A 72,089-nucleotide genomic window follows, 5' to 3' on the forward strand; every position below is an offset into this window, starting at 1 on the left:
TAGCTACTTTTCATTCCACATCTCTAGTGTGGGCCAGTAGAAGGTAAGTGTACACATGGCACCATGGCCTAATATTGGAAACAGGTCTGCCACTATTTGCTATGTTTCTGCTGCATAGCTTTCACTATAAAAAAGCTGTTTAGTACCTTGTGGAGTTAGGTGTAAGTGGCTAGTGATGCAGACTATTTCACCTGTTGCTTATACCCATGTTTGGTGAATGTAATAGATTATATAGAATGGGTTCCCAACTTATTTGACACTGTCTGTTTAGGAGATAGTAAGTAATGGCATGGTCTGTTTAGGAGATAGTAAGTAATGGCATGGTCTGCTCAACTATGCAAAGGTACAGCAAGTGTGGGTTTGCGATGCAATGGGTTCGCCGTCTGTTGTGGTGCATACACGCTGTTACTGTCAAAATGAACAATAAAGCTAATACCAAATATCACTCTGATCAACCAATGACAGGACATGATTGCTTGAATTGTGCCATTGCTAAGATGGCGGCCTATGGCAGAGCAGCACCTTTTTCAGCTGCGGAGCTGAGGACACTGGTCTCCGTTATGGAGACCAGGCTGGGGCGGGCAGGCCCATTTATCACAAATAGGCAGAAGCGGAATGCCTATGCGGTGGCCCGCCAGCGCATATACGCCCGCACACAGGTGCGGCGGACCATCGCTCAGCTGGAGCGGCGGTGGTCAGACCTGAGGCGTCGGCAGCCGGATTTGCTCCAGCAAATCAGTGCCAGGATTGCGAGATGTGAGTGTTTATACATTAAATGGCCATTTGTACATGATTGCTTACATGACATTATTTAAGCCAATAAGGTAACCAGCCTGATCATGAGTTAAACATGGCATACACTATATGTGTGCTACTTCCTGTTTGACACCCTGTAATGGTCATAAAATATGTGATTGTGTAGGATTATAGATTGTGATGTTTACAATGGCCCAAATGTCACATCATAACTGCCATGTTACAGGCTGTGTTGTGTAAAAGACACTAAGGAGCTGATTGGCTGTACAGTTATCTCAACTTATAACCTTTGGATTTTTTTTTTAAGGCTTAATACATATGTCCAAATGACCCCTAATTGGCATTTTTTTTCTCAAACACAGCACGGGATCGAGCAAGACAGGCCCGGGAGGAGGCAGAGGTGGCCCAGGAGGAGGTTGCCGAAGCAAGGGCCGAGGAGGTGGTTTCTGAGGAAGGGATGGCGGAGGAGGTGGCAGAGGAAGTGGAGGAGGAGGTGTGGGCTGTGGAGGCGGAGGTGCTGGCAGCACAGGAGGAGGTGCCACCAGAGGAGACCCCTGAAGAAGAGGAGGAGGTGGAGGCCTGTGAGGTCGTGCAGGCGGCCGAAATTGGTATGTATACATAAGGATTAATTATTCCTTTTCTCATCTACTATTTGCTATGTAGCACTGGTGATTCAATTGTGTTTTTTCAAACTATAAATTCATATAACAAACAGGGTACCATCAGACACACTTATATAGGGTGGCCAAACCATCCCTTTCATCCTGGACACATATTAATGACACAGGTTGTGCGGATGGCTTTCAGGTCGATTGTAAGAGCCACTGAACCTGTGTAGTTAATCTGTATCCTGGAAGAAAGGGATGACTTGCTCATGTAAGGGTTACATGTCCCTGCTGCAAGCATACAATCTGTAGCCTCATATAGGTGAGTAGAGTTTACTGGTGATTGATCTTTTTAAACTAGATTAAGTATGACATAAATGGAGTATGGACAGGCGTGGCTTAGAATGGAGTAACAAGTGGTCAGTGCCCCATGGCCCTTCTCTAGCTAAACCCTCCCTGCGGTCTGCATGTATGTTTGGCACCATAATTGTGTGTTGATTTGGTCTTAGTAATGATTTTGTGCATGGGAGTGGGTTAGTGCTGCAGCTTTACCTAACTGGCATTATGACAATGATTTATGGAGCAGACCATCAGCAGGCAAGTCATGCTTGATTGCACAAATGTACTGAGCATTCCTGAGCGTTGACTAAGTCCCATGCCACGCTCCATCATATAACAGACACTGAGCGCTTTTTGATGAGTTGGGATTGGTGCAGCGCATGACATGCTTCTCAGAGCTTAGTCATGGGTGGGTTTGGATTCAGAAGGAGCACTATGACTGTGAGGTGTTCTACAGAGTAAAGGGTAGAGGGGAAAAAACAGGCTTTCCATGTAGTATGTATTCATGTATGTATAGCTGTATGTGTCATATATATAGTTATATATGTGTCTATATACACACATATATAAATATATATATATATATATATATATACACACACACACACACACACACACACACACACCTGTCACTGTGCATGTTTAAAATTTAGGTATGACTATGTTAAATGTATGCATGAATATCATTAGTAATTTGACCATTTTTAATATGTCCACAGATGAGCAGGCCCAAGCACAAGAGGGTCTCCGTGGGGCCCTCTTAAGAATCCGAGGGCACATGCGCCAGGTCATGGCTGAATTGGACCAGCTGCTGGATGGTGCCATTTAAATTTTTTTTTTTTTAAATAAAACATTTGTAGCGTTAATAAATAGTTTATTACAGTTCGAAGTTATCTGTGTGTTTTTTTTAAATGGAACAGTATATGTGTAACTTGTTTATAATCTTTTAAATAAGCAAAATGTACATACTTTATATAGATGTATGTTATGTTTACATGCTGTAAGGGTTAATGTGTGTAATGAATGTAGTAGTAATGTGTTTCAGTATGTATTAGGATTTAATTGATTCAAATAGAAAACAATCCCTTTTTAATGAGGTTGCCTAATTGCATAAGTGGGTCATGTGATCGCTGTGTATGCTCAGAAAAATAGTGTTGTATTTAGCGTAAATACTCCGCATCGGTGCGTACGGCCAGCTTCCCGTACGTTCTAACGCGGTAAGACCGTGCTTACGCTGCAAGAACGTGCAGAATCTGTGCATGTCCACCGCACACGCAAGGTTTGTATATCGTCCGTACACACGCCCAATTCTTAAAGAGTGAGTCCGTCCGAATGCGGAGGCTCAATGGGCGTTTCTACGGACGATGTCCGCATAGCGTTGCGTGCGGCCCGCTCCGTAAGAATTCGGGAAAGTATGCACCGATCAGAATAAGGGCCCTTGTTTTTTTTTCTCATTTCATGATCTCTCGGAGAAAATAACCTGAAAAAGAGGGAATCACCCAAACTACATTTACCAGGAGAGTAATATTTAACCCTTTAGCGCTTTTTTCACCTGGGTGTAGGGGTCTCTTTTCCTTACCTGTGTTTCTTTTAGAAGGTTGGGGTTACCTTCTTTTCCCTACCATCCAAAACTAGAAAGCTGCTCCCAGCGCAATCTTTTCTCACTTACATTTTTCTACACACATTCATTCCCAAGGTTGACCTTTGCTCTTGAAGCACGGCCAAAGTCTTGAGGTCTGGATGAGGGCTGTCACCAATCTCTGGTCTGCGCAGAACACAGTGAGGTCATCCATGTACAGTGAACACTTGGCCTCTGGGTGGTCTGGACCCGGTGCGGTGATCCCTCTGATCTCTTGATTTTGCCTGATGGATACAGCGAAGAGCTCTATAACACAAACAAAAAGAAGAGGTGAAAGAGCAGAGGCGTAACTAGATATTCGTAGGCCCCATAGCAAAAGTTTGTAAGGGCCCCTATTTAGCAACTGATGGTGATAAATGTATGCAAAACATATTAGTTTGACAGTAAAGATGGGCCCCCTTCAGCTCTGGGCCCCATAGCAGCTGCACCCCCTGCACCTATGGTAGTTACGCCCCTGTGAAAGAGGGCAGCCTTGCCTGACCCCAGACATAACTGAGAAGGGTATTTTTGAAGGGAAAAGGGGGATGGGAATTGGGAGGGGATGTAACCCGAGCACAAGTGACACAGAGATGCTTTACAGATATACATGCATGGATTCTTGGAATATGTGATTACCACAATTAAGTCAAATTGTCCACCTATAGTATGGTAGGTAATGGCGTGGCGGTGCTCCCCTGAGAGTAGATATACAGTACCAAATTAGAAGAGAAAAAGTACTCTCTTTTGTTTGGGGGCACTCATTTAAATTGTCAAAAAGATGTTTAACAAAAATTAATCATAAAATTTAGCTTTTAATAATCATTTAAAATAGAAATTCACAGACGTACAGACATACAACACCAAACATATATATCATAGGTAGAGTACAGGTAATTTATGGAATAGTTTTTGTACTTTTCCTATGGATTAGGTAGACTCCTGAATTTACCAGATTGGGGGAACAATAGTTTGAGCAATACAAACAGCTGTACTTAGTGTCAGCTTATCATTAGATTAGGTTCCTGTTCCTATCTGGATGGTATTAGAAGCTAGCGAAATATCTATTGACAGTATTAGGACCAAAGAGGAGTCGTCCTGCTCTGGTACAGTCCAGACATTGGCAATATACTGGTGGCAATTGTAGTTGTATATGATTGTTGCCGTAAATTTAAAGCAAGGAGTGCTTTAAATTTACGGCAACAATCATATACAACTACAATTGCCACCAGTATATTGCCAATGTCTGGACTGTACCAGAGCAGGACGACTCCTCTTTGGTACAAAAATATGTTTGGTGTTGTATGTCTGTACGTCTGTAAATCTCTATTTTAAATGATTATTAAAAGCTAAATTTTAAGATTAATTTTTGTTAAACATCTTTTTGACAATTTAAATGAGTGCCCCCAAACAAAAGAGAGTACTTTTTCTCTTCTAATTTATAACTGAGAAGGGGTCAGTCTTCCAGCACCAAGCTGTGGATATCAAGGTACATCAAGTTAACATATGAACAGAATAGCTCACCAAGACCAAATTTACGCAGTACCTTGCCCATCAGCTCATGGGAGACACGATGAAAGGCCTTTTCCTGATCAAGACTGATCAGGGCCGGGCGCACATTATGGTCTTTTACATAATGGACCGAGGTTGGGAACCACTGGTCTACTTGATCACTGGACGCTGCTAATTTACTGCGCAGCTATCAGTTCTGAATCAGGCACCATGTGCACTGCAGGTGGGACTGATGTAACGTGCAGAGAGAGTTACATTTGGGTGAGTTATTTTGTTTCTGTGCAGGGTAAATACTGGCTGCTACAGTATATGTTTACACCCCACCCAAATCTCTCTCACTGCACATTACATCTGCCGCATCTGCAGTGCAGTATGGTTTTGCCCATTTAAGAAAGATGGTGCGGTTGTTAGCAGTGAAAAGTAGATGACGATATAAGTGAGGGAATGAAAGGCACACCTACAGGACTTTCTTCGGGCAGCATCCACCCTATTGAATGCCCTTCCACGCACAATAAGACTCTCCTCTAGCCTCCAAACTTTCAAGTGTTCCATGAAAATTCACCTCTTCAGGCAAGCCTACAATATTCCAGAATCCCCACATAACATCCAGTAGCATTCATATCTAATTGCATCCCATCCCAGGAATGGATGCTTTCCTCTGCAATACATTTTAAATGCTGCTGCGAGGCTGATCTTCCTAGCAAGATGCTCATCATCTTCTGATCTGCTCTGCCAGTCCCTCCATTGGTTGCCTGTATTTTACCGTATTCAATATAAAATACTTCTGCTCACATATAAAGCTATTAACCATACTACACCAGCTTATATCTCTTTACTTATCTCTAAATATCTCCCATCTCGACCACTCTGCTCTGCACAAGATCTGCATCACTCTTCTACACTGATCACTAGCTCCCATTCACTATTACCAGACTTTCATCCAGCTGATCCCATCCTATGGAATGCCCTTCCACGCACAATAAGACTCTCCACTAGCATCCTAACTTTCAAGCGTTCCCTGAAAACTCACCTCTTCAGGCAAGCCTATCATATTTAAGTTCCACACGCATAACCCTCTGAGGCACTTATGTATCATATAGCTTCCCTTCTGGACTTGCAACTTGGTGGGACTGCTATGCTATTACTGATGCTTGTCCTTGTGTTTCCCACCTATGTCCCTATAGATTGTAAGCTTGCAGCAGGACCCTGTTACCTCCAAGTCTGTCTGTTGTTACCCAGTTTGTTCTATCACTGTCTACAATTGTAAAGCGCAATGGAATCTGCTGCACTATATAAGAAACTTTAAATAAATAAATCAGGATTGTTTTGTAATCTGGTGGGACTGCCATGCTATGGAATTCTATCCTTATGTATCCCTACTATAATACCTATAGAGTGTAAGCTTGCGAGCAGGGCCCTCCTACCCAGGGGCGGATTTAGGGATGACGGCGCCCCTAGGCACAACAATAACGCCGCCCCCCCACCCCCTGTCTAATTATATTATTTTTATTGATTACTTATAAGCCCTCATTTGATAATAGCCAATATATAGAATTTATTTAAAAAAGCCACTAACTGTGACATGGTCTTTTATTATGAATACATATTTACTAAGTAGGACAGTTTACAGGGGCAGTATCTGCATGTCCTATCATTGACACTTTTTGCAGTTATTGGTACATTTTGGGCTGACAGTACCATCACAGGCATCCAAGTGCCGCCCCCAAACATGTGCTGCCCCTAGGCACAATCCTCAAGTGCCTAATGGGAAATTCGGCTCTGCTCCTACCTCTATGCAGGGCCGTCTTAACAGCAGCGTGGGCCCCTGGGCAAAGCAATGCACTGGGGCCCTTACCCATTCTCCCCTCCTAGGGGTGGGGTGGGGGGGGGGGGTGCTATCAGCAGCAGCTTTGATGCCCCATGGGTGGCAGGGGGTGCTCTATCTTCCATTCAACATGTAGAACCTGGAGCAGTAACTTCTGCTAATTACTCCTTTACTGCACAATGGTGGGAGAGTGAACGTGTGGATGGGGGCACTGAGCTGAATGAAGAGTCCCTTGTAAATGACTTCCAGGGAGGTAGGGGGTGTTTTATACGCAGGGGAGGGTTGGATAATGGAGTGGGCTTAATATTCATAATTTTTCGGGTGGATGGGCTGCTTGTTTGACTGCAGATATCGCCATCATCTGGAAATAGATTTCTTAGCCTACAATAGCATAAAAACCTAGAGTCCCAACTTTCAGGAGGTACTGGGAACTTGGGGATCAGAGATCAGGAGCCAGAGCAATCCATTGACAAAAATATAAAACTGCACACCAGGGGCCAAATGTAATAGGGTGAGAGTTTCAGAAAGTGAGAGATCTTGGAAGAGTTTATCAATTACACTGCAAAACCAGGTTGATTTTGCCATGGAATTGATTGCTGGTTTAAAAAGCATGGGAAAACTCTCCCAAAATCTCTCACTTTCTGAAACTCTCACCCTATTACATTTGGCCCCAGATGTTTGGAGCTGGAGCAGGGACTGGCTGCTGGAAGGCTGATATCTCTGGTTCTGGGAATGATAGAGACAAGCCGCTAGTGTCGACAGAAAGAGGAGAGTCCCAGCTTTTGGAATATAAGTCAGAGAGAACCTGAGAAATATGACTGGGAATTGCGATTAACAGGTGAGATGTGGACTGCTGCTTTGAAGTTGGATATCTCCAGTTCCCCAGGGCCGATTTTTAAAATTCTGGTATCCCTGGAAAAAGGGGATCCTCAGCTCAGCTATCAGCATTGGGCCTTCATACACCTGGGGCCCCTGGGCAAGTGCCCATTAAGCCCATACGAAAAGATGGCCCTGCCTCTATGTCGGTTTGTTTCTACCCAGTTTGTTTTATCACTGTTGTTTCCAATTGTATAGCGCAACAGACAATGCTGTGCTATATATGAAACTAACTAAATAATGGGTAGAGGGTATTGATTTAAACAATAAATATGCAACCTTTTTGTCTGATGAAATACATAGCAAAAGTCATTTATATCTAATTTTATGCAGCAGTAATCTTTTGCACGTATTTCTTTTACCAAATTATTTTCCGATATGGTTAAATTAGCTATAGCTGTTTGGTTCACTATGCTGTACTATAATGCATAGCTGCTGCATTACCTAGACTTAGACAAATCGGCTGTTAGTGTTCTCCGCCGTAACACGGCAGAGAACACTAACAGCCGATTTGTGTTCCCAATATCAGATCTAACGGGTACACTTTCTGGTATAAAATGCAGTGCTATATGTTGGCGAACGAGTAGGCACCACCAACATATAGCACTGCATTTTGATTTGTGTATTTTTACCCACAGGTTTTACTGAACTCAGCCATGTCATGTACCGGCTGCTGATCCCGTACCCTGCAGAAGGGCAGCAGCGGTAACCTGACTACAGCTTAACACCTGACACGCCATGAGAGCGTGTCACCCTTAAGCTACACCACGTATCCCCGCATATCACTGACGTGACAGGGGGTCTAGCGTACAGCCACAGAGCTGGTAGATTTGTCAGAAGACCCTCTGTTATCACAGTATTAGCACAGTATATGCCACAGGGATCCTTTATAATTCTAGCACCTTAGGTTGGATACCAGTGTCAACATCGGGAGACAGCATTATAGTCTACCCATTTGATCAAGCTAAAAAGCCTCAGGCAGCGGCAATACCAGAGCTATCCGCAGCCCACTTCCTATATATGCATCAGAAGCATTTCACTACAGTGTATCTAAGGCCCTTATTCTGGTTGGTGCGGCCGGAGCCGCACACGGTGCTCCGGCCGCACAAACCAATCCCCGCCCACGAGACGGATCGCCACGGCCGTCCGTACACGGACGGCTGGCGATCCGCATAAAAATGGTGGGGCGTACGCCTCCACCATGGTGGGAGCTGCCCCCTGCATTCGATGGTCGTCGACCATCGAAGGCAGGGCCGCACGCCACAGCAGCTCCCGCAAGCTGAGACCACACGGACAATCGTCCGTGTGATAGCTTGTATGGGGGCTGAGAGCTGACATCCGGCGACGTCAGCTTTCCGCCCCCATCAGTGGCGTCATACCCTGATTAGCATGCATACGCCCCGCGTTTGCATGGGAACGCCCATGAAACGCAGGGCGTATACATAGGGAAATGAGGGTATGAAGCCCCTCACGCCCCTATACGCCCCCTTTGCGGCGGACGAAATACGTCTGCGGCGAATGGGGCTGCACATGCGCAGATTGACCACTGCGCATGTGCAGACTAAAAACATCGGCGGTACGGCCGCACGCGGGCCGTACCGTCCGATTCAGAATAAGGGCCTAAGTGATAATATGTACATATAAATGATGATGTATTATACAATGTTGCAATAAAAGTGTCTTTTGAGATAAACCAGTCCTTTTGCACTCGCAACCCCATTAAAGTTGCAGAGTGACTCAGACAGCAAATCCTTGTGCATAGCTTATACTATAAACCTATGCTCATCAATCAGAAGTGGGATACTGCCTCTAGAGAAATACACATACCCTTATGTCGACAGGTGGCAGTCGACACACCACTTACAATCAATTGGGTTAGACACATATTGGTGTCAGTCACTCTGAATCAAGAATGAATATCATGATGCAGGAAGATGTTTGACTACATGTATTGGCTCCCTTAGGTTAAATACACTACCAACCAACAGACCTTTTGGCTAACACACAGTGTGTCGACTGTCGTAGTCAACACATGACCATATATCTCTGTCACCAGACATGGTAATCCATTTGTCCACTTAAATCTCAAGGTGATAATATGGTATGTCAAAGGTGTTTTGAGTGTGCCACATAATTACCGTTGGGGCCACAACAAACTGCATTGTATTTACCCAATACTATATGACCATTTAAGACGACACAGAGTCGACTGAAGAAAATTTGCCCAAACCACAGAGGTATAGATTTCCCAGGAGATTGTTTTTCATCCCACGGGAACTATAACCTGATTGGAGGACTCACATATATACTTATCCACTGCACGGCTCCAGACACAACCTCTTACAAAGAGTAAAAACACAGACACAGTACCAACCCAACAATTTATTTCCTGGTGCATACACACACGTGGAATCTGAGATAAAGTTGTGAGATTATACCAGTGCGATACGAGTAGGCCACCGATTTTCATAGGCGTGCGCAGCCCATTTTATTAGTAGGTGCACAATTGGAGGGGCATTTCTATCACCGCCCACTGGGCGTGTCTATCACCGCCCACTGGGCGTGTCTATCACCGCCTACTGGGCATCAATGCGCATAAATGAACTAGAATAAACCCCAGTGTCTTATATAGAGCAACAGATTCCGTTACAGTGTCTTATATAGTGCAGCAGATTAGTTTAGTGGGGATCCCGTGGGGCTGTCCTCGCCCTGCTTGGGGTATTCCCTGGGTGCCCGGCGTTACAGGGGCTCTGGTGCTTCCATGGCTGTCACCCCTTATTCTCCTGGTGGGGTGCTGAGGGTGACATGGGGTGTGGGCAGGAGTAGGTGCGCTCATGGGGGGCAAAGGGGTGTCCTTCCGGGTATACTGCGTTGGTGGCAGGGAGTGGATAGGGAGTGGATAGGGAGGCAGGCCTGGGGTGACCAGCGCAGGGGGTACCTGGCATCAGCAACAAGTTGCAGGCTCCTGCCCGTCACGATAGGGTCCCCTGGCGTCTGGACGACTGGTGCAATCTTCTGCAGGAGGGCACGCTAGTGTGGGCGCTGCGGATGCAGCGTTGCCGCACTCAGCTGCGCCTCTCCTGACCGCTGGACTCCGCGCTGGCTTCTCCCTGCTGCCGGCTGCTTCACTCGCCCGGCGCCTCCTCTTCTTTCCCCCGACGTCAGCTGGCTCTCCGGCGGTGTTGAGGCTCTGTCCCCGCCTCGCCGACGGAACAGCGCCGTTCCGCTCTCCTCTTCTGCCACGCGTCACCACTCTCTTACTCTCTCTCTCCCGAACACCAGCGCCCGCGCGTCCTCCTGCTCCTCGACCTCTGCACCCCACAGGTACCTCCTCCTCCTCCTTATTGGTCCCCCATTGGCTGTCAATCAGCCTGGGGACCCGTTTTCGCGCCCTCTGCTGAACGGGGTATTAACCCCTTGAAGTCCGCGGTCCTGGCGGCATATAAAACATGGTTGCTCAGCAACCCTATTAACACGGCCCCCGCTGGACAAATTGGTCCAGGTCGAGGTGCCACACTTATGTGAATGGAGCTCACTGAGCTGCATAGCCCACGTCCCGGCCAGCGCAGCGCTTCCAGGCTGGAGAACGGCAGCGGCCGTGGCTGCTGGCAAGTGAAATGCATTTGAAACATTTTGCGTGCAATCGCATGGGGGGTGCCGACGGGCATTAGGAGGTGCCTGTGCACCCCCGGCACCCCCCGTGCGCACGCCTATGCCGATTTTTAATAAACACACCTACCCTTTCCCTTGTATTCACATTTAAATGTTACATGTGTGTTTGTCATATTTCGCTTAGTTTTAAGTAATTATCTAATAAAGGTTAAATTTAATTTAAGGACCTAACAGGTGCACCCGATAAGGACATACTTTTTCTCTCTCTTCTAATTAAGCTATCTCAAATTTGTCCAGTGGTTGCACACCTCCCTAGAAAATACATTGAAGGCTCACGCCAGTCTGTGATAATTCAGGGGGGTCCGAATTTCCTCAAAAATACAATGAGGATCCTGTGCGGATGACCACCTCCCCTTCTGTTACATTTTTATTAGTGTTAAAAATTTCTGACCTTTGCTTGCAGTGTAAATGTGTGTAAAATAGCAACAATGCAGTCGTGTTTGCAGCATATATTTTTGTATTTAGTAATGGGCCATTTAGGCAGCAATGCTTCCAATTGACAGAACAAAACACAATAATGGGGCAGATGTATTAAGCCTGGAGAAGAGATACACTGGAGATAAAGTGGAGATAACATGGAAGAGATAACGCACCAGCCAATCAGCTGTGTTTGAAATATGACAGTTGGGATCTGATTGGCTGATGCGTTATCTCCTTCCACTTTATCTCCAGTTTATCTCTTCACCAGGCTTAATACATCTGCCCCCATGTTCCTAATCAGTCCACCAATGTGTCTCACGAGATATGTGTGATGTAATTAAACACACAGTCTCCCGACCCACAAAGGGAAACAGAGAAGGAGTCACTAGATTGGGCGCACAAATAACAATAAGAACAGGTGTCAATTATTTATAGTATCAATTGCAGCTCCCAATTGAGGACCTCTGTGTCTCTCAACATAGACCAAATTTTATACAGATTTAAACAATATCTTGTTTAAGAGAGCGCACATGACACTAATAAATTTTAAACAGGTTTGTTAATTTATTAATATACACAATCAATAATAAAATACCATAAAATGACTAGACAGAATTAGCCGTGGGGAGGATTAAATGGTGAACTGTTTCAGTCCATTTGTAAGTCCAGCAATAATTTCCAGACAATACTCAATTAGCTGTAATGCCCAAGAGATGCTCCAGTTTGCAATACCACAATAGGTAACTTGGTAGATATTTAAGTGAAACTGTTATTGTTGGTAACAAATTGTAGCGCTTTTACTTAGATGATACAGCCCGTAGAATATATAGTGATGTTGAAGAATTACATACCAGCTTGTACGGTAATTGCCTCGATAAGCTTGAGGGTGCAGCGGCTGCTGTTTAGAAGGCAGACCGCAGCGTGAGACCTGCTCACTTAGCTGCGTCTGCGGGTAATCCACACACACTCGGCTGGGGGCGGACACCCGTTTGCAGTCTCAATGCCGCTGCTGAAGTTGGTCACCCTCTGCTCTGTAAATGTGCGGCTTGGAGTTCCCAGTTGTTACCGGCTCGCTGGACAGCGGAGCAATAAGGGGCGATGTAATCAGCTTTCAATCGGTTGCTGTTTTCTAAAAGTCCATACCCATCGGCAGTCTGTCAGTCAAACAGGGGGTCTCTTGACGCGTTTCTCCGTCATAGAATTTGGCGGTTTCTTCAGAAGATAACCCCAGCTAACAGAAGGGTGTTTAAAAAGGGTGGGCAACCAATCAGAGTTAGCCACCTCCTTCGATCACCTGCTCTTAATCAATCAGTCTTTTGACTAATACTTCAATGAGTGTCATAATACAATTTTAAAGTTTTTAAACCTATAGTGATGGCAAATTTTAATTGAAAAGTAGCACATATTAATACTCTCCTACGATTGTTAAAGACAAAAAATCATTTTACATGAGGATTCCGACAATAAAAATAATTATTTGGTATGACACGCACAGAGATTTGAACACTAGATCTGTGACACACAAGCACAGACGCTCTATGTGGTGTGCCATTGAGCACCTGTGTTGCTAATAGAAAAACCATGGGACATAGTAACATTGGTACATAGACACTTGCCGATGCCGCAAACAAAGGAGCCAACTGCTGGGGGAATGACAGTCATGCTGCAGCTCAGTTAATGAAGTACAGCGTACACACTGAACGATATTGTTCACAATGTCGTTCAGAAACACCTTTCTGAACGATATTAGGACCAATATCATCTAGTGTGCATGGCCCTAAATAATAGAAAGATGGGGTGAGATTTAATAGGATGAGAGATTCAGAAAGTGAGAGATTTGGTAAGATATCTCAATTTTTTTTAAATCAAACTGGTTTTGCAGTGTAAATGATTGCCGCTTTAAAAAAACTGGAGATTTCTTACCAAATCTCTCACTTTCTAAATCTCTTATCCTATTAAATCTCGCCCATGGTTTCCCAAGTTTTGTAACGTATTATATGCTTAGGTAGCCAGTTTAGTTAAAACAAAATAGAAACATCCTTTAAAACCCTGGTTAACATCTATTTCAAGGAACCAATGTTTAGGACTAAACAATGCTTAACCAATAATGGAACAGGAGAATAACAACATAACCGATGTTTTCGATTATCCCATGATCCCATCCCCTTACGTCAGTCTGCACAGCAACTCAACTTCAAGCGCAGCGAGGGGCGGGGCCGGGGGTAAGTAACACGCCCAGTCCAAGACTGTACCATGTGCTATTAGCAACAGGGGAGGGTAATTATACGCTGGTCACTGTATATCCCGTTATATCATGGCGGCAGTGTGGAAGAGACAGGGACAGGGACTAGGAAGAGGGCGGCTGCGGTTAATAGTGGTCGGGACCCGCCATGTGCAGGTGGCGCTATCCCGGAGTCACATCATCGGCCCCGCCGCGTCCATCTGCTGGTTCCGCCCGGCCTGAGCGCTGCTGCTGCTGAGACGACAGAGAGACTGCGCCGTGCAGTCAGTGTCGCAACGATGAGTCGGATTTATCACGACAGCGCTCTGCAGAATAAGGCCGTGCACGATGAAGCGGTGCCTGGGTCCTGGGAGCCGACCGCCTATCAGAGGTGTGTGTGTGTGATATAACCGCCGCGGTGTTTGTCCCCCTGGGTGCTGGGGCAGTGGCACTGCTGGGCTGGCGCAGCCTATGATACAGGTCATGTGTCGGCCGCAGGAAGTCACTTGTCTATACAGATTGGGAGGACATACAGACTGCGGGCGATAGGTCCTAGCTTCAAGTACTTCGGGGATGTATGTTTCAGCTCCAGTGTCTCTCTCCCCCTCCCCCATTTCCATCCCATCCCCCCCCCCCCCATTTCCATCCCATCTCTCCCCCCCCCTCCCCCTTTCTGTTCATGATCTCAATTCATTAACAGATCTAAAACAAGAAGTATTTACCTGAGCCTAGATTATATCAGGGAAAGTCAGTGTTAAGGCCCCCATACACTAGCCGATTTTGGTCAGATCAGTCGGATCTGGCCGAAATCGGACCAAAATCGGCTAGTTTTGATGTCCCCTCAGATCCGATGCGCGGTCCCGTGCGCATCGGATCTGCGTCGGGTGGTCGGACCTGCTGCACGTCCGACCACCCGACTTGGGACCTAGTGGGGCGGCGCGGCGCGGCGGTGGAGGGAGCAGGGGGGGCTGGGGACGCTGCGGGGGACACAGGCGGCATAGAGCCGGGCAGGGGGAGCCGGGAGCTGTCAGTACTGAATAAAAAAAAAAAGCCCATACAATGAATGGGCGGCCTGTGATTGGCTGAGCGCTCTCTCAGCCAGTCAGCAAGAGCGCTCAGCCAATCACAGGCTGCCCATTCATTGTATAGGCTTTTTTTTCTAGCACTGACAGCTCCCGGCTCCCTCTGCCCGGCTCTATGCCGCCTGTGTCCCCCGCAGTGTCCCCTGCTCCCACCAGCAGCCCTGCTCTGTAGCCCCCCCCCTGCTGCTAAGGGCAAGTCGCCCTAGTGTATGGGGGCCTTTAAAGCCACCATGCACTACTGCAACGTATCTGAGTCACAGCTGTGGTTCTTTTGCATACGATATATCGTATGTGTTCCTAGTCCCCGCTGCCGGCAGCACGTCTGATTTTCGACTCTGATCCAACGTGCAGGGGCCTATATATCCGATGTCAAACCTATGCAATTTGGCCGCTTTTCACCCAATTTCTCGGCCCGATCCATTGGAATCAGGTGAAAAATGTGTGGGATAGAACAGCCTTCAGTGGTGCATGAACATGTCTCTTCTTTATTGCTCAAATTTCAAGAGGAATCTAAAGGCCCCCATACATTAGGCCGACTTGTCCTCAGGATAAGTCGGACCCAATTCTCCTGTGAGCCGCCCGGGAACCTCACATACAATTTGGCACTTGATGAGCCAAATTTGACATGTGATAAATCGCTTGCGGGCGGTGAGGTGCAGGGGGGGCGGCGGTGATCCTCATTAGGGGGAGCAGTGGGGTGGGCAGCGGGTCCCTGAGCGCTTGGCTGGCGGCGCCGGCGAGTGCTGACCGGGGCGGTGTGATGATCACAGTCTCTCTCTAATTCAGCAGCGGGACTGGACGCGCAGTGGTGGGTATTAGATTTTTAAAAAAACCTGTCAAATGACTGCCCGTTCTCTGATTGGCTGAGAGCTCTCAGTCAATCAGAGAACAGCCAGTCATTTGAAATGTATTTTAAAAATCTAATACCTGCCACTGCGCGTCCCATTCCCGTCCCGCAGCGCTGCTGAATGAGAGACTGATCATCACACCGGCCAGGTCAGCACTCGCCGGCGCCGCCAGCCAAGCGCTCAGGGACCCGCTGCCCGCCCCACTGCTCCCCCGGTCAGTCTGCATGCATATGCCTGTCAGGTGGGCAGGCATATGCATACAGGGAGGTCAGACGTGATCGTACATGCTGACCGTCTGACCTCCCTGATGCGCACGGGACCGCACATCGGATCGGATCAGATATCGCACACCCGCGATTTTGGGCCGATTTCACCCAGTTATCGGCCCAAAGTGCCGAAATCGGATGAAATCGTCCCAAAATCTCATAGTGTATGGGAGCCTTAACAGCGCATGTTCTAGTACAGGGGTAGCCAACTCCAGTCCTCGAGAGCTACCAACAGTTCACGTTTTCCATGTCTCCTCACAGAATCACAAGTGAAGTATTTAGCTCCACCTGTGGCTCTTTTTAAAATGTCAGTCATTAATGAGTGTACCTGTGAGGTGAGCTGAGAAACATGAACTCTTGGTAGCTCTCGAGGACTGGAGTAGGCTACACCTGTTCTAGCAGTATGTACAGAGAAAAAAATAAATCATATGCAACCAAACCATACACTAACTTTTGGTCATTAGGAACATCGCTCAATCTCGCTTGTTCTGGGCTGAAGGGAATTTTCCATAAATTCCGAACAATTGCTGGTTGCTCCAGTATGTATCTAGCTTTAGAAATCAGAAGTAATAAGCTACCAAGTGTACATAAAGGGCAATATTCAATCCCTGCCCCTATTTTCGACAGTGGAAATAGCCGCGGCTGCCTATTCAATGCTGAAGACCGAATTTAAAACCAGTCTGATCTGTTTTGTCGAAAACTGACATGGGTTGTTGAATTCACGGCCGGATGTTGACAATTTATTGCTGATTTTTCCGACAAACCCCCACCCCTACTTTTTGACAGTGCGGAACATTGAATTCTGACTGTTGACAAACTGTCGAGCTGGGCAAAACGGACGTTCGGACAGTCGGAATCCCGCATTGAATACTCCCCAAGGATGGAAGTGAGAGAATTTTTTTTTTTTTGTATGCGCAGTAATGCCTATTACATCTACGTCCAACTTCTCTGCACACAGGGGGGAAATTTACAAAGATGTGTATTCTACTTCACATGTGATGTTGCTATGGGCAACCAATTTACGCTTTGTTTTGTTTTATTTTCTACATTCTCTGAAGTAATTGTAATTACACTTGTTCATAGTCTTAATGTCCCCTATGTCACTCTACAACATACACAATTCCTACATTAGGCTGCCCGAACCATAGTTTCAGTTGTTTAAAACCCCTTGTACATGCACACTGATCTCATTCCTAACCAGTATATCGTGCATATACTCTGCCCCTCATCCTCTTTGTTGCTAACTGTGTCACAGTGCAGACTTTTTTTTCTTTTTTTTTCTTGGCCAGTTACATGTTCTGTTATCTGTCACCCCAGTTGTGCTCTTCCTTCTCTTTGTTCACTGAAATTATGCGCTTGTGTTGCGTATAATAGAACATTACCAGCTAGTCTTCCGTCCATATACCAGTTGAAAAAGTAAATGACTTAATACTTTAATACTGCTTTCACATTGCAAACCCTGCTCTAACACGGTTTCTGAAATGGTTCTGAGCAAGCTAAACCCCTTTTACATCGCATGGTGGTCCTGGTTCATTACTGGGTTATTACCGGGTTGGTGCTTTTCACACTGAATCCGGTTCACCCACAGAAAACCATGTAATGTTCTTTGTGTCGCTGTTTATGTACTGTACCTATTACAAATGTTTTTTTATATAATAGAGAATCCTATACAGTGCCAGTGATTTGTCTGGCAATTTCTGCCTTCCCTCTTATCTAAGCATCTCCCTCCCCTCCTCATCAGTCCATGTTGCCATAACTGTATGGTCTGTAGTGTAGAAATATGTCAGCATTGCTTCTCCACTACTTCCAATGCTAGTTCTCTTGTTTCCTGGTTCAGGATTGTGTCATCGGGCAGGGAGACAGCCTATCATCTTCTTTGGCACAGCCGTGTTCAAAATACCGGGTCTGAGGCTTTCACACTGCAAAATGGATTGGCTTTGAACAGTGTAGGATCTTTCTTTTAACACAGTTTGAATCAGCAATATACCATGTTATAGCTGCGGTGTGAAAGGGGTATAAGTCTCTGCTGCTCCTGGTTGAGCATTGTGTGCTGAGAACACTCAAGGTGCCCACACACGGTGCAATTTTTGCATGTGATTTGAACCTTTTAGTTAAAATTGAGTCTAGTTGAAATCGCACCATGTTTATTTTGCGATGCATGCTCCTGTGTAGTCTATATTGCAAGACAAAATAGTATGTGCAGGCAGGTATTTTTGCACTGTCGCATTGTGTCTAGTTTAAATCGCACCCTGTGTAGTAAATCGCATGTGAAATCTACTTTACATTTTTTGGTACTCTTTACCTAGCACGGCGACCATCGCATGCACTAAAAAACGGGTGCGATGCGATGCCCGCGATGCCCGCGATTTTCCCATAGGGATCAATGTTAAAAGTCAGATTGGTCGCGATTTTAGCGTTAATTGGCTCAATGCCCGCGATTTTTACATAGGAATCAATGTTAAATGGGCCACAGAGCCCTAATAGTCCCCCTGAAGTGTGAAATGGCCCCCACAATTTTTAACGCCACCCCACGATCAACGTGAACCCGAAGCGTGGCGAGCGGCGGTACGCGTCCTCCGACCTTTTCATACCCCCACTATCCACGTCGGCGTGGAGTTGAGAATAGAATAGTGTGGCGAGCGCAGCGAGCCACCGAGCCCGAAGCGTGGCGAGCGGACGCAGATACCTTCACAGGTAAACGCGTCCCCTCGCGGGCTTCACAGGTGTCCGCGTCGCCACGGACACCTGTGAAGCCCGTGAGGGGACGCGTATAACTGTGAAGGTATCCGCGTCCCCTCGCGGGGCTCGCCGCGCTTCGGGCTCGGTGGCTCGCTGCGCTCGCCACACTATTCTATTCTCAACTCCACGCCGACGTGGATAGTGGGGGTATGAAAAGGTCGGAGGACGCGTACCGCCGCCCCTCGCGGGCTCGCTGCGCTCGCCACGCTTCGGGTTCACGTTGATCGTGGGGTGGCGTTAAAAATTGTGGGGGCCATTTCACACTTCAGGGGGACTATTAGGGCTCTGTGGCCCATTTAACATTGATTCCTATGTAAAAATCGCGGGCATTGAGCCAATTAACGCTAAAATCGCGACCAATCTGACTTTTAACATTGATCCCTATGGGAAAATCGCGGGCATCGCGTCGCACCCGTTTTTGATTTACCCGCGATGCCCGCGATTTTTTACCCCCGACGCCCGCGATTGTAATCGCGGGCGCCGTGCTAGGTAAAGAGTACCCATTTTTTTTATTACATATTGTAGTCTAGTCTAAATCTTATGTTGTTCAAAGTGCATCTATCACACATTTTGCCATGTGTGGGCACCATCACTGTGCTTGCGGGTGACAGGGAAATTTAATTTCAGACTATTTTGATGCTAATGGTGTGTACACACGGTACAAATTCAGCATGAGATTTTGACTATATAGTCAAAATCGCATGCAGATTGCACAGGTTCTTTACCTTGCGATCCCGATGCACGCTCCTAGGACAGCACAAATCGAAACCCAGATAGACAGGACAGCAATGACTATATAGTGCAGATCTAATGCAGATAGCATGAATTTTATAATGCATGATTGCCATCACCTGTGTGGAACTAGGTAATTGACGAGAAGGGTGTTTCAGATGACGGCTCTCATACATTAAGAGGGAATTCCGGGAGCAGAGCATTGTGTACTGAATGCAATGGGTCATGTTGGGGGGTATGCCTGAGTTAGCAAAGATTGCATAGCAAGTCGAATATCAAAGGAATCTCAGTGTGTGCACACCATAACACTTCAAAACAGGAGTTTTTTGGCAGCACTATTATGGTGTGTATGCACGGTGAGATTCCCTTGCAATTCGACTTAAGATTCGATTGCTATGCAATCTTTGCTAACACTCTATTTTTTACATACAATTCATACAATCTGCATTAGATTTTCACTATATAGTCATTGCTGCCCAGTCTACCTGGGTTCCGATTTGTGCTGTCACGGGAGCGCAAGGTAAAAAACCTGTGCGATCTGCATGCGATTTTGATTTATAAAGATAAAATCTAATGTCAAATCTCACCATGTGTACACAGCATTAGAGTCTCCATAACTCAAATGCATGGGATAAATGAGAATTCTCTAAAACTAGCGACCATCAATTAATCTAATACCCCTTTTCCACTAGCCTAAATATTCTGGGTTTTTGACCGGGAGTGCCCAAAACCCGGGATTTTAGGCAGGTGGAAACGCTCCCTGTAGAAATAACCCAGTTTGTGAGACCCGGCATTTTTACCCAGGTAGCGACCAGGGTTGAACACGGGTTCAACCTGGGTCACTGTGTAGTGTAAATGGGTAACCGGGGTCAGTGCGACCCGGGTCCCGTTCACTACAGTGCAAAGCCGGCGCTGGGAGATGCTTTCATCTCTCAGCTCCTCCCCGACCCCACCTCCCGATGTCACCTGCCCAGCATTATACCTGGTGGGGACTCTAGTGTGAATGGGTTTTCAAGCCGGGTTACACCCAGGTTGTAGCCGGGTACAAAATTGCGGGAGTGACCCGGATTGCAGATAGAAAAGGGGTAATATTCTGCTTTATTAATACAGAGTTGTGTTGTAATTCTTTTTTTTAAATGCCAGCAGTTTAATGATCAAAACATTTGGTACAAATGCATGTTTGTAAGTAACAGTTAATGTTTTTTTATGGTGTTTGTACAACTGATTTATTTTTATTTATTTTTTTTTTCTCACATTTGTCCCAGTGGAATTTTTGGTACTTGTTTCCTAGCACGGCGCCAGCGATAAAAATTGTATCCATCGGGTCCTAAAAAATCGCGTCCATCGCGTGCAACCAAAACGCATGCGACGCGATTTTTACATTGGAACCAATGTAAAATGGTCCCTGAGACCCGATTTTACATTGGCCCCAATGTTAAATGCCCCCCAGACCCCAATTTTCATTGTATGCCCACCCTGATGGGTCAAATGCCCCCCCCCATTGTTAATGCCACCCCAAGATTAACGCCAACCCGAAGCGTGGCGAGCGCAGCGGTACACGTCCTCTGACCTTTTCATACCCCCACTATCCACGTCGGCGTGGAGTTGATTTTATATAGTGTGGCGAGCCACCGAGCCTGAAGTGTGGCGAGCGGACACGCATTACTTCACAGGTATTACGCATCCCCTCGCGGGGCTCGCTGCGCTCGCCACACTATATAAAAACAACTCCACGCCAACGTGGCTAGTGGGGGTATGAAAAGGTCGGAGGACGCGTACCGCCGCCCATCGCGGGCTCGCTGCGCTCGCCACGCTTTGGGTTGGCGTTCATCGTGGGGTGGTGTTAACAATGCGGGGGGGTTAACATACAAATTACCCATCAGGGTGGGTATACAATCAAAAATCTGGTCCATTGGGCAATTTAACATTGTACTCTATGTAAAATCGGGTCCATCGCATCGGTCGCATTGTATGCCATTATAATGGCATACAATGGACCTGATTTTACATAGGAATTTAACATGGAATACAATGCATTCAATGTTAAATCGCGTCAGTCACAACGCATACCTTAAGTTAAGGCATGCGATGGACGCCATTTTTTTATTGTAGGGGAAAAGGCTAAAAATAGCCCAAAAATCGCGTCGGTCGCGTCCATCGCATACCTTAACTTAAGGTATGCGATGACCCACGATGGGCACCGTGCTAGGAAACAAGTACCGAATTTTTTAGTTATCAAAGAACAAGAATGACTACAAAATATGCTTATTGTCCCTTGGCAAATCTTCTGTTTTGTAATATTGGTAACATTTCCTACATTAGTGTTTCCTGCTCCTTGATGCCTCAAACTTGTCTTCTGGCAGATTGTAGCTCCTTGTCAATTTCCCAGATTAATAATCCTGGGATGTTTAAACCCAAATATGCCTTAAATCAGCCAATCTGCCCACTACAGGTATCGCTTGCTTTGTCCCATTGATCCTTTTTTTTTTTTTTTTATTAATTTGTCTGATTAAATTTCCATGTCCACTAGACAGAATTTTCCTCTTTTAACCTCTCCATGTGAACAAGTTATCTTGTGTTAATCATTGCTGTCCATGATCTACTGGTAGTAGATTAGTGGATGCAAGGGGACCATTGATCTTCTATGATTTACCAAGTTTTGATGGTATCTAGTCAACACGATTATCTGTGAGATACTTATTTATACTATACTAGGCGCCAGTCTGTAAAAATTACGGAAAAATATAGAAACAGAAAGGAGATCCTCATGTCTATCTCTTGCATGTTTAACTTATACCCCTTTCACACTGCACTTGTTAAACGGTATATTGCAGTTTTTTTTTCCCATTTTAAAATGTTTAAGGCTGCAGTGGGAAAGCACCAGAGTTCATTTACCGGTTAAAGATAACCGGTATTTCAAAACGTTTAAAAAGCAGAGTCCTTCACGTTTCAGAGCCGTTTTTTATGCAGTGAGAATGGCTCTGAAACGGTATTTAGTAAAAACAGACAACAGACCTGTGATAGGCTGGCTGCCTTGAAACGTGTTCAGGGGATTAAACGGGTTGACTGATGTGAATGGTACTTAAACGCTAATCTACTGCAATGTGCAGGCTCAGACCCGTTTTTAAAACGTTTTGGTAATGTGAAAGCTGTATTACTCTTCTGCTTTAGCCTCTACCGCCTCTGATGAGAGGTCCAATACCTTTTACACTACCCTTTCTAGGAGAAAAGTTTTCCTCAAATTTCCCCTGAACCTGCCTACCTCATGTTTTAGTGCACGTTCCCGTGTAATGTATTTATATTCTTCTCAGAATATGGCCTCACAGTATTCTAGAAGAGGTCATACCAATGGCCTATACAGTGACATTATGGTACTTATGTATTATCTGGGCTCCCATGTTAAATGCACCCCATTTTTTCATACCCCTACTATCCAACTACGCACGGAGTTGATATTATATAGTGTGGCGAGCCACCGTGCCCGAAGCGTGGCGAGCGGACGTGGTCTCATAAGAAAAACGGGAGCCCAGATATTACATAAGTACCGACATTATTACTACAGGTTGAGTATCTCTTATCCGTAGATCCAAAATGAAGTACAGTTTTTCGGATATCTTTTTTTATTTAATTTTTTATTTTTTACCCCCTGCACTTATTTGTTTTGTGTTTCTTACTCACCTGGTCCTCCAGAGTCCTCTGCATCCATCTTCAAAGGCAGTCCCGGTCCCATTGATGTATTGCGTGTCTGCGCCATTGACGTCTATGTGCATCATTGAGTCCGGGAATACTAAGTATATGGATGCTGGGGGGCACCTCTGAAACCAAGTGAGTATGAATTATTCTAAAATCTGAAATAATCCCATATCCAAAATGCTCCTGGTCCTGAGCATTTCGTATAACGGCTGTACCTCCTAGCTGCTGCTGATTCCTCCAACCAAGCATCTGAATTTTTCCCTCCTCATGGCTGTTACATTGCTTACCTGCCCTTTAAGGTGCCCATACACTAGGGTGATATGCATGTGATTTGGTCACTTTGCAGTAAATCGCATAAAATTCACCCAAATTGCATGTATCTGTAATGAAGTCCTTTTGCGAATTGCATCAGAGCTAGTGGATGCATGTAGGATCCGCCACAGCCAAGCCAGGCAGGCTTGGCTAGGATCGCATGTAATACATTGTATGTGAATAGGCCCGCTTACAGTGTATCTTATGCGGTCCTGCTGCCCAGGAGGGTGATGGGCACTCAAATATGCCGGGCAACTTCTCCGCTCGGATAAGTCTTCTAGTGTATGGCCAGTTTATGTCACCTAAAATAGTAACTCCTAGATCCCTTTCCAATATAGTGCCATTTAATATTCTATTTACCCTTTAGATTTTTGAGACTCAAGTGTATGATTTAGCATTTTTGGGCATTAAACAGCAATTGCTATGCTCTTGACCATGTATCTAGTCTACCTAGATCATCAATCATTTGTTTTACCCCTCCTGGTGTGTCTACCCTGTTGCATACAGAAGGAGCCGGGCTCCCTCTTGCTGGCGATCCGCCAGCAGCCCGGCGTCCATCTGACTGAGATGTACGTGCGTGCGTCTCAGTTTCCGGGCGACGGGAACCCTGTCCGTCTCCGCTTCAGGGAGACGGACAGGGTTGGGGGGGGGGGGGTGCGGGGAGGCGGTGGGGACCCCGGTGACCGCTGACAAGCCGGCGGGGACCCAGGGGAAGGGGACGCGTACCCCGTGCTCGCGCGTCCCCTTTCGCAGATGGCGGATGGCGGCTGGCATCGCCATCCCATGCAAAGAAGAGACCCGCTCCATCTGTAGCTTTGTGCTATCTGCATAAAGGTCTACTTTCTCTTCAATACCATTTACAATGTCACTGGTCCAAGTATAGATCCCTGGGTACTCCACTATTTGCTTACACTTTTGTGTAGTAGTTCCGTGTTCACTCTTTTTCATTCCTCTGGAATTACTCCTATGCTAGTGACTTGTTGAATATCAGCTAGCTTACAATAATATGTGTGTGTGTGTGTGTATGTATGTATATATATATATATATATGTATATTAGTGTGTGTAAGCTTGCAGCAGGGCTCTCCTACCTCCAAGTCTGTCTGTTGTTAACCAGTTTGTTTTATCACTGTCTACTATTGTAAAGCGCAACGGAATCTCCTGTGCTATATTAGCAAACTGTAAATATATATATGTATAATGTGCCACAGGTGACAGATTAGTATGGTGGTAGCCAATTATGTTGCCACTGTACATTTCCTAGGAACTGTGAGCTGCTGTGCCATAGGTTGTTAAGTCTAGTACTCTTTTAACACGTGTGGCCACACTAGATGTTATACATTTCCTTAGATGTCTCATGACTGTAACATACCAGAGAAATGCTGGCATTCACTAACATAGGCTGCCTGTTGTCTCTGCAGTGGAAGAGGCTTTCTTTTGGAAGGGTCATTAGTGGACTACTCCCGTCACCTTATCACAGACACGACAGGAAAGAAGGTGAGAGAACCTGGTCATATATATCCATCCTTTCTGTAATGTTGTATGTAACTGTGATGTTTCCCAAAGTTTAAAAATGGTTTATAATACAAATTATACAAAGTACTTGTCAGTAAAACAAGCTGCTTACAATAATTCCTGTGCGATAGGCCCCACTGTTCCATATCCTATTTATCATCGCATGTGCAATGCGATCTGAGAGTGCTATTTGCTATGCGCAATATGCGATAATATCGGCTGTAGGTATTATTCAACTGTGACAAAGAAATCCGACATATGGCGACGCAAACCTAAATGCAGCAATAGACTATACGGTATTCACCAACCACCGCACATGAGATATACAACACAAGGACAGCCTAACATGCGCTAATGGATTAATTTCAGTACATATGAATGTCTGTACATGTCCGAAGTTCATTGGGTGGAGATATCCATCATATTTTCCACATTGGTTACATGATGGGGAAAAAAGAAACTTAACATAGTGTGATAACGCTCAATAGTAATCACACTCCACATAGACAAAGGTGATAGGGGTGTGTTTGCTCCGGTTGAACGGGTTCCCAATTCTGACTGAGGACACCACACATGTGACTGGAAATAAAGGTGAAATGCTCACATGTATGCTTACATGTAAGGAACTGGTATCACACACATAAAGGTTTCTTTCATTTGTCCCATCCGGGTTATGATAGATCATAAGAAATCAGCATATAACAGAAAAATGTGTTGTTTATTGAAATAAAAGCATTATCAACTAGCGGTGTCTGTACACCCCTTGAGTAATTTATGGACTGATAAAAAGGTCTTGCCAAAGTTTTACTTCTCATGTGAATTTTTTTTATATAATTTTTTAAATCAAATTACAGTACATTATTTATTGTCCCGTGTCTTTACAGACACTAATCTTGATAAAGGCACCGCAGTGTGCTGAAACATGTTGAAAACAGTGTCTGCTAGATATATTGTATCTGTTTTATGAGGTAACACATTGGGGTCGATCTTATTGGTGCCGATGGGTGCGAGTTGCCAGATACATGAATTTAGAAGGTCTCCTGGCGCTTGGTCAAATTTGACTTTCTCTCTTTTTTTATGTCAGCAGATTTTTCCAATTATGACACCCAGAAAAAAAGAGAGCACGCAATTGTGTAAATATTGGGTACTTATGTATTTTGGCATCGCATACCATAAGGCATACGATGGTATGCGATGCGATATCGCGCGATATTGTACAATGCCATACAATTTTAAAATTGTATGGCATTGTATATGGCATACAATGCGATGCGATTAAACATTGTATAAGCACCCTAATGGGTGCTTACAATGTTAAATGCACCCCCACGCCACCCCCCCCACTATAAACGTGAACCCGAAGCGTGGCGAGCGCAGCGGTACGCGTCCTCCGACCTTTTCATACCCCCACTATCCACGTCGGCGTGGAGTTGAGAATAGAAAGTGTGGCGAGCCACCGAGCCCGTAGCGTGGCGAGCGCACGCGGATACCTGTGAAGCCCGCGAGGGGACTCTGATACCTGTGAAGGTATCCGTGTCCCCTCGCAGGGCTTGTCACGCTTCGGGCTCGGTCACTTTCTATTCTCAACTCCACGCCGACGTGGATAGTGGGGGTATGAAAAGGTCGGAGGACGCGTATCGCCGCCCCTCACGGGCTCGCTGCTCTCGCCACGCTTCGGGTTCACGTTTATAGTGGGGGGGTGGCGTGGGGGTGCATTTAACATTGTAAGCACCCATTAGGGTGCTTAAAAGCACCCTTTAGGGTGCTTATACAATCTTTCATCGTATAGGGGCCAAAAATCGCATGCCATCGGGTGCATGGCATGCGATTCGATTAAAACATTGCGCGATGGAAATCGGGGGCGCCGCTATAATACACAAGTACCAAATATTGTTACAGTTAGGTACCTAAATATAATGCGTTATGATTACAGGGTCCGTACCTAAACGAATGGTCTACAAATGAATAGTAGTCAACTGCAATTAAAACATCCAATTTGGTGACCTGTGCGTCACACAGTAGTTGGCACCTTCTCCTCCTCTCCAATTCCAAACAATCACAGTAAAGGTGCCCATACACTAGTAAGATTTATCTTCAGATCTGGCTGGTTGGAACAAAAACATGGTTATGGATGAGTGACAGTTTGTCAGTTCTCCAGCATTTCCAAGCAAATGGTTAACTGTCATTTGCTCTCATCCATAACCAGGTTTTAGTTCCAACCAGCCAGATCTGAAGATAAATAAGCGTGTGTATGGCCACCTTTAGGAGCATGAGATGAAAGACATAATATAGTGCAGGGATGGCTAACCTTGGCACTCCACATGTTGAACTACACATCCCAGCATGCCCTGCTACAGTTTTGCTATTTGGCCATGCTAAAACTGATGCTGGGATGTGTAGTTCAACATCTGGAGTGCCAAGGTTAGCCATTACTGATATAGTGCAATACCTTTTTATTATACAAATGAAAACTTTAAAATCGACAAGTATAAAACAGAGGACTCTCACCCTATAATTTTGACCACAAGAAATTGTAGACAAAATAGGCACAATGTTGAAATGGGATGCGGTCATCTATTAGAATGAACTTAGGTCTTCAGTCATTAGGTCGACTGGCAGGAAGGTCGACCTGACTTAAGGTCGACATGGGCCAAGGTCGACATGACTTAAGGTCGAATTTGCATAAAGGTCGACATGAGGAAGGTCGACTGGTCATAAGGTCGACATGGGTTTTTCACTGTTTTTTGAGCCGACATGTGCCGACAGGCGGTATTTCATGCCCTACCATCCACTAGGGCGTGGTGGGAGAATAAAATAGTACACGAAACCGTCCGGTTTCAATATCTTCTGATACCTTTCTCAAGGCGTGGCGTTTTGGGTGCCGTTTAAACGCCGAAAATGGCACCCGAATTAAGCCTATCTTGCACCCTTCATAGGACCGAATTCTCTTAAATTTGCTTGCACCCCTATTTAAGCAAATTCAGCCCGCCCGGTGCCGTGATGATTCGCGCATCATCCGCACGTAATAGCATCAACCCCTTCCCCCCCCCCATTGTATGTTCTCTGCACATCAGATCACCATATCCAATACCCTGGTTACATCTGGTATGGTGATTGTGGGTGTATGGACACACCTTGATACCACTTTTATTTCAATAAACGACATACATTTTTCATTTATACGCTGATTTCTTATGATCTATCATAACCCGGATGGGCCGAATGAAAGAAACCTTTACGTGTGTGATACCAGTTGCTTACATGTGAGCATTTTACTTTTATTTTCTGTCGTGTGTGTGTGTGTGTGTGGTGTCCTCAGTCAGAATTGGGAGCTCGGAGAACACACACCCCTATTACCTTTGTGCAAGTAGAGTGTGATTATTATTGAACCTTATCACACCACATAAAATGTCTCTTTTCCATACATCTAACCTGTGTGTAAAATTACGATGGATATCTCCACCCACTGAACTGAGGACATTTGGAGACTTCTTTATATTTACTGGATGTAATATCCAGCACCAGCCGATTTAAAAGCTTCAAAACAAAGTTTCCCGTCACCGGCTATCGCCAAAGTCAGATGTGGTAGTGAATATCACGATTTCCCTAATACTTTCCTTTCTGCTGTGTAACAAATTAATGTTGTGAATAGCAAACAGTCTGATTTCTTTTGATAGGGGACTGAACACTGTCACAATCTCTTATGGGAGAGGACCGTAAAGGTGCCCATACACGGTACAATTGTTGGGTGCGATGAGATGTATGCTCCCACACACATCTCATTACACAGCTCAAAAAGTATGTGGTGCACATTGCATTGCAAAACGTATGCAATGCGATATACGTTAATCCGAATTAATAATTGTACCATGTATGGGCACCTTAAGATTCACATGATTTTTCAAATTTTATATATATATATTTAATACTGCATACTATTCTACTCCAATTATAATAATTATGCAGATGCACCAAGCTTCCAAACAGTTACAACGTGGAGAGTAATAAACAAGCAGCCAATTGGCTCCTAGCTGTCATTTTTCGGTACTTGTTTCCTAGCACGGCCACAATCGCGGCCATCGGGTGTAATTTTTAGTGGTCTGCGACGCGACCGACGCGATGCCCCCAATTTTCGCATTGAAAAAGTCAAAATCGCGTCGGTCGCGTCGTATGCGGCTAAAAAAGGCTTAAATGGTCCAGACGCGATGCCCCCGATTTCCCATAGGAAGCAATGTTAAATGCCTCAATGTACCCGCGATGCCCCCGATTTCCCATAGGAAACAATGTTAAATGCCTCAATGTACCCACGATGCCCCCGATTTCCCATAGGAAACAATGTTAAATGCCTCAATTTCACCAAATCATCATAGGGAACAATGGTAAATGGGCCCGAAACCCCCAAAAACACCCCTGAACAGTGAAATGTCCCCAAAAAAGTAGTTTACGCCACCCCACGATCAACGCGAACCCGAAGCATGGCGAGCGCAGCGGTACGCGTCCTCCGACCTTTTCATAGCCCCACTATCCACGTCGGCGTGGAGTTGAGAATAGAATAGTGTGGCGAGCGCAGCGAGCCACCAAGCCCAAAGCGTCGGTACCATCGCACCCGATTTTTTTTAGTGCATGCGATGGCCGCGATGCCCTCGATTTTTTTACTCACGATGCCCATGATCATGATCGTTGTGGCCGTGCTAGGAAACAAGTACCCATTTTTCAAACTGTAACATGGCAGTTAGGAGCTGATTTGCTGCTTGGTTATCACTCTCCACTTTATCACTTTTTGGAAGCTTGGTGCATCTGTCCCAAACTGTATTTGACAATGTGTGGGTATAGCTATATGAGGTAACTACACATCCCAGCATGTCCAAACAGCAAAACCAAGGCAGAACATGCTGGTATGTATAGTTCCTCAGCAGCAGTTGTGTCACAGTTTGCCTAACCCTAATCTATTTTTTTTCCAAATTCCCATGGTTATCTGCTAGATATAGACCTGTCCAGTAATACCCCGTTCTCACTGCAGGCAAATTCCCAGGTCGACATTTTAACACGAGATTTTTGGCAGTGTGAACGTGTCGCATACCCGGATCTCCTACACGGGTAAAACCCTTCTTTTTACCCGTGTTTGAGATCCGGGTATGCAGACACGAGTTGACCGTTCACACTGCATAAAAACCCGTGTTAAAAGGCAAATTCCAGGGTAGAACTTCTTCACCCGGGAATTTGCCTTGCAGTGAGAACGGGGGTCCAGGGCGGCTGGGGAAAAGCCGTGTATTTCTCACTCGCAGTGAGAACACGGCATTAGTGGCTAAGATAGGATGGGGTGTATTCAATGGTTTCTGCTCGCCATCATAGCTCGCAAGGTCAGAATTCAAATAACCCCCCTGCACACGCCGTTTCCCCCTTGCTAGGTTTTTGTAATGAGCGGGGGATGGTGTGTGCAGTGGCTAAAACAGTGAGCAAGTGGTCTCCCTGCATTAGCCGTGAGCCTCGGTGTTTGGGGGAATCCCCGCTGTCCTCTGACAGGATTTCCCCAGAGCGTTGAAAACGGTGAGTGGTCGGCTCGGCGGTTAAACGGAGAGAGTTGCTTGTTTTAACCCCCCTGCTGGCTGCATTGAATACGGGCCAATGTTTCCAGGTTGCACACATTTAATACCAAACACTGGCAAGCACCACACACACATATGATTCATTACGCCTATTGGGAGGTTGTCCCAATGGGGATGCAGTTTAAATCCCGGCGGTCGGGATCCCGGCGTTCACAATCCCGACGCTGGGATCCCGGCCGCCGAAATCCCGACACTTTCTCCCTCCGTGGGTGTCCACGACACACCTGGAGGGAGAATAAATTAGCGTGCCGAGCGTAGCGAGGCACCTGGCCCGCTGCGTGGCGAGGCCGCAAGGGGGGGCGATCCATGTGTGTCCCCCCCCCCCTTGTCGGGATTTTGAACGCCGGGATTTCATACTGAATCCTCCCAATGGCATTGACAGTAGTTGGCAAATAATAATTAATATTGTCACCTCTCACTTGTTAATTTACCTAAAATAACATATGTATGTACATTGTAAAAGTTATCCTATTTATCATACTTATGTTTTATTGATTTGCATTTTTGCTTGCTTTTTAGATCAATATGCATCTATTATACTCCTGTTTATTCTGCCTTTTCTACCTCACATTTTATTTTCCCTTTTTATAAGCAATGATTTCATGCATATTTCCTTTTTATATAACTTTTTACTCATGTGTGTTTTTTTGGTATATACTAGGAACGATGGTACATTCTATATCTGAGACCTAGCAAGATACATCATAGGAAGTTTGACAGTAAAGGAAATGAAATTGAGCCCAATTTCAGTGACACTAAGAAAGTGAACACCGGCTTCCTCATGTCTTCTTTCAGTAGGTATTGCATTGGATTCGCTTGCTGATTGAGCTATAGTCACATATTGAATGCTTTCTCCATTCTCATCAGAATTATGATTTTGTTGTGTAATACACATCAGCTGATAGATAATAGGTGAGAGCTGAGTTGCAAATGCTTTTACATACATACCTAATGAATAGTCCTTATTCGGTATCTGGGTCATTTATGAGCCATACACAAACTTCTTAATTATATATAAACCCATCAACAAGTCTCTCCATCTAAAGTATCTGCTGTTATCGATAGGATGGGAGGGGTTTGGCGCTCTTTGACTGGTGGTATTCTACAGACATGAATGAGAGAGTAGTTTGTTGGTAAGGTAGAAGTATAGGTAAGCAACTTTCAACAGTGTTCTTTAATAGCATTAATTGCCATTATAATGATGTCCAAAAGGCTAGGTACACCATAAGACTATTTAATAAGTGTCTATGGCCTGTATTCAATCCTGGCGGAAAATTTCACCAGACAAAAGAAAAAGACAACGATTTGCCTTTTCAGTAACGGCATAGGCACAATGCTATGGTCGAAAATGGCTGTGAATTCACCAAAACCATGTGAATTTGCGGCAATTTCACCAATGCTCACCAATACCTCCCAACATGACCCTCCCCGGGAGGGACACACTGTTCTGCTTCTGGACTTCTCCCTTAATTTATAATTGCAATCAGTTAACTTGTGTGGAAACAGGTGATGGCAATCATACATTAAGAGGGAAGTCCAGGTACAGATCATTCTCTCCATCCTGGTGAGGGTCATGTTGGGAGGCACGCTGTTTACACCAATGCTGGATTTTTCACCCCAGGTAAATATAATTTGCCCAAAAAACTAGCGGAAACTGCAGTTTTTTTCACCTGGTGAAAATTTAGGCTGGGATTTAATAAGGAAGAGACCCTAAAATAGTTTTCCTATTTGTCCCAGATAGACAGTAAACCCTTTGTTTTTAAAGGGCTTTCTACAAGCAGTGAGACCATTCTGTGTAGTGTAGATGCGACAATGGAACCAAATATCTGTCTTCTACTGTAGATTTTGACTTTGGAACAATTTTTGTAAATTATTGTCAATGTCTATTTAAATTGAACAAATGATAAGTTCATCTGTCATTTTATTCATTTACAGAAGACCTCCTCACACAAACACAGGCTCATTGGTGACCTGGTTTGCCTGGTGCAATCTTTAGCACCATACTCTCTCCTAAGTTTGCTTCTTCTAGTAACAAATCTGAAGAGCTGCAAGGTATATAAAAAGATGGCTAGTACAATAGTTAGCACTGTATGCCAACAGCATGCTTCTTTTGTGTGGTTTGGAAAAGGTTGCCAGGAAAAGATCTTAACATTTTTTAAGGGGAAAATCAATTCAGTTGAATGTGCCAGTGAGCATCACATTAATGCATTGCTGCACCCTTCTTGCCATGTATGGTACCTGCATATCACTAGTTTTCTTGTGCATCATGGTACATAAGGGAAAACTGGCTGTGTTGCTGGTGTTGGTGTTTCACATTGCAGGCCCATTCTAATTGAATTGCCCCATAATGCTCCTCCACCAAACCAATGGTCTAACTGAATAGCAGCTTAAGTAGAGTTAGAGAGAGATGTAGTTTTTCACCTTTTTTTTTTTTCCTGCAAATTGTGTGTTTTTATCAATGGTACATTTGCACCAATAATGATTATGAATCCTCTAACAGAAGTTCCTACTATCCAAGGAAGTACTGGAAGGCAGTATACATTTTCTGCTGACACTTTAAGGAGAATTATATCAATGATGTGATTGTTGACTCAACTTAAGTTATGTTTAAAGTGTTGAAATTTCATGACTTGTGTTAATTATGTATGCGGTACAACAGTAATTGAATGTCCACTTTATTATTTTTGTTTCTCCACTATAAAACAAGTACCATGTTGAATTTTTTTGTGTGGTAGTTATGTATAGCTTTTGTTAAGCACCTAAAAAAAAAGACAGCTAATGTAGATTTCATCTTTTAAAAACAAATTCGGTCAATTTGGATTCGGGAGGAAAAGTTACTTTAGGGGTCTAAATTTCATGGTGATTCCTTAATACACTTCAAATAAACTGGATAAAGAATCTGTGATTAGTAAATAATTGAATACATTGAAAATGTTATATTTAATTATTAGACATTCCAGATATTTGGCAGAAATAGTAATTTTGACATACCGTCAACAAAACTTTTTGTAAAAATTTGACATGGGTGGTGGACATTTCACTGTTTTTTTATATTTTTTTAGGTTACATAAACTAGCTTTAAGGTAATTTTTGATTTGTATGTAATTATGACTCTTGGCATTAGATTTTTTTTTTTTTGGTGTCGGAGTACCTGGAGGATACCCACTCAAGCACAGGAAGAATGTACAAACTCCACACACTTAATTGCACTATACGTACTGCCCAAATTCAATATCTAGTTTTGAGCAAGAAAATCTGCTTTACCATGACGCATAAATACTGAATTAAGTAGAACTGGGACCAACAACTTTCTTTCTCACTTCTTTAAGGAACCTTTGGCTTGCAGATCTCTTTTGTTGTAAAAAGGGATTTGTTTTCTAACCAAACTGTATTGTCCTTTACCAGAGGTAGAAGCGAAAGGTGAGACTGACAAACTATCTACAGAGGAGCTGAAGAATCTAGTCAACAAGGAGGATTTAATGAAGATCAGCGAGAGGTTCAATTCCAAAGATACTGTGGCATTTTGGTTACCAGAAACAGACAAGGAGAAACCCGAACTGGAGTTGGGTGAACTGCTACGAGTGAAGACCTTGGGAGATGGCCCTTTTTTATGTAAGCTGCTTATTTTCTGTAATACCAGATGTATTTGACTGACACTAGCCGCACTATATGAAACAACGCATTCATAAATAAAACGGTACATAATAATATTGAAAGCCTCCCCCCATTCAATAGTAAATTCACAATGTACTGTATTGCCATCTGCGTACTTGCTCCTGGTAACAAAGAGCTTGGACTTTGGTTGATTCCAAGGGACACTGCACTTGTAGTGTAGGGGAAGCCCTGGACTCCCATTGCTTTATTACTTGGTGGGAAAATGCATTTATATTAGAACTGAGCGGGTGCAGATTATGGAGGGTACTCGTCTTATTTAATGCTGCTCTGTTTCTGACAGCATTGAAGGCTTTCAGATTCTGCTGGGTTTTTTTTTTTTTAAGTCAAAACTGAATTGTCGGAAATGGACACATTGTCTAATCCAACAATTTAGTGTCTGTTTCAAACAAAACGCGGCCATTCTGACACTCGGAACATTGAATACCGGCTTTCAAGTTAAAGTTGGAACGGGTCGAAAACTAACGTCAATCCGACTGTTGGGAACGTTACGACAGTTGGATTCAGGTTTGAATACCCCCCTTAGTCCGTTTCACTCGGAGCTCAAAAACTGCATCTTATTTGCGATCAACTCTTGTGTGTTTTGGATAGCCAATAAGAGATATCTGGATACATCTGAACTTGCATTAGTTTAGTGACAAGAACCCGCTCATCTCTAATATCAAATTCATTCCAGAAGGATAATTTTATTGGCATAATGTTGATATTGCAGTATGGACCTTAAAAATGACTTGGTGCTACTTCTGTAAACTTGTTTTTCCCATAGGCACAACATTTTATCTCCAATGTTCTACCTTCACTCCCCTCTCAAGTGATGTATTTTCTCTCTCCTAGCTTCCATAGCAAAACTTGAAATTGGAACCGTGACCAAAAGTAATTTTGCTGGAGATGCTCAGACTGGAGCTTCCTGGACAGACAACATAATGTCCAATAAATCTCAGAGCAGTGTACCTGCTAGTGAGCCCAGGGGCCAAGGCGATGGAGCCGAGGAAGATGAATGGGTATGACTATCGAGTATTCTTCTAATAACCAACATAAATTATTTATCAATGCCACAATTATTGCCGTCTAAAGCTGATTATCTTCAGTTTTCTTTAACCCAAAATACTTAAATCTGGGATAGTAAATAGGACGGTAGACTGTTTTTTTTTTTTTTTTTGGTCTAAAAATATTCTTGGGTCGCGTCACTTTACATAGTTTGTGTTAATACCTGGGTAGGCTTCTTGCAAAGAATACTTTAGGCAGCCTGCCAGTCTAAAGCCCCCGTATGCACTATGCGATTTGTGGCACCGCCGATATAGTGCTAAAGTAGATTATTGCAATTTACTGAACACATACAGAATACCACCTTTTGATATGTTTTAGTTTGTCTTATTATAGGTTTCTTTGCAAAATAGGCATTCCAGCCCCCATTTTGTTTCAAAATTCACACATCATTATCATAATACATGATTTCTATTCCAATAATTACCTATGACCATTAATTTACCCACACATACTTACTACAGAAACAGTATAAATCTGCACCGTTAGAACTCCTACAGCAGGCAGAGCATACCTCATGATGAAGCCCGCTCATAACTTACCCCATTATACCACCCTCCTCTTTCGTGTCACTTACCTGTTGCTGATCTGGTTATCTCTTCAGTGCTGTCTTAAACGTGACTTTTAGCCTCATGCCCATTAGCTTGGTCAGGATTAGCCAGCATGTCAGTCCTGGTACAGACCATAATGCCCGCGATCAGCACAATCAAAAACATTGTTTGAATATTGCACCGCGGTCTCCCGTCACTGAAACAATTTAATTTCCCCCAGAGTGTCACAATTGACAGCACTGAAGAGATAATCAGATGAGCACCACAACGGAGAAAGAATTAAAGGGCTCTGTTAAGCGCCATCTGCTGGTTGCTGGCACGCTAGCAATAGCATTCCCCCTTGTGTGCTGTTGGGTGTAGATCGTATTGTTGACCCGACCTTAAGTCAACACCGTTGGGTCGACAGGGTTCTAGGTCGAAATGGGTGAAGGTCGACAGGTGTCTAAGTTGACATGGGACAAGGTCGACATGGATTAGGTCGACAGGTCGCGAGGTCAACCTGGGTTTTTTCACTGTTTTTTTTTACCCGAATGTCGAGACAGTCGACATGGACACAGTTAGAAGTCAACCGCAGCCCCTCGCATTGCTCGATTCGTTTGCGATGCTTCGGGCACACTATTTTTTTCTGTCGGCTCAAAAAAACTTGAAAAAACCCCTGTCGACCTTGTCCCCTGTCGACCCAACGGTGTCGACCTAATGATTGTCAACCTAAGTCGGGTCGACAATACGAGCGTAACCCGTGCTGTTGTCACTGTGTCCTTAACAGAACTATATCGCCTTTTAAATTACTAGTCCTACTTGAGACTTGCAAGTGAACAGCCAAGGTTTTGCCTTGTAAATGCTCTTCACTCCAAGTTCGTCCGGCTGGCATCCCACATGGCCACTGGACTCGCACTGCATGACATCCCGCCCCAGCACTCCGCAATATTGTAAACCACAGGTCTTGTGGCCTTCAGATGTTGCAGAACTACATGTCCCAGCATGCTCTTAAAGGAAAAAAATGTGGCCATGCATGTTGGAACATGTAGTTTCACAACATCTGGAGGGCCACAGGTTGAAGACCCATGTTGTGAACAAATAAAGCAAATCCAGGAAGCCCTACAATGTACTGACGAACTCCCCTTATTTTGGAAAGGCAAGCTTTCTCATAATTCACACATCCCGGATTAGGTTTTTTTTTATTTTTTTCTTCATTGGTAGGAGCGGTTTGCCCCCTTCCCTTTAGGTGAGCTGTAAGCAAAAATTAATGTTTCATATGTTATATGAAGCCTTTCAGTAACTAGGTTGCATGTAGTATATCGTGTATATTGGAAAATATATTCCGTATATTATAACTTGCACACTATATAAAATGCAATCGTTATTTAGACAGTGAACGCAAATACGTGCTATAGCTTGTATTTTACCCTAAACTGCGGGCCTGCGACTGCGATTTACAAACTGAGTGGGTACGCAATATGCTGCAGCCAGCCATGAGGAGCTGTCTGACAGCTGGCACTGGGACCAGGAGTGCAGCTGCGGCTGGGGAACAGAAGAGCCGTGGTGCTGGAAGCAGGAGAGCAACAGCGGCGGCGGCCGGCTCCAAGAGCAGAAGAACTATGAGGCCACATTGCCTCCTGTCACCTCACCCCCTCTGAGCTCGTCCACCATTACATTGCCACCCTGTTCCCTACCTCCGCTCACCCCGTCGCCTCACTACGTCGGCTTGCTCCAGTCACCTCGCCCTACCCAGCACCTCATCCCCAATCACCCCCCCTTCTCTTGTTGTCATCTTGCTCCCTGTCACCTCAACTCATCCCCTCTAGTCTTACCCCGTCTCTCTCACCCCACACACACCAATTTCCTCTTTTTTTGCTCTCCTGTGCTCTGCCCCACCTTGTTTGTAACTCTCTCTACCCTGCTGTGTCTCATCCTTTTTATTTTCCCTGTACCCTCTCACTCAACCCTCTTTCACTCCCCTTTAACTCATCTCTTTACCTCTTTATTTCCCCACCTCTTCCTCCACCCCTCTCTCTCTTGACTCCCTCTCACAGACAGTCTCTCCACACCCCCCCCCCCCCCCCCCCCCCACACACACACACACACTCTTTCTTCTGCCCATCCCTAAGAGGCATTGTAGTGACATTAGTGGGTCGGGGGGTTTAGCTGAAAAGCCTATTATGTGATGGGACCCAGGCACACCTGCATAGGCCCCCAACTTTATAAAGTGAGGGGTCCCCGGGACCCACACTATTTTTCACTGAACGCGATCATTGGTGTCATATCCTACTGTCATTTTAGGGAGCCCTGCTAAGTTTGTGGATGTGATAGAATCCCAGGCTGCGCATTCCAAAACATTGGTCGTTTTTAAACAAATCTTACTATATTATGTTGCTTTAAATTACAAAAAACACTCCTCTCTGAAAACCCTGCAACATTCCTGATAATAGAACCCACTTTGTGTATTGATGCTAAGACTGCATTGTATGAATGTTTTATTTATTATTAACTACGTTATTTATATAGCGCACACCTATTCTGCAGCGTATTACAGAGAATATTTGAACAACAGTCCCTGCCATTCTAGGGTTAAATTTTGTTTGGTGCCAATTAACCTACCATTATATTTTTGGCTTGTGGGACGAAACCCACGCAAGCACGGGGAGAATATACAAAGGTACTAGTTTCATAGCACGGCGCCCAGATTTTCTACGTACTGCACCGTAGGGAAATCGCATTGCATGGGCCATTATAGAGGCATGCCATGCGATTTATTTATTTTTTTTCATGTATTTTTTTTCTTCTTTGTACACCACTATATCGCATGTCCCGCAAAATCGCAGACGATTTTATAGGGTGTGTGATACCATGACATTAGGTATACAATAATATGATTGTATGTCCCAAAAATAGGTTTAAACCTCCCCCCCTCCCACACTATCCATGCCACCCGGAAGCCTGGCGAGCGGCGGCGGAACGCGTCCTCCTACTTTTTCATTACCCCACTTTCCACGTTGGCGTTGAGTTGATTTTATATAGTGTGGCGAGCCACGAGCCCAAAGCGTGGCGAGCGCAGCGGATTAATTTACATGTATTCCGCTGCGCCACGCTCCGGGCTCGCTGCGCTCGCCACACTATGTAAAATCAAACTCCACGCCGACGTGGATAGTGGGGTAATGGAAAAAGTGGGAGGACGCGTTACGTCGCTGCGTTCGCCACGCTTCGAGGTGGGGTAATGAAATAGTCGGAGGACGCGTTCCGCCGCTCCTCGTGGGGCTCGCTGCGTTTGCCATGCTTTGGGGTGGCGTGGATAGTGGGGCGGTGAGTTAAACCTATTTTTGGGACATACAATCATATTATTGTATACCTAATGTCATGGCATCACACACCCTATAAAATTGCATGCGAATTTGCGGCAGATGCGATGCAATGGCCCGGGGCTGAGAGAGCAGTGAATAAATTACATAGGAAAATCGCATCGCACATCGCATGGCCCTAAAATGGCTCATGCGATGTGATGCGATTTCACTACGCAGAATAGCCCACTAAGCAAATAGCTTAGTGGGCGCCGTGCTAGGAAACCAGTACATATACAAACTCCACACAGTTAGAGCCATGGTGGGAATCAAACCCATGACCTCAGTGCTGTGAGGCAGTAATGCTAACCATTACATCATCTATGCTGCCTTTTTGTTGTCTCTTGTCTGATCTATATATGTATATTTCTTTTATAGGATGATTAAAGAAACCCCACATTTCAGGACTGCTACCGTTTTGTTCATCAATGTAGCAAAATGAATGACCCCCTGAAGCTGAAGAAGTATAGAAAGCATTTATTGATTGGTTATAGTGCCCACACAGCAGTGCAAGTCGTGGCATCTCTGGGGGCCCTCACCTCCTGCAGCAGCTTGCTGTGTTATCTGTAGCATTGCCACTAGTATTGCAGGTGTGGCAATCTCCAGTGGGCCTGCATGGATACATCCTGGCAGCTGTGAGTGCGGCTCTGGACTTACTTTCTTGCAGACCACAATGTTCAAGTAAACGTCTACTTCCTGTATGTGAAACTGGTATCGGCTATTTCTAAGAAATGTTTGGTTTGCTGCTGCAGTTCTCCAAGAGAGATTCTAGCAGTGTAATTTCCCCGATTGTACATGTATTCTTTTCAACATTCCTTTAAACGCTCTTTCATCTCTTCAGTTATTGGCCAATTTTCTAAATGTCGACTGAGTTTTCAGCCATTTTGTTTTCATAAAGAGGCTGATTCTAAGCAGGCCGGATTTCCCCCTGTGCATTAGCCCTTCAGTCTCACATTTTCTTACTGTAGTAAATCAGGTTTTCACCGTTGCCAGCAACGAAAGCCACTTTGTGGATCTCCTTGAAATTATGGGGGGGGGGGGGGAGGGAGAAGAAGAAACAAATACCACAAAACACTAGTTCTCATCCATATCACTAAATATTGATTTGGCTTTTTGAAGGTGTACTAGAGATTCACTGGAATATACAAATGTTCATTCAATGAATAGTCTAACTTCTCTTGATTATCTGTTGCCATATGGCACTTTACTGACCACACGCTAATAGTTGTTACACAGTTTGCATTTAGCCAACCTGACCTAACTGGATGCTTGGTGAAAATGTGCTCCAATCAAAATGTTAATAGTTCTATTGTGATATGATGGAAATATGGTTACACAGAATGGCACCTCCTGTCATCTCAGCCTGGTCCACATGCCATGCCAAATTGGGCACAGATGGACCCATTCAGGAGTTTGCTAAATACTAATATCTCAGCAAACCTGAAGTGAACATTCCCCGATTGTTGCCAGTCAACACACATTTTACTATCTTTGTGGAGATGCCTCTGTCATTTGTTATTGGTAACAAATTATTGCTGTCATTTCTCTGTTAAGTTCATTTGGTTGGTAATATCATGTTCACTACTTCAAGGCTGTGCTTAACTTTCTATATGCTGTTATTTGACGACTGTTCTGTACTACGGATAATTTCTGCTTTATGAAATGTAATTCTGCATCCTATACTGGGATTTCTTTATAAGATGGATATAAATCATTTTTTATGTGCACTAAAATGTGTTCACTTCACAAATGTGGTTCTAGAGTTTTATATTTTCCTCTATAGATCTGTTAGGACAAGGTTGGTCTATTTGCAAAACCATTAAAATACGCATTACTGGGCATGCTTTTGTGTGTTTTTTATTGATTTCTTTTATATTGTAGGTGGAGTTTCACAGACTGTTAGTGTATTTAGAAGTCTGGTATGTTTTTATTAAGGTTTTGATAAAGCAAACAAAACCCATTCCCACCCACAAAACCCATCAAAATACATCAAAATAAAACAATTATTAATATTTTAAACAAGTGGTTATAACTGTACTGAAGAGCATATAGCTATCTGTATACTAGTGCCAGAATGCTAAAGAAAGCATAAAATAAAAAAAAAAAAAATATATATATATATATATATATATATATATATATATATATATATATATATATATATATATATATATATATATATATATATATATATATATATATTTATATATTTGTAGACGGTCCGGCACTCCTGCTGATATTGCAGCTGCATCCGTGCCTTCTATTGGAATGTAGATACAATCACGTAGAAGTATAGCGGCACTGGAAGACTTCTCAAATTTCTTTATTGCTGGCGTGAAAACATACACAATGTCCCGACGTTTCGGGGATCAACCGTCCCCTTCTTCAAGGTGTGTGAACACACCTTGAAGAAGGGGACGGTTGATCCCCGAAACGTCGGGACATTGTGTATGTTTTCACGCCAGCAATAAAGAAATTTGAGAAGTCTTCCAGTGCCGCTATACTTCTACGTGATAATATATATATATATATATATTCTCTATTTCGGCACTCAGGCTTGGTGTAAAGGTTTTAATATGGAAAGGTTACCTACGTTTCAGGGTTACAAATGCCCCGTTTTCAAGGTGTACAAACCCCAATACGTAGGTAACCTTTCCATATTAAAACCTTTACACCAATGTTTTTCAACCAATGTGCCGTGGCACGCTAGTGTGCCTTGAGCTGTTCTCAAGTGTGCCTCCAGATCTAGAGATGCCCAAACTAGTTTATAGTACCACCAGTTCAAGTGTTATTTACTGGTCTCTTCTTTTCATTTAAAGGGCTAATGTATTTTATTTGTGTTACCTGTGGGGACCAGTGTGATTGTGTTTTATATGGCGGGCAATAGGTTTCCTTTTTTCCTGTGGGGAGAAATGTGTTTTGCCCTGTGGGGATCTCATGGTGTGCCTTGGCAATTTTAAAATCTTATTTAGTGTGCCGCAAGGTAAAATGTTGAAAATCACTGCTTTACACCAAGCCCGCTGGAGTGACGCTATTTGTCTTCATGCCAAACCATATACAAATTCCTCTGGATAGCACCCGCGGCAGCTTTTTATGTTGATGGGAGTGCCAGGCTGATAAATCGGGGAGAAAAAAAAAATGTGTGTGTGTGTGTATATATATATATATATATAATCTCCTATATATTTGGCTACATCTGTCACTCAAAGTGGGTGTCTGTGTCTATAACGCTCTGTTCCTGGACTTTCCTCTTAATGTGTGATTGCCTTCATCTGTGCTGAACACCTTTCTGAGAAATTAACCTGTTTAAAACAGGTGATGGCAATCATACATTAAGGGGAAGTCTAGAAACAGAGCATTGTGTCCCTCCTGGAGAGGGTCATGTTGGGAGGTATGTGACAGAGAACCAGCCCAGTGAGCCCACAGACAGTGCCAGACACCCACTGCCTTCCCATGTTGCCCAGCACTGCTACTCCACAGCCACCAGGTGAGCGCCCCCCTCCCGCGATTTGCGGCAAACCCCCCCACCCACCCACCCCCCCGCGCCCCCCCCCCTCCCGCGATTTGCGGCAAAAATACCCGTTCCCCCGCGACCCCCCCCTACCGCGATTCGCAGCAAAAACACCCCCGCGACCCCCCCTCCCGCGATTCGCTGCAAAAAGAACCCCCCCACGACCCCTCCCGCAATTCGCGGCATAACCACCACCCCGCGACCCCCCCCTCCCGCGAATCGCGGCAAACCCTCCCCCGTGACCCCCCCCCCCCCGATTCGCGGAAAAAACACCCCCCCGCGACCTCCCTCCCGCGATTCGCGGCAAAAAGGACCCCCCCGCGACCCCCCTTGCACGATTGGCGGCACCCCCCCTGCGACCCCCCTCCCGTGATTCGCGGCACCCCCCCCCCCCGCAATTCGCAGCAGCCCCAGGATTAAATGGCACATGCAAAACACTGACTGGCTATGGTCGACAATGAAAAAGGTTGACATGAGTTTTTGAAGATTTATTTTTAATTTTTTCATATTCATTGTCATGTGTCGACATGGACACCAATGAAGTGGCACACTTATGTCAACATTTACATGTGTTGACCTTTCTGTGTTGATTTTTTCTTGTGGCGATTCGCGTCACACCCCCCGCAACCCCCCCTCCCGCGATTCGCGGCACCCCCCGTGACCCCCCACCTCCCGCAATTCGCGGCAACCCCCCACCGGAACCCCTGTGAACCCCGCCCTCCCGCGATTCGCGGCACCCACCCCCGCGGCCCCCCTCCCGCAATTCGCGGCACCCCCCCGTGATTCGCGGCAGCTCCAGAATTAAATTGCACATGGAAAACACTGACATGGCTATGGTCGACAATGAAAAAGGTTGACATGAGTTTTTGAATTTTTTGTCATTTTTTGAATATTTTCATATTCATTCTCATGTGTCGACATGGACACCAATGAAGTGCCACACTTATGTCAACATTTACATGTGTTGACCTTTCTGTGTTGATTTTTTTCTTGTGGCGATTCGCGTCACACCCCCCGCAACCCCCCCTCCGGCGATTCCCGGCACCCCCCCGCGACCCCCCCCTCCCGCAATTCGCGGCAGCCCCCCACCGGAACCCCCATGAACCCCGCTCTCCCGCGATTCGCGGCACCCACCCCCCGCAAACCCCCCCCTCCCGCAAATCGCGGCACCCCCCGCGATTCGCGGCAGCCCCAGGATTAAATGGCACATGCAAAACACTGGCACGGCTATGGTCGACAATGAAAAAGGTTGACATGAGTTTTTGAAGATTTATTTCATTTTTTGAATGTTTTCATGTTCATTGTCATGTGTCAACATGGACACCAATGAAGTGGCACAGTTATGTCAACATTTACATGTGTTGACCTTTCTGTGTTGATTTTTTCTTGTGGCGATTCGCGTCACACCACCCCACCCCCCCGCAACCCCCACTCCCGCGATTCATGGCACACACACACCCCCCCGCGATTCTCGGCACCCCACCCCGTGACCCCCCCTCCCGTGATTCACGGCACATCCCCCGCGACCCCCCCTACCATGATTCGCCGCAACCCCCGCCCCCGTAACCCCCCTCCCGCGATTTGCGGCAACCCAACCCGCGACCCCCCTCCCGCGATTCTCTGCAATCCCTCCCCTCCCGCGATTCGCAGCATCCACCCCCCCACAACCCCCCCTCCTGCAATTCGCGGCACCCCCCGCGACCCCCCCTCCTGCAATTCGCGGCACCCTCCGCGACCCCCCCTCCCGCGATTCGCGGACACCTAAGTTGCAAAACAGGGCATCTTTCATACAATTCTAACCATATTTCTCATATACAAACATTCACAAATTAAGGGGGCGCAGCCCCTTACGACGGTGTGAAGAGCGCCTGTAGGGCGCGATGAATCACCTAGTATATATATATTTGAGCACAAAGGTATAGGTAAACCTGCGCTAGTGTATAGCCAACCACCAGCTGTAACCAATCAGACAGTCCACTGATTGTAGAAAACACTAAGTCTGTGGTGAGACTGCAGCAACCTCCAAGAAGCACTCCGGACTCCGGGAGTGAAAGGGGTAATCTGTTCAAAAACAAGAAGAGGTGCGCCTCATAGTGTAAAACCGTATTTATTTTAAAACACAGACAAGTGCAGGTACACAGATCAATAAAGACTCGTACCAGGCGGATAACCGCTGTGGGCTGGTTACCACAAGGTTTGACATAAAACTCCCAGGCAATAACTCCTACCACCTTCCAAGGCGCCGCTGGATCTCGAACAGACTGCCGGCTAGCCACCAAGACAAGCAGCGTATCAGCGTGTAGGCGAACGTGGATGAAGCAGGAGAAGCCGGGACGCCCTCTGATGAAGTTTGGATACGAAATGCATTAGGGCAGGGCTAGTGACGACAGCTTTCCTTGCACCCGGCTTCTCCTGCTCCATCCACGTTCGCCTACACGCTGATACGCTGCTTGTCTTGGTGGCTAGCCGGCAGTCTGTTCGAGATCCAGCGGCGCCTTGAAAGGTGGTAGGAGTTATTGCCTGGGAGTTTTATGTCAAACCTTGTGGTAACCAGCCCACAGCGGTTATCCGCCTGGTACGAGTCTTTATTGATCTGTGTACCTGCACTTGTCTGTGTTTTAAAATAAATACGGTTTTACACTGAGGCGCACCTCTTCTTGTTTTTGAACATATATATGTGTGTGTGTGTGTGTGTATGTATATGTATATATATATATATATATATATATATATATATATATATATATATATATATATATATATATATATATATATATATATATATATATATGTGTGTGTGTGTGTGTATATATATATATATATACATACATACATACATACATACATACATACATACACACACACACACACACACACACACACACACACACACACACACAGGTCGAGTTTTATTCCGAAAACCAGACATTCCAGAAAGTGAAAAAAAAAATGTTTTTTTGCTAAAAACTCACTGGGGACATTTGGAACAGCATCACTGGGGACATGATATGTAACTGGCACTATATATGTGCAAGACAATGATTGCTTGGCATTCAAATTCAGTGCTGAGATAGTACACAAATTTTGTTTCACGTTTTGAAACCTTGTTTTTTGAACAAATGAAATATATTTGTGTGTATTTTATGTGGTAATAAAATATATTTGTGTGTATATTATGTGTTTATACAGCATAAATGCAAGATACTTCAAAAAATACATCATTGAAATATTAAAATATTCCGAAATACGGAATAATCCGTTATCCAAAATTCTCCTGGTCCCGAGCATTTTGAATAAGGGATACTCAACCTGTGTGTGTGTGTGTGTGTATATATATATATATATGTGTGTGTGTGTATATATATATATATATATATATATACGGTTTGTAGCGGCCCGGCACTCTCCTTAATATTGCAGCAGGCCCCGGTGCCTTCCCGAATGGAAGTAGATAGATGGGCAGTGATGGGCGGCACTCGGAGGTAACTTTCAAAAGGTTTTAATCTGGTGCGGCAAACGACCAACGTTTCGGGGTGCGGTAACCCCTTTGTCAAGGTGCTCAAACGAAAAACAAGTGCAGAATAAAACATCTTACCTTTAAAGGTGAACATGGACAGTCCTCCCCGTCCTCCCCCGTGCGTGCGCGCCATGCAGAGCCTTCCGGTACGGAAGTTCAGAAGGCGGAAGTCGTCAGAGCCTGTATGCTGCAGACACGCTGGTGACCCGCATGCTGTGGGTAGTCATAGCAACCTTCCGGATACAGCAGTGTCTGCACCGTCGGCTCTGTCTGACGCGGACAACACTAAAGGGGCAACAAAGAGAAATGTTTACAAGTGCATCATGGTGACTCAATATAATAAAAACGTGCATATCAATAATACAATTTGAAAAGCATATTATGGTGCCCTGAGTATAGACGCATCAGAGTGCGTGTGTCAATAAGACGCTCCTGTCATTCAATAAGGAGCGACCGCTGTGCAGTACAATAAAGGGGCTGATTGAAAGTGACATGTGCATATAGTAAACTACATTAAAAAGCGTTTCCAGTATCCCTTAAGGGGGGGGGGGGGGGGGGGGGTTAGTAATCGGATTATCAGTTACAGTCACCATGATGCACTTGTAAACATTTCTCTTTGTTGCCCCTTTAGTGTTGTCCGCGTCAGACAGAGCCGACGGTGCAGACACTGCTGTATCCGGAAGGTTGCTATGACTACCCACAGCATGCGGGTCACCAGCGTGTCAGCAGCATACAGGCTCTGACGACTTCCGCCTTCTGAACTTCCGTACCGGAAGGCTCTGCATGGCGCGCACGCACGGGGGAGGACGGGGAGGACTGTCCATGTTCACCTTTAAAGGTAAGATGTTTTATTCTGCACTTGTTTTTCGTTTGAGCACCTTGACAAAGGGGTTACCGCACCCCGAAACGTTGGTCGTTTGCCGCACCAGATTAAAACCTTTTGAAAGTTACCTCCGAGTGCCGCCCATCACTGCCCATCTATATATATATATATATTTCTCCCCGATGTATCAGCCCGGCACTCCCATCACCATAAAAAGCTGCAGCGGGTGCTATCCAGAGGAATTTGTATATGGCTCGGCATGAAGACAAATAGTGTCACTCCTGTGCCGCCTGTCTGTACCCACTATTTACAAGGTCGTATGACCCCACTGAGGAGGGCACCGGGTGTTACAAGCTTATTCAACCAGCGAGTGCCGGGCAAAAAGAATCCATATAAATATATATTGTCACTGACGTGTCGCGGAGACGCTGCAAAACGTGTGCAGCATGGGTCACTAAACAGTCTGGGCGGGTCGTAAGTACGAATGGGTAAGCAAGCGGGAGGATGTAAGTCAGAGTGGGTGTGGTTGCAAGTCTTGAGCAGTCGCAGTGCGGTCGATTAAAAAAAAAAAGGCCGGGTCATAAGTCTGAGCGGTCGATAAACAGGTAGCGCTTTACAGAGAATATTTGAACATTCACATCAGTCCCTGCCCCAGTGGAGCTTACAACCTATATTCCTTTTGGTTGTCCCTGTCTAGCGGGTCATGGGAGGGTATTTTTTGGTCTGATTAGACATATCTGGAACAGGAGACTTGGAAATGTAAGTAAAGCTTAGGACAGCATTTTATTTTGAGGAGTTCTATGAAAATCATTAATAGAGAGTCCACTAATGAGTAAGGTGTAAATAAGCACAATTTGCTGTAACTTGTGGTTTCCTTAGTTTTAGGGGAAGTTGCTCCCCTCCAAAATGAGTTTTAAGGTGTTAAAGAGTATGCCTTAGAACAGAAGCCTCCAATCAGTAGATCAGTCATAATTTGGGTAGCTCGCCTAGATGCAGTACTGCTAAGTCAGAAGTGACCTCTGATGAAGTGCTTCTAATCAGACCTGGCTCTGTGAGCACCCCCCAAGGCAGGATGAGAGAATCAGGAAGTCACTGGCAGCTATAGAGGGATCCAGTGTCAGTGTCCCATAGCAGACAGGAGGCTGCACAGGGTACCCACAAAGATGCACACCATTTGGAAGCCACTGGTGGGAGACACCGCAGAACAGCTGACACTACAGAGATAAGTGGCTGGGTAGATGTGATTCACTGCGAGATGGAGAGGGGATCCATTGGAAGTCAACCAGACCGGTCGCAGGGGCACATAAAAAATTAGCAGATTTTTCTAAAAACATTTTTAGTAGCTTTTCAAGAGGTTTCATTTTTCTTGAATAGCTCACGCCAATTAATGTCGGTGATCAATATATGGTCTAAATCAGGGATGGGGAACCTTCAGCCAAATAGCAAAACTGTACCAGTGCATGTTGGGATGTGTAGTTCAGCAACAGCTGGAGGGCCAAAGGTTCCCCATCCCTGATCTAAATCATAAACATTATGATAATAAGTACCTTCAATGAACAAATGCACCTACTTCCAATGGAGCGATGAAATCTATTCTCAAATGATACAAAATGTATTGCAACATAAGTGACAAATCTAATTCTAGTAAAGTACCAAGTGACATGGACAGAATGATTCTCATAATCTCCCAAAATTACGTCTCCTGTTCCTCCATTTGCTTTGGCTCAATATCCCGCTGATGGAGTTTACTTTTATTTGTCTCTATACAAGCCTCCACGTAATGCTACAGTTCGGGTACTTGGGTTTAGACATAAAATATAACAAATTATGGGGGTTTTAGGCTTGTGAGAATAGTACATTTACAATTTGTAGACAAGTCGGGGGGGCAGTGTTAAGTTGGTATCTGTATGTGGACATCAAAATAATTATTGGAAAAAATGCATTACTTACAGCAAGCAGTATGTGCTTCTCCTTCACTTATAATGTCCACTAGATGGTGCCATCTACCTTTTAATATTTTGTGAAAACTTACTGGTCCTATAAATTAGGGCACGTAAATAGATAAAGAATTGTTCCTTGCCATTGGTTTTTCTAATCACAAATGTTTTATAGTCTATTCTTTCATTTAATGTAGGTTTTTTTTTTATATACACCCTAAGATACCGATATGTCGTTGCTTTGGAAACCAAAAGCCTGGTTTATACATGGACATATTGCGTTCACATTACCCTCAAATACAAGAGGAGATAGACAGATTACATATCTCTTGTTGTAAAGCATATGCAAAAGTGTGCCTCTAACTTTCAATAACAGAAAATGCATTAAAACTGGGTGTGGTAAGAGTACAAGTGTAGCAACTGCTGGGGTCTCCACTTTTCTTAGAGTAGTGGTTCTCACACCAGGTCCCCATGGAACAGAATAGTGCATGTTTCCAGATCATCTGACTGAAGCACAAGTGTTAATTGTGTAGCACAGCAGATCTACCGCTGCTTCTATTTATTCCTGACTATGCGGCCCATTTATCATTTGCGGCTAAATCCCTGAAAACGGTTAGCTGCAAATATGATCACCTGAATGTATCGGGAGGGATCGCAGCAGGAATCTCCGATCCCTGCTGCGATCCCTCCCACACCGTCGCCAGCCGCATCCCCTATAGGTTTCTATGAGGGGGTACAATGTTATCTGATGAAGCAACATCGCAACTGCTCCCTGGGATATCGCCATTCTGACATGATGGTAGCCCATTGTAGCCTATGGGCTGTACAGACTGCACTGCCGCCGGGTAGTAATCGCTGATCCTCGGGAACACAGCTGAGCGCCTCGCAGGGATGGGGTCCTTTCCACTCAGATCGCATTGTATATGCGATTCGTAATAAATAATCCCCTATACCTTCTAAAATAAGCACTGCCTGGATACACACTATTGATATTTTTCCAATCTGACTGGTTGGAATTAAAATCTGGTAATTACTGGGAGCAAATGGCAATTGGCCATTTGCTCCCAAATATAGAAAACAGACAAAAATGTTTAAAGCATTTTGATTTACCAATTTCTGCAAATGGCTGTTTTTGTTCATTTTCCAGCTATTGTGAGCAAACGGTTGATCGTAATGTGAACACAAACATTATCAGATTTCCATTCCAACCAGCCAGATTGGAAAGATAATTGGAATGTGTATGCAGCTTTAAGGTTCCATGAAAATAGAGTTTGAGAAACCCTGGCATAAGGTCTGTAGGAAATTGTAATGAGTTCACTACTGTGCAACAATCCAATACCTGCTTTACATCAAACCACCAGGTCGCACCCGTTTTTTTTTAATGCGGTACACCAATGCCCCTTTCAGACCGCACTAAAAAAACGGTGTTTTGCAGATTTTTAACCGTTTTAAAACGGTAATATGTGCAGTCTGAAAGGTGCAGGGTCCTACCCGTTTCAGACCTGTTTTTTTTTGCTGTCTGAACAGGTTCCCAGGCAGCAGTGAACACTATTGGCCCCCAGCACAGTGCATATTTAATGAGCCGGCTGCTCATACACATGGGCATATGTAATGAGCGGTCGGCTCATTAAATATGCACTACGCTGGCTCAGGGCCCTACCCTTACCCTTCCAGCGTCCTGCTGCTCTCCTCCCTGCCTGAAGTGCGGAAGCTCCTGCTGGCAGTCTAGCTGCGGGCTGTGGTGCCTGATGCCCTCTATACCTCCAAGAGGTCACTCCCCATTGCTGCTTTCACACCGCAAACCTGCTTCAGACCAGGTATTTACATGTGATGTGAAAGGGGTTAAACTTGCTCTGAAAAAAAATACCTGGTCTAAGCAGGTCTTGCGGTGTGAAAGCAGCATTATACAGTGTCCGTGTTGACATAGACACCCAAAAAATGACGTTTGGCTTGTCTGCCTTTTGAACATGCAGCCCTTAACCATGTCAACCTTTGTCGTAGATACACACCCATTTCCCCTCCCCTACGGGCTGATCCTAACCATCTTCCCTCCCCCGCAACCTGACCATTACCATCTTCTCTACTCATACAGCCTGACCCTACGATTCTGTGAATCACACTCACACTGTGAGATATTACATGCAATCATTAGATTTCAACCAAATCTGTTTGATAAATCGAATGATTGTAGGCATATTTTAGGGACTGTTTGACACGATGCGGGGGCCCGCTGTTGAATGTCACATTGGTAGATAGTATATGCTGCACATAATATCTATCAAATTGCAGGAGCGATGGCATGTAGTTTTTAAGCACATGAGATTGCTCTAATGCAATCCACGGGAGGGAATGCTTTCAGCGGCATCGAGTTTGGGGAAAGGGGGCCGGAGGGACTGCTGCTGGTGTCCATCTGTGTAGTTTAGTGCTGTGAAGGAGCACTAGTGGGCAGTGGGGGTCCGCAGTGGCGGCAGATTTGTTTAAACACTGGGCAGCCCTTCGAATTGGCTGAGCTCTCTCAGCCAATCAGAGGACCGCCCAGTGTTTTAAAAAAAAAAAAATCAAATTCTGCCGCTGGGCTAACCCTCACCACCCACTAGCGTTACTTCATAGCGCTGCGCTACGCTACCGGCCCTCCACTCGCCCTCAGGTGCTGAAAGGGGGCAATTTTTGCTCCATAAGAAGTGATCAGATCCGATAGCATTAGACTAATCTGCTAGCTAACACCAAAGGATGTTCTCCTTCACTGCTCATATGCTTCAGGAGTCCATTTCTTTTGCACTTTGTATCAAAAATCTTTTTCTGTTGAGCTTCAGATCTGAGATGAAGTTGTACCTCTTAAAATCATTAACCATGCTGTGACCTTTTGGCTGTCTCTTCACTTGTAGCAGCAGTTCTATTCTGCAGACCTTGGCACTTCAGGATGCCGTGTACACTTCACACGTCTAGACAAAATTCTACATATCGGTTATTGTTCTCCCTCACGTGCGCTCTAAACAAAAGTCCTGATGGTTTCTATTATTATTAATATGTTGATAAAATGTATCTCATTATTAAGAAACCATAAGTGAAATGCAGTTTTTGATGCTATCTTCAATAAACTTTTGTATCGAACCCAAATGTTTGTGGGAAGATCTATCCAATAAATTCTCATAAGAATTATCAATGGCAGATCCAGGGTCACTTCAAATGGATCCGGTAAGTAATGCCGGCGGTCGGAATCCCGACACTGGAATCCCGACCGACGAAATCCCGACATGGGGGGGGACGTGGAGCGCCCCCCCCCTTGCGGGCTCACTGCGCTCGCCACGCAGCGGGCCCGGTGCCTCGCTACGCTCGGCACGCTATTTTATTCTCCCTCTATGGGTGTCGTGGACACCCACGGAGGGAGAAAGTTTTGGGATTTCGGCGGTCGGGATTCCAGTGTCGGGATTCTGACCGCCGGGATCCCGACCGCCGACAAATTGACTGCATCCCCTACAAATACTCCTTGCATCACCAATGACATGAAATCCCGAAACTTTCTCCCTCCGTGGGTGTCCACGACACCCATAGAGGGAGAATAAAATAGCGTGCCGAGCGTAGCGAGGCACCGGGCCCGCTGCGTGCCGAGCGCAGTGAGCCCGCAAGGGGGGGCGCTCCACGTCCCCCCCATGTCGGGATTTCGGCGGTCGGGATTCCAGTGTCGGGATTCCGACCGCCGACAAATTGACTGCATCCCCTACAAATACTCCTTGCATCACCAATGACACATACACAGATTATTGTAACAACCTTGGCTTTTGCTCAGCCAATCCTCTTCTTTCTCTGCCAAGTGAGTTCTAAGGTGCTGCCAGAGGCGTAACTCTGGGAGGCAATGGAGTCATCTGCTGCTGGGCTCCTGCTCCCAAGGGGGCAACTCTTCTCCCCTGCGAGTTTGAATCAGTTAATTGAAAGCCATCTATATTGCTTCTGTGGCTGATTCCTCCTCCTGACATCATTTTTGCAAGTGTCACACCCTGGGATTCTGACCGCATTCCACACAGAGATGGACCATCCTACGGGCATACTGTGGTAGTGTCACAGAAGTGGTTTGAGCTCAGAAGCTTAGGGGTTTATTTACTAGGCCTTGGATAGAGAGACAGTGGATGGAGATAAATTACCAACCACCCAGCTTCCTATTCAAACACAGAATGTAACACGGCAGTTAGAAGCTGATTGGCTGGTGCTTTATCTCTGTCCACTTTATAAATAGACCACATAATCGCCTAAACTGAAGGCCAAAACCTACTGGAGAAACTGCACCTATCATTGGGCAAGTGCAAGTATTGACGGAGCATCTGATGGTGGACACACCAAGTAGGATTGCTGCTTCTAAACATGCTCAAATTTGGTATCTCTATCCTTGCATAGTAAAGGCCCCCATACACAGGTCCTATTTGGTCCGATTTCATCGGCATCTGATGCATCGGGCCGATTTATCTGATGAAATTGGGACAAATTGGAGGTGTTTGACATCAGGTCCGCTCTGATGCGCGTTCTTGTGGCATTGGATTCTGTAGATCAGTGCTTCTCAACCTCAGTCCCCAAGTACCACCAACAGTGCAGGTTTTCCAGGTCACCTGGCAGGTGCACAGGTGCACTCATTCACTTGAACACTTTAAAAGATCACAGGTGGAGCTAATTCACATGTGATTCTGTGTGGAGAGCTGAAAAACATGAACTGTTGGGGGGTACTGGAGGACCGAGGTTGAGAACCACTGCTGTAGATCATACGTGTAGCACATATGATCTATTGGTATCGCATAATCAACGGCTTTTTAGCAGCCGGGATGTATCGCATCCAATTCCCCTTGAAAATGATTGGATGAGTTGCAAACTAAATGGATTGCCGGAAACAGATAACCGAGTTTATAAAGGGGATCATCGTAAGCTGCTTGAACGGAGGTATAGTGTGGGAAGCATTGCGGATGTTAGAAAGATCCTTAAAATGCCAGGTGTACGATATAGTGCATACACATTGAACAATATTGTTACCGTCATTGGGTTCACGCCCCATACATGCATTAACTCAGTAAATATAGTCAAATTGAGCTGGGGGTTGACGACCTTAATGACCCGTGGGAGCACACATCATTCATCACTCATAGCGAAACACTGGGCGATATTTTAAACAATATCGCTAAAGCACCATACACACGGAGCAATATGATTGCTGGCAATATATTGCTCAGCAATCATATTGCTCAGTGTCTCCTTTTCATTAGAGACCAGAGATGGACGCTGATGAAAAGGAGATACTGCTGGGGGAAGCTGCAGGGGGACACAGCTGTTCGCCGGGATGCTGCCGGGGGAAGCCAATGGACGCAGGAGCATGCTCCTGTGAGCAGCAACAATTGCAGGGATGGTCACTGGAGCACGTTCCTAGTTACAGCCGCCCCATATGCACAGGGATGCACATTTTTGCTAGAATCGCACCATGTGTACAGGGCTTTAGAATGGCCAAAATGAGCAATATTGTTTAAAATATTGCATAGTGTACACAAACTTTTAATCTTCCCCAGGACTAGCCTATTTGACCATGTGTCCATGTCTCCTTAAATTATCTATTACGGGTCATGCCCCTGACAACAGGAGAGGAATAATAAAGAAAATGATCCCAACTGAAACTCATCCTGCACCCACGATGAGACATTTCTCCTTTGTTAGCCCTTCTGCAGTATCACTCTGCCCTTCCATACACCTAGTAACATGTCATGTTGAGCAATCAGTAGGATCTCGGTAAAGCATGCCAGCCAAAGAAAATGTCTTCTTTCAAAAAATGGATGCCGCCTTCTTATCCCTCTAAAAATGCTTATAGTATTTTTAAAATCCACCTTATATCTGCTTATGTGCTACTGTCATCTACTACACGGCATCATGTAATTGATGCTTATATACTGTAGCATTCCTTAATTTGTCTGTACTGTTACCTGATGTGAGCAGCAGACTCTCACCTGCCCTGTCATTATTCCAGCTGAAGGTTCTACCAGAAAGCAGAAAGTCAAGTTTGACATGGTCCCTTCTGATTTACCACTGTCTGTTAGCATGTGCCCTGCCTTCACTGCCAGCAGGTAACTCCCAGCAGCTAACTGAGGAAAAACAATTGCTTGTGAAGAGAAAAGTCAGCCAAAAACAACAGTCACAGACATATTTTGTATCCTCCCCTTATAAGTACTCACACTTCCTGTTCTTGGCTACTTCTGTGAAATTAAAGCTGGCATTAGAGAGCTCTCAGGGCTCTACCATGTTGGCTTCATAACTGTCCTCAACTGTCAGTTACTGAAACCACAATTTGAATTAGAACTAGGCATATATTCAAATTACAGCTGTTCAAATCAGGTTCTCCTCCTTTGGAGTTCTGTCATTATTTTTCTTTCTGTTACATTGTTCTAATGACATAATGTTTTCATTTATATTTAAGTTCTTTTAAGTTGCAAGGTGTAGAGCAGAGTTTACCAACCTCTTTTATTAAGCCACACTACTGTGTTACCCCTTTCCCATTGCAAATGCTGGGTGCGACCCGGCATTTGCGATGTGCAGCGCCCCATATCAACCTGGCATTTGCAGAGTCGCTGATGTCAGATGGAGCGAGGCGGAGAGACGGTGCATCATGGGGGGTGGGGAGGAGGCAGTGTTTGAAGCTGATGCTATCTCCATGTGCTACCTCCTCCATAGTGTGAACAGGACACAGGTCGCTGAACCCGGGTTACCTGTTCACACTGCACATCAACCCGGGTCTGACCTCGGATTAACCTTTCTTTTAACCCGGGTTAGTAGGCCGGTTTGCTGGACCTCAGAAATTTGAAAAGACCCTTTCACACCGGACAGAGATCTGAGTTATTTTGCGATTTGAACGGAGTAGACCAGTCCAGGTTTAAAGGATATCCATGCTTGAGCACAGATAAATCAGAATTAGTAGGGTACTGATTATGGGCCTTATCCAGAGTTGTTCGCAAAAGCCAAATCTTTCTCAAACCATGTGTACAGCAGATGAGTTAGATTTGGGCGGGGTGTGCTCAAACTCAAATCTAAATTGCAGTGCATGCAGCATTTCATGGGCATTCCCATGTAAATGTGGTCATGACACAGTGTGCCGGGGTGGACGTCTGATTTCGCATGTTGTCAGCCGCCCGCCCTGTCTCTGTCCCAGAGCCTGCAATTATAACTAAGTCTCCACTGACTTATATTTGTGAGCCCAGGAGAAACCATTTGATGGTCGCCGACCATCTAATAATTTCTCCTGCTGCGGGCACATGCGAGCGGACATGTTTTCACATCTCCTTGCAAGGTTATGAGGGCATACGGCGGTGGGGTGATGGTGCGGGCACTTTAGGACTCGGTAATCTGCAATCTTCACAGCTTTCCGAGTCAACCAGAATCAGGCCCGCAGATTCAAGAGACTCATTTGCACACAGTTTTGCCTATAAATTGAATCAGTAGAGTCTCAGGGCGGGATGTATTAATATACATCACTGCCCTTTGCCTGCCAGCCGCCGCGATGCTACCGCATATGTACTAACATATGCGGCTAGCATCAGGTTGCGGTGACGGAGACCCCCAAGATACCTGTAATGTGGTGTACGGTGGTCTCCGTCACATCCCGGCGGCTGTCAGCGTCCCCGGCGTCTCCTCCTCCCCCCTGCAGCCGGATGTCCTCCCGGCTGTGACACCTGCTGGGGGAGGAGGAGATCGATGGAGGACGGGAGGGGGGGTCGTGCGGACGGTTGGCAGCAATAGAAGCCCATAGGCTTCTATAGGGTATCGCCACCCAGAGGGTGGTGATACCCTGCCAAGCGGAGACAGGGAGGACGGCTAATGGTACATAAGAAAATGCCGTAAAACCCCCATTTTACTGCATTTTCCCTTTAGTACATCCCGCCCTCAGTGTTTGTGTGTGTGTGTGTGTGTGTGTGAGTGTGAGTGTGTGTGTGTGCGCGCTAGTCACATCGGGGGAAATTTGTAAAAAATAGGTGTATTTGTATCCAGAAATATACTTATTTTTTACATTTACTATCCCGAAAATACGGCAATTCGTATTCGTATTAATAGCACATCAATACGAATATAAATTGCCATATTTTCGGGATTGTAAATGTCAAAAATAAGTGTATTTCTGGATACAAATACACTTTTTTACAAATTTCCTTTAGTAAATTTCCCCCATCATGTTGTACCTTCCACTGGCTGTAAACCAGACTAACTTTCAGCCAACCATCCAACTAGTTGGTTAGCTGGACAGAAAATCATGTACTGTATTGGAGCAAATGACAATCACAAACTCAGGAAAATGGACAAAAACATTCAGTCAACTTGTTTAAATTAAACAGATTCAAATACAGTACCTTGTCTGTGCAACATTTTCCAGATTTTGTATCATATTTGTATCCCTTCCAACCAATTAGTTGAATGGTTGGATGAAACTTGGTCTAGTGTATGGCCAGCATAAGACATATTTCTGTCAAAAAGGCAATTGATGCTAGCAGAGTCTCACAAGACCCTTACCTGCCAATTGGGTCTGTTTGGCATGACTTCAGCAAAGCAGTATAGTATGAGGACACATACGGGTTACAGGGACCCTGTGACCTCAGTGTAGGACTAAATGGTTTCATCCTCTCGTTGTTGATTGTTGGTACAGCCTGCACATGGGCTGTGTTATCCATAAGCACTTTACCCCTCACTACATAGAGCTGTAAAGCATGCTAATGCACTCAACTTTAAAGGATAATCATGTATGTATTTTCAGCACAAATATTATTTCCTGTTATATCCAATAGATGGCATGTCTACATAAGACTGGAGTTTCAACAAACGCTACTTTTACTGTTCAAATTACAATATGTCAAAGGGCAATGATCTTGAATAGAAGAGGTATACCTGCCTAAAAAAGCATGTCTGGGAGACTGGGAAGGTGACACCTAGAAGCGCGGACGTGCATCTGAGAGATGTATCATAAAATGACTTGCATTCAAATGTAGAGGAGCGTTAAAGCAGTTAATAACATCTATTGCACGCTCACTTTTATATTATGTTTCACAAGTGGTTCCATATAAATGGCCACAATAAACCTGATTTAAAGTACATGTAGCCGTGCGGATCGTTATGTTTTAAAACCAATGCAGGGAAAGGGCACTGATGATTCCATTTGAATGTATACATCTCTAATTCCTTTTTGTGTAATGCTAGGCTCTTCAGGAAGTCAGGTAGATTGCTGTTATTTCAAGGAGTCTTGCCGACAGGTCCTGGATGGTGTTTGCAGCATCTGGTCCAGCGGTAGTTATGATGGCTGCTGCCTGTCCAGGAAAAGGTGTAGTAGCAGTGCCCTCTCTACAGGTGCTTGCAGAGAGAGGGGCCCTTTTATTGATTAATTTAGAATTTTTCTTTTTGGCTGTTTCACCTAAGTGTCATTCCTTTGAAACCAAACTTCAGTGACTTTTCATTGGCTGCTTTGAATTCTATGATGTTTCAGCAGCTCGAAAATGTTGTTTGGGAAGAAGTAGACAATTTCTTTTTATAAGTGGCTCTACTTTGTGTACAGGACATTAAAACATAATGTGGGGTGAAGCAGGTTTGTATTTACAGGTATATAAGACACAGACTTTTCTGTACTGAATACCATAGGGAGCTGTGTAATATATAACGTACATTAGATGGTACAGATACATGTATAATAGATATGTCTTTGTATACAGTGAGCTTTACATTATAGGGAGACTTTGCTGAAATGATTACTGGACATAGTGGCTTTCACTGTGCAGTCATCAGACTGGTCTACAGTAGAGATGTGGGTGGACCTCTGTGTTAGGGGGGGGGTAGTGGCAAACCTGGTACTTGTTTCCTAGCACGGCGCCCACGATTTTAATCTTATTACATCGTTTTGATCGCATCAATCGCATCACATTGCATGCGACCAGATCGCATGCGATGCGATCGATGTGATCAAAACGATGATTTCATTGTACAATCACCCTGATGGGTGATTAGTATGTTATATGCACCCCCATTGTTGATGCCACCGCCACTATTAACGCCAACCGGAAGCATGGCGAGTGCAGTGAGCCCACGAGGGGCGGCGGTACGCGTCCTCCGACCTTTTCATACCCCCACTATCCACGTCAGCATGGAGTTGATTTTATATCGAAGCGAGCACAGCGAGCCCCGCGCGGGGACGTGGATAACTTCACATGTATTCCGCGTCCGCTTGCCATGCTTCGGGCTTGGTGGCTCGCTGCACTCGCCACGCTATATAATATCAACTCCACGCCGACGTGGATAGTGGGGGTATAAAAAGGTTGGAGGACGCATTAAAATGGCATGCGATGCGATTTTAAAATTATACAGTGTGGCTCTTAGGACCCGAAAATTGGGTCCCATCGCATACCATCACATACCACTAATTAAGGCATGCGATGGTATGCGATGAGCGCCGTGCTAGGAAACAAGTACCGCAGACCCTCTTAAGGTGCCTGCAGGCAGAAGCACTTCTATGGATCTGTGTAATTAAAAAACTAAAGTGGTGCTTGAAAGTTTGTTTTGTGAACTCTTCAAAATGTTCTATATTTCTTCTGCAATGTGGCTTAAAACTACTTCTGATTTTCACACAAGTCTAAAATTAAATAAAAAGAACCAAAATGAGAAAATTCTACATGCTCATTTTTATCTACCTTTATTTAGTTTCCAATTGTTTATGTAATACTGTATGTCCCCCACATGTGGAAATTCATCAACGTACTGTAATTGGTTTAAATTTCTATTTTAATAAAATTTTATATTGGAAAAGTGCATCGGTACATTTATGTATAGGTTAACCAATCAACCTGTTCTTGTCAAGTCTTTTTGCTTGCATGGTGAACTTTCAACCAAAGATATTTTGCAGGACTTCACTTTTCTCTGTAACTCTATTGATTATGGCATCCACATCAAGACTCATAAGAATTTTTTTTTTCTGTAGCAATCATCATGACGGAATTTAAATGTCCGGAAGGAGACAGTAACATTGTCGGTTCTGGATGAACTTCAAGGTGGAGAAGATTTTCTTTGAAGCAAGTTATGTGAATGATGGAATCAGTATGATTTTATAGACCAGGCCAATCAAATTACCGGCATCTATTAATAAACTGTATCACCATAGAATATGATAGAAACAAATGCCACAGTTCTTACATGTCACACATGGCTTATTCAACAGCTACATATAATAAAATCTTTGACTTAGATCAGGGATGGGAAACCTGTGGCCCTCCAGCTGTTGTACTACACATCCCATCATGCCCTACTACAGTTTTGCTAAAACTGTTGGGGTGATGGGGTATGTAGTTCAACAATAGCTGGGGGGCCAAAAGTTCTCCATACCTGATTAAGAGCTTCCACAAACATTTCTCTTGACACCCTGACAGTGTATATTTCTAGAGCAAATGTCTTTAATTTGTGCCATTGCAAAGCTAGACTACATATCGCAAATTTTCAGGCATGGTCATCAAATTTGATCAACAGCTTACTTAAATCTTCAATCGCTGGTAGATTAAGCCCTTGTTCTCTTAAGTTGGAGAAGTTCCTAGGAGTTGGCCCCAGATAATACTTCATCTTGAGCAAGTTCGTTAGCCATGGTTTTCTTCTTCCATAAACTTTTATAAGTCAGGGTCGATGGTACCTCAAGCTCACAATCCTCAAGTTCTTGGACCACATTATGAAATTATCTGCAGTGTTCTTAACTACTTCAGAATCCTTAGCAAGCTTTCTGAGATGTTCCTGTGTCCTGGTGACCATGTGATGAGCTTTAAAAATATGCAATTCCTTTTAAAATAAAAAATATTTTGACAATGGTGATGTAATCTCAAAAATACAAATAAGTATTTCAGCTGTAAGAATGGTTTTGTCTTTAAGCTGAGATTCTACAGTACATGTATTCTCTTTTATGCACACATGTTAAGATCTTAGGTTCTCTCCAATATTTGCCAATCTGTTATTGTACAGTACAAAGAAGAATCAAGTTGGGAAAATTACTCAAATACTTTTCTAAGTGCTGAATCTTTAGACCATCAGCGAGTTTCACCAATCACAGAGAGTCTTTGATGGTGAAGATCTTGACTGACATTTAGCCATATATTGATGCGTTGATTAGACTCTCAAATAAATACTGCAATATCATTAAAGTAAACAATGATGCACTTGGGATGAAACAACCTTTGTTGTATCTGCCAGTACTAAATTCAGAACATGTGCATAACACTAGACTTGAATTTGGTCTGGAGTTTCTGTTGACAACCATGTAGAGAAGCCTCTATATTGTCCTTGCAGATTTTCTGCTCTACCAGTACAGTGCAATGGTTTATGCTAATTTTGCATAACTGTAGAACTTGCTATAGAAAGTTAAGAAAGTATTAAAGGCTCACAATCGACAGGTGCAAGAAGCTTCTCATGAATGAAATTTGTCCCACAGCGAACAATTACAGAGCACTGAACAGGGTTGGGGGGGGGGGGGAACAGGGTGGAACTGAGTTCCACCACTGGTAATAGTAGGAGGAACTCAGTTCCACCTTCACCACAGCTCTGCACAGTATTTCCCACAGAAAATCCTGTTCCATAGGCTTCCTTTTATTGCATGGCATATGTGACTTCATGCCGTCATCGCCGCAGAAGTTAAGAAGAGAGGAAAGGAAGCTGCTGGAGGGACATAAATAGATATGTGTATAAAGGGCATTTACTGTAGACATTTTTTGTAAGGGGTACTACTGCTGTGGGCATTATGTATAAGCAACTCTACTGTGTGGTACACATGTACAAGAAGTACTAATGTGTAGGTTAACTTGAATAAGGGGCACTACTGTATGTCATAATGTGAATAAGGGGCACTATTATTTGGCGTATTATTAATTAGGGTTACTACATGCAGTTTAATGTGAATATGATTGTGTGGCATAATTCGAATTGGAGGTACTATTGTGAGACCACTGACCTTTAAAAAGTATGGGAGGTAGGGCACAAATTTCATAGTTTGCAGGTTGTGCCAAAAACTTTGGAATTTGGCCAGGCTCCACCTAATTGGGGGAGATGGGGGGGGGGGGGTGTCTTTGGCAGGAGATATGAGTTTCACTACCTCTCCAGGACCACCTTAAGCCCTGCTCCTGAATAAGCTGTCATATTGTTTCTATAACATTATTGAGTGTTGAGTTGCGGAAAAAGGTTATCAATGACTCCCTGTCCTTTCCTCTTGAATGCAACTTCTTGCTTTATGCAATGCAATCATTGATATGTTCTTGATGGCGAATATCATACTTGCTAAGAAGGAAAACAAATTCCAAAAATTTCCATGATTTAGTGTCCTCTAAAGTATATGCAGCATCAAATGTATTTTCTCGAAAGCTAAGTTCGCGTGTAGCAATCACTTTTACAATGTCTATGACACGCTCCAATATCTGATTTTTTCCCAACGCATTCGGTGGGGGGGGGGGATTTAATAGGATGTGAGATTCAGAAAGTGAGAGATTTGGTACGAAATCTCCAGGTTTTTTCAAAGCGGCAATCATTTACACTGCAAAACCAGTTTGATTTTGAAATATACAGTTGTGCTCATAAGTTTACATACCCTAGCAGAATTTGAGATTTTCTGGCCATTTGTCAGAGAATATGAATGATAACTCACAAACTTTTCTCTCACTCATGGTTAGTGAGTTGTCAAACAACTGTGCTTACTCTTTTTAGATCATAATGACAACAGAAACTACCCAAATGACCCTGATCAAAAGTTTACATACCCTGGAGATTTTGGCCCGATAACATGCACACAAGTTGACACAAATGGGTTTGAATGGCTACTAAAGGTAACCATCCTCACCTTTTATCTGTTTACTTGTAATCAGTGTGTGTGTATAAAAGGTCAGTGAGTTTCTGGTCTCCTGAAAGAACCTTGCATCTGTCATCCAGTGCTGCACTGATGTGTCTGGATTCTTGGGGAAAGCAAAATATTTGTCAAAGGATCTTCGGGAAAAGCTAATTAAACTGTATAAAACAGGAAAGGGATATAAAAAGATATCCAAGCAATTGAGAATGCCAATCAGCAGTGGTCAAACTCTAAGTAAGAAGTGGAAAGTGAGGGATTATGTGGAAACCAAATAACAGTCATGTAGACCAACAAAAATTTCAGCCACAACTGCCAGGAAAATTGTTCAGGATGCAAAGGAAAACACTCAAATAACTGCAGCTGAAATGCAGCACTCTCTGAAAAAAAGTGGTGTGTTTGTTTCAAGATGAACAATAATGAGGCATTTGAAGTAAAATGGGCTGCATGGTCAAGTTGCCAGAAGAAGGCCATTACTATGCAAATGCCACAAAGCATCCTGCTTACAATATTCAAAACAGCACAGAGACAAGCCTCAAAACTTCTGGAACAAAGTAATTTGGAGTGATGAGACCAAAATGTAACTTTTTGGCCACAACTATAAATGTTACATTTGGAGAGTAGTCACCAAGGCCTATGATGAACGGTACACCATTCCTACTAAGAAACACGGAGGTGGATCACTGATGTTTTGAGGATGTGTGAGCTACAAAGGCACTGGAAACTTGGTCAGAATTGATGGCAAGATGAATGCAGCATGTTATCAGAAAATACTAGAGGAAAATTTGCACTCATCAAATTTGCACTCATCAACCCAGAAGCTGCGCATGAGATGTTCTTGGTCGTTCCAACATGACAATGATCCAAAACACAAGGCCAAGTCGACCTGTCATTGGCTACAGTAGAATTAAGTGAAGGTTCTGGAGTGGAAATCTCAGTCTCCTGACCTCAATATCATTGAGACACTCTGGGGAGATCTCAAATGTGCAGTTCATGCAAGATGCCCAAGAATTTACAGGAACTGGAGGCTTTTTGCCAAGAAGAATGGGCAGCTGTACCATCTGAGAAAATAAAGAGCCTCATCCACAACTACCACAAAAGACTGTTGTCATTATAATTTAGAAAGAGTAAACACAGGTGTTTGACAATAAATGGCTTCACCCAACCTCTAACCATGAGTGAAAGAAAAGTTTACGAGTTATCATTCATATTCTCTGACAAATGGCCAGAAAATCACAAATTCTGCTAGGGTATGTAAACATATGAGCACAACTGTAAATGATTGCCGCTTTAGAAAAACTGGAGGTTTCTTACCAAAACTCTCACTTTGTGAATCACTCATCCTATTAAATTTCACCCTTGATCCAATCCCAATGCTCAGCCTGCAGCGTCAAAATCAAATAGAAAATAAACGGTGCAGGCAAGACTATATAGTACAGATCTGTACTATATAGTCCAAATCAAATGTGTTTGCCTTGCTGTGCGATTGAAAACCTCCATTTCTAGGTTGTCAGCGATGTACTAGAAGTTAACTGCAATTCTTAAAAATAATCATTGTTTATTAATCAGTACATTACCACGTCATTCAAAGGCCTTTACAGTACAGTAGACAAAACAATAAATCCCCATGTGGGGGTGTTACCATCAGTTATATGTTATCATCATTTCTCTAACCACTCCCATTAACACTGTATTACCACCTCCTTGTTACGTCACACTGTTTATACCTCATGCTCATACAAGGATATTATAACTGTGATATCTCACTGCATATCCCTTCAAGCCAAATTGAACATTTGTCATGATCAGCCCTGGACGCTATTCTGCTTATTCTGGGAAATCAAATGACAACGAATTTGTTATGCAAGCGCTGTATTTTTCCTCACATCTGTATTTTATTATAGCGAGCTTAGGAAAGCTAGTAAAAGCTAGTTATGATATGATGTTGTATAAATAGTATATTGTATAAACATACAATGACTGGAATTATATATTTGACACACTTATGTTTTGTTTAGTATGGCAATGAAAGGATAAAGCTAGTTGACTTGTTTTGGACCGATCAAAGCTATTGATATGAAACTGGTCATCTAAAATTTTGTGTACGTGGAGAGCTACATGTCTCATTTAAATCCTGCCAAGTATTCATTCATGACACTGACTTCTTGTGTGGGCATTAGAACATCTGTTAGAGCAGCAATTGGAGGCTCACACACAGATGTAACGGCCTGCTCCTTCTGTTGACTGGTGCATGCAGAATTCAGCACACAAAATTGTGTTTCACTTGATTGATCACTCTGTATTTCATAAACTTCTACCTCACTCCATGTTTTCTCAGGAATATTGTGACCTAGTTGGTGGAGACTGAACATTTTGTTGGCATCAGCTTCAGGAATCTTCTTTTTCTTGGCCCTGATTTTTTCTGCTCAACATATTTTTTCCCTCCACTTTTAGTCCTATGCCTCCTTTCATTGCTCTGCTGTATCTCCTGACAGGCATATTCACTGGCATCCTTCACTTGGTGGCAGAGTCCTCCTCTTTGCTCCTCAAGCAGTTTGCAGCCTCCCCAGATGGGTGGATTGAGGGATTCCTTGATGAATACAAGTTAAGTGTGTCAGCTAGTCTTTTGTAATAACATATTAAAATAAGATTACTTTTTGAGGGACAAAATTTAAATAAATAAAAAAAGGCATGGAGAAGGTGCAATTAGAGGCGTGTTTCCTCAAGTGCAAATGGGGCTGGACTGTAGGACAAGACAAAATAAATCTTTCTTTTCCACAACTCAGCACAGGATGTGTTGGAGCATCTGCTTTGCATTTTCGTAGACACATCAATAACTGCCAGTGTGAGTGTCCCTATTCTCTGGCCAGAACCTCTTAACTAAAGAAAAAGTTTAGAAACAGTTGCAATTACACATAATTAGGTACATGAAAGAAAAAGCATATCTGCACCCGAAGCCCTACTGTGCAAAACACAAACATGGTAGAGTTTTGATACTTGTAAGTAACATGTACAGTAAAAAAAATTAAAAATATCCCAGTTTATAAACTTCAAGACTACCGGATCCTTGATCCATGCAACATCATGTCAATAGCCTAAATATGCATCATTCCTTGTACCAAGAAGCAGTACAGATATCTGCAAAGGAACAGACAGTGATGGTGGTATACAGTAAAACAATGCCAGTATTACTCAGATGTATTTATTCTATCCTGGGATTTTGGGAAGTACATACATTCTGCCATAACCATAAAACCACTAGCATATTAATAGGATCTACATCTCATCCACACTCATTCACCAATGCAGACTTTTCAAGTCTATGATCCTTTAAGCATTCAATGAAAAATCAATTCTTCAGGCAGCTTATCAACTTCTTTAACCATCCATATAACCTACATACATTTTCCTATCCAATTACATCTCCACTGTACAGTTCACTGATATCATCACAATGTCTTGTTGTTTTCTTTCCTATCCTCCTGACCCCAGGGTAACATATCATACAGCCCACCGAGAACCTTTGCTACCTGGTGGACCATTATGCAATCAATAGATAATATCTATCCTGGTGTATCAATATCTCTTACCCTTTAAGGGTAGTATTCAATGAGGCCAATTCGCCATGTTTCATATCGAATCTGTGCTTTTTTCACTTTGGAAAGTGATTTTTTGTGTCAGAAAGTGAATCACCCTATTTAACGTGCACTTTTTGCTGATGGTGAACAGTGAATGAGGAACAATTCACCGTCTGATACTCTCCGCAACTCGCTGTGGTTTTTCAATGGGTTTTTCAATGTGATTCGCCATGCATGTATTCAATGAGAAGATGGCAAATTGCTTTCTAAGTGATTTTCGCAGTGTGTCACCGTGTAGCAATCGCCATCTTTTCATGGTGAAGTGGAATGTGAACTTTTAAAATAATGTTGTTGTTTTTTTAATTTGGTGTAAAAAAATCTGAGAAGGAGCATGCTATATTTATTCATGTTGAGCACATGAATATATATTTAATTTAAAAATATATATCTTTTTTTTACACATAGCAGCCAGCAGGGGGCCGGGAGCAGAGAGCCGCTCATTAGATATTCATATATTCCCTGCTCCCGATCATTACATATGCATGATCAGGAGCAGTGAATACCAGGTCCCCTGCTGGCTCTCCCGGGGGGCAGCTTGTGCTGCCTGGCTCCTGGGGAGCCCACCCCCCCCCCCCCCCCCACATACATTCTGGGGAAGGCAGGGAGACTTCCATCTCCCTGCCGCTGTCCTCCGGCTCCCTGTGGTGGACACATTCGCCGTCAGGGGCAGCGATCCCCTGCCTCATTGAATAGTGTGTATGGGAGGGCTGGCAGCGAGGGCTCCAGCCCTCCGGAACATGGCGAATATGCAGCGAATCCTAAACAGGATTCGCTGCACATCGCGATTAGGGACATTGAATACTGCCCTAAATTGTAATCTTGCAAGCAGGGTCTTCTAACCACTATGTCGGTCTGTTATTACCCAAATTTGTTCTATTTCTGTTGTTCCAATATGCAACACTATATAAGAAATGGTACTCTTTACCTAGAAGGGCGCCAGCGATTGAAATCGCGGTGATCGGGGGTAAAAATCGCGGTGATCGCGGTCATCGCGGGCATCGCGGGTAAATCGGGATGACCGCGATGCCCGCGATGACGGCGATCACCGCGATTTTCCCATAGGGAACAATGTTAAAACGGCAGATTGACCGCGATTTTAATGTTAAATGCCTCAATGGACCCGATTTGGGGCCAAATAGGCCAAATTAACCCTTAAATGTCCCCCCACATTTTTAACGCCACCCCACGATCCACGCCAACCCGAAGCGTGGCGAGCGCAGCGAGCCCGCGAGGGGCGGCGGTACGCGTCCTCCGACCTTTTCATGCCCTACTATCCACTAGGGCGTGGTGTGAGAATATAATAGTGTGGCGAGCGCAGCGAGGCGAGCGCAGCGAGCCCCGCGAGGGGACGCAGATACCTTCACAGGTAGACGCGTCCCCTCGCGGGCTTCACAGGTGTCCGCGTCGCCACGGACACCTGTGAAGCCCGCGAGGGGACGCGGATACCTTCACAGGTAGACGCGTCCCCTCGCGGGCTTCACAGGTGTCCACGTCGCCACGGACACCTGTGAAGCCCGCGAGGGGACGCGCATAACTGTGAAGGTATCCGCGTCCCCTCGCGGGGCTCGCTGCGCTCGCCACGCTTCGGGCTCGGTGGCTCGCTGCGCTCGCCACACTATTATATTCTCACACCACGCCCTAGTGGATAGTAGGGCATGAAAAGGTCGGAGGACGCGTACCGCCGCCCCTCGCGGGCTCGCTGCGCTCACCACGCTTCGGGTTGGCGTGGATCGTGGGGTGGCGTTAAAAATTTGGGGGCACATTTAAGGGTTAATGGGCTCTGTGGCCCATTTAACATTGATTCCTATGGCCAAATCGGGTGGATTGAGCCATTTAACAGTAAAATCGGGTCCATCGCGCCTTTTAACATTGATTCCTATGGGAAATCGTGAGCATCGCGTCGCGGGCATCGCGGGTACATTTATGGCCGGCCGCGACGCGACCGACACGATTTCCATGTTTAACATTGGTTTCAATGGGAAATCGCGGGCATCGCGTCGGTCGCGTCGCGGCCATACATAAATGTACCCGCGATGCCCGCGACGGGCGCCCTTCTAGGTAAAGAGTACCTAAGAAATTGTTAATAAATAAATAATATCTGTGAATAAAAAAACACCCAGAAAGGAAATTGACAGTAAAACTTTTTGAATTTATACTGTACTTTTACTGCATTTAAGGATTTTCCCAATTAATCTGATAAAGATCAGTGCCGTCTTAACAGCAGTGTGGGCCCCTGGGCAAATCAATGCACTGGGGCCCTAACCCATTCTCCCCTCCTAGGGGTGGGGGGGAGGGGTGCTATCAGCAGCAGCTTTGATGTCCCACGGGTGGCAGGGGGTGCTCTATCTTCCATTCAACATGTAGGACCTGGAGCAGTAACTTCTGCTAATTACTCCTTTACTGCACAGGTGGTGGGAGGGAGAACACTAACATGTGGAAGGGGACACTGCGCTGATTGAAGGGTCCCTTGTAAAATGACTTCCAGGGAGGTAAGGGGTGTTTTATACTCAGGGGAGGGTTGGATAATAGAGTGGGCTTAATATTCGTCATTTTCCGGTGGAAGGGCAGCTTGTTTGACTGCAGATATCGCCATTATCTGGAAATAGATTTCTTAGCCTTCAATAGTATACAAACCTAGAGTCCCAACTTTCAGGAGGTGCTGGGAACTTGGGGATCAGAGATAAGGAGCCAGAGCAATCCATTAACAAAAATATAAAACTGTACACCAGACGTTTGGAGCTGGAGCAGGGACCGGCTGCTGGAAGGCTGATATCTCTGGTTCTGAGTGTGATAGAGACAAGCCGCTAGTGTCGACAGAAAGGGGAGAGTCCCAGCTTTTGGAATATCCTCCCAGAAAAACTCTGTCAGAGAGAACATCACTTCCTTTCACTATAAATAGCCTCACTAGGGCCCACACCTAATCACTTGCCCTTTGGACATTGGAGAGTGCAGATGCTCAGCCCACAGTGAGGTAAGAGGAAGAAAACTTGGCCACCTATCTATACTTGGAAACAATTGATTCTTTATTTAAGTAATTTAAATATCCATTTTCTTATTAAGGAATCTTTAACTCCGATCCTCAAAAAAATTAAAGAGTGACTACATCACTTGTTTGGAGGTATGTACCAATTAAAATATCCATAGGTATTACCCATACATTTACTAATGGATTTAAATAGATCAAAATAGATAATAAAACACATATATTTATCTATAGGCCGGAACTAAGGTTGCATATACCAGTTTTTTTACCCTGGACCCAAGCTTAAAAGTCAATAAGTGACCACTTTCCTTTTTGTAGGTACAGGTTGAGTATCCCGTATCCGTGCATCCCGTATCCGAATTATTCCAAAAACCGTGGTTTTTGGAATAATTCGGATTTTTTTTTTTTTTTTTTTTACCCCCCTAACCCTCTTTTCATACTTACCAAGTCCCCGGGCGTCCACAGCAGGCCTCCGGCATCTTCTCCAGGCTCTCCAGCGGTCCCAGGAATGCATTGCGCGAGTGTGTGCGCGCGCCGGTGACGTCACCGGTGCGCGCGCACACTCGCGCAATGCATTCCTGGGACCGCTGGAGAGCCTGGAGAAGATGCCGGAGGCCTGCTGTGGACGCCCGGGGACTGCGTGGAGGCCGAAGGACCACCAGACACCATCAGGGGACAGGTAAGTATGCTAAAAAAAAAAATTATTCCAAAAACCGTAAAATTCCCCTATCCGAAATACTCGTGGTCCCGAGCATTTCGGATAGGGGATACTCAACCTGTATTTACAAATGACAATACTATGATATATAATTAATTAATTGATAAATCAGTGTCCTATTAAACAATATATCCACCCTTAGGCTGGAAAGTAAGGAATCTGGCCACTTTTGGCTACCCTTACCCCCACAAGTACGGTTTTCAAGTTGCATTCCCTTATGAAAATTCACTAAAGAATAATATTATGATTCACTCATAAACGGTATGTATGTACGTATTAAGGTACTTACTATGGTCCAATTAATATCCCCCAAAAAATGTATTAAATTGTTTGATTCCATTATCCTAGGTACAGGATTACCATTTTAAATAGAAAAAAATAAAGAAATCCTGATTTAAGGAATTAATACAGGTAAAATATAAATAAAATAAAAAATAAATAATAAAAAATTGGTTATTGTTTGATACAAATAAGCACACATGAGACATAGTAACCAACATATTATATTTTATTTACAGTAAACACTTTTGTTCCACTGAGAAACTATTGTGAAAATTCAATCAAATTTCTTTAGGAATTATAACATCCTTAAAGGTATGCCACTATACATATGTTTTCCTATTTTGAAAAATCCATTAATCTAATGGCTATTTGATATGACAGACTCTTAGTCATTTCCTCCTTCATCCATCTGTTCTCGATCCCTTTTGTTCGCCATCTCTATCTTATTCATTGTTATTGTTGTTAAGCGGTTAAAAAATGATCATAAATGGTCATCAATGTCTTTCCTGTTTGTGTATATTTACAATTATGTTCTACTTTTATAGATTCATACTATAAGTATCAAAACCCCTGATGAAGTCTCATAAAGAGACAAAATGTGTCGGGTACTTGGTGTGATCCCAATCCCAAGAGGATACTTCTATTGCAAGAGCATTTGTTTTTTTATATGTTTTATAATAAATATATTATACAGTATCTAAAGAAGATTTCTGGGTTGATAATTTTATAATTGTACTAAGAGTGGAGAGACTGAATTCGGTACTTGTGAGTTATCCGGGCTGCCGATTTTTTAATCGCGCCCGAAATCGGGGGCATCGCGTCAGTCGTGGCCGTTATAAGGGGCCGCGACGCGATGCCCACGATTTCCCATAGACAGTAATGTTAAAAGACGCGATGGACCCGATTTCCCATAGACAGCAATGTTAAAATAAAATGACAATGTGAAATTGGCCAATATGGCCATTTCACATTGGATATGTTTTTTAAAAAAAGTTTCATGGCCCCCCCACCACCGTTAACGCCACCCCGCTATTGACGCCAACCCGAAGCGTGGCGAGCGCAGCGAGCCCGCGAGGGGCGGCGGTACGCGTCCTCCGACCTTTTCATACCCCTACTATCCACATCGGCATGGAGTTGAGAATAGAATAGTGTGGCGAGCGCAGCGAGCCACCGAGCCCGAAGCGTGGCGAGCGCAGCGAGCCCCGCGGACACCTGTGAAGCCCGCAAGGGGACGCGGATACCTGTGAAGGTATCCGCGTCCCCTCGCGGGGCTCGCTGCACTCGCCACGCTTCGGGCTTGGTGGCTCGCTACGCTCGCCACACTATTCTATTCTCAACTCCACACCGACGTGGATAGTAGGGGTATGAAAAGGTCGGAGGACGCGTACCGCCGCCCCTCGCGGGCTCGCTGCGCTCTCCACGCTTCGGGTTGGCGTCAATAGCGGGGTGGCGTTAACGGTGGTGGGGGGCCATGAAACATTTTTTTTTAAAACATATCCAATGTGAAATGGCCATATTGGCCAATTTCACATTGTCATTTTATTTTAACATTGCTGTCTATGGGAAATCGGGTCCATCGCGTCTTTTAACATT

At 44.5% G+C, this 72,089-nt stretch overlaps 1 protein-coding gene across 1 annotated transcript; it reads left to right on the forward strand.

Moving 5' to 3' along the window:
* The first annotated feature begins 14,057 nt into the window (after window positions 1-14,057).
* ARPIN (actin related protein 2/3 complex inhibitor) lies at window positions 14,058-41,074 on the forward strand. Its single transcript, XM_083184150.1, has 6 exons — window positions 14,058-14,232; window positions 24,934-25,009; window positions 31,295-31,427; window positions 34,039-34,245; window positions 35,140-35,306; window positions 39,614-41,074. Exons 1-6 carry the CDS (start codon window positions 14,141-14,143, stop codon window positions 39,620-39,622), a joined length of 684 nt encoding a protein of 227 aa, XP_083040276.1. The 5' UTR covers window positions 14,058-14,140; the 3' UTR covers window positions 39,623-41,074.
* Window positions 41,075-72,089: the final 31,015 nt, after the last annotated feature.

Source organism: Crinia signifera, chromosome 4, assembly GCF_055691185.1.
Source record: "Crinia signifera chromosome 4, ASM5569118v1, whole genome shotgun sequence".
Taxonomy (NCBI): Eukaryota; Metazoa; Chordata; class Amphibia; order Anura; family Myobatrachidae; genus Crinia; species Crinia signifera.

Excerpts from the sequence above, each read along its gene's own strand:
- ARPIN (XM_083184150.1), top strand. The coding sequence starts at position 14,141 with ATGAGTCGGATTTATCACGACAGCGCTCTGCAGAATAAGGCCGTGCAC. Across the intron at positions 31,428-34,038 it reads CTTCCTCATGTCTTCTTTCA|AGGTAGAAGCGAAAGGTGAG; the intron begins GTAGGTATTGCA and ends GTCCTTTACCAG. Across the intron at positions 34,246-35,139 it reads GGGAGATGGCCCTTTTTTAT|CTTCCATAGCAAAACTTGAA; the intron begins GTAAGCTGCTTA and ends TCTCTCTCCTAG.